We start from the raw sequence: 72,089 nt of genomic DNA, 5'->3' as shown, positions 1-72,089 counted from the left end.
AGGGACCTAATTGAGTGATTTATTACCTTACATTTTCGGTTACAGTTATTGTTTAACACATGAGCGATGGGGCTCCATACGAACCTGAGCACGCACTCTCTCTCTCTCTCTCTCTCTCTCTCTCTCTCTCTCTCACACACACACACACACTGTGTGTGTGAGAGTTCTTTTCCCTCTCTACGGTGCAATCCAATAGTGATAACCAGTAACCCACGGCCATCCATCACTACAGAGAGAGAGAGGAGGAGTTTCACTGAGAAGAAGTTTCTTTCGAAGGAGGTGGGGCGTTTGAACGAAGGAGGCATGTTAGTTTCTGTAAATAAGGTGTGTTTCTCTAAGAACGGGTGGAGTTTCTGAAAGAGGTGCATCATTTTTCATAAAGCGAAAACCAACATGCAGGGACTGACAAATATATACAGATTTAATCAAAGCTTATATTTTATATAACACCTGACCATTTTCATTTAAACTTCTTCCTAAACCTTTGTACATTTGCTGTACCCACATTTTCACTAGATGCCCACAATATCCTGTAAATATACTGTATTTACAGTAAGTAAATATACAGATTTCCATCAGATGGCACTGTTGCTTTTGTGTTACACTCTCTCAGTGAGTATAATGTGTGAAACATTAGAATAAACAGAGGAAGGATGGGTTTATAGATGTGTGTGTATATCTATGTGTGTGTATGTGTGTTTTAAGTTTTTTTGTTTTTCTGCTCTCCCAACTAAGCCCTGGGCTTTTGTTCGGCTTTAACATTTTGCCTTGAATTCTTCAAGGTTGTCGCTTTCTCTCAAGTCAAAATTGCTCTTCTGGCTGTGTTTGACACACACACACACACACACACACACACACACACACACACACAAACACACACTCACACATCTCAACTGCTGTGGGCTTTAGATTGTAGCTGTTATGTTTCTCTTTTTCAGCATTTTTGTGTGGTCTATGCTATAAGCTGCAGTAGAAAATAACACATTACTGCAAAAATACATGTAATCATATTACAGTTTCTGATTTTAAAAACTCATCATTTGGTTACTCGTATAAAAACGTCTCTCTCCAAAAAGTCATATTAATTTCACAGTACAGAAATTTCCTGTATACAGGCTGCCCATGATGATCATTTTTGTGTAACTTAAGCCTGTGCTACCTGCAACAGCTAACTGCAGGATTCCTATAATGAAGTAAACAATGTAAACAATAAAGATAATTATACTAAGTGGCACTGCAGATTGTGTTGCTGCATCATAGCGTCGGGATCTCGGGTCCTGGGCTCAATCTCTCCCTCGAGTGACTGACTGACTGAAAAGTTTGGTGTGTCCTCCGGGTGTTGGCATGTCCTTTAATAACCTGCACACTGTCCAGGTTGTCTTTCCTAACAATGATTCTGGTTTGGAACCTGCTATGACCCTGCTCAGGATGAAACAGTTACAGAATATAAATGAATGAATGAATGAATGAATGAATGAATAATTTTACTAACTAGAAATAGTTCCCCCACTAATGTTTGTTCCTGTCATGTGTCCATTGATTCTGGGCAGGATCTGGACCCACCATAATCAGCATGATGTGGTAACAAAAGATTAATAAATTAGTTGGGGGTCAAGAGATTCAATTATCATGATTAATTACATCTGTGTTGTTAATGACAATTTTAATCATATCCTCATATTTGAGCCTAAAGTATAGATTTTCCTGTCTAAAAAAAGCATTTAGCTGTCAACATAAAGCAGACTAATTGAGCGTCACCAGGGAGGGCGTACTTATTACTGTCATAATGAAGAAGCATTATTTGCAACTTTCATTGTCTCATGTTTGTTATAGCATCTCCAAAACATGGACCACTCCCTTGTAAAACAGAGACTGGCCTTTAAAGATCAGAAGCTCTGTGTCTTTTGAGGTGGAACAATATGTTTGACAAACATTATTTGTTCGTGGCTGAAGTTTAACGTGTCTGTAAGTTTTTATTCACTGTTTAAATTACCACAGAAACTTGTGTGTAACTCGAGATATTTAGCTTTGTAGGTCTTTTTGTCTGTTTACATTCATCCCAGATTTAGAGTGAGATCCTACCTAAATAATCAGAAACAGAGTAAAGCAATACCTTCATATTTTTCATGATTTCTTCAACGTTTGGAGGGCTCTTTGCCATTTCTCTGCTATGAGCAGAGAGAGAGAGAGGAAGCCTAGCATATCTGACTGAGCTACTTTTTTTTTTTCTTATTTTTATTCATTTCCTGACAGTATTCTGTAAACATATTGACCAGTTTCTAGCATACAAACAGACTGGAGCGCAAGCAGAAGGAAAGGCAACATTCCCTATTGTGAATGTTTAAGGAACACCATTTATTTTTTTTCTTTAGGTTTATGTTTGAGGATGTGTGTTTGTGTGTGTGTGTCTGTGTGCTATTTATCAGGGCCCAAGAAAACACAGCAAAACAAACTGCTTTGGTATGGTGAGAAAAAAATCACTACAAATGAGATGAATGTGCTTTGATTTCTTTCATACAAAATTTGACTTTTGGGACTTTAGAACTTAGCCTGGTCACTTTCAGTGGCCTATTTAATCACTCCCTTCACCCGGAGTCAGAATCCAGATAACTTTTTGGTGCCTTAAAGTCTGTGTAGAAACCCATGTGAAGGTTTGATTGTATGAGTGCAACTGGATGGTAATAATTGCAAAAGCATGATTCAAACATCTTGGATTCATTCAACAGGATCCATTCTGCTGGTTCTTTGTCTTGTCAGATGCCATACATTATATGTGATGTCACCACTTCAGGGAGATTGTAGTCTAAAAGGACCTCTGAGAATGTCCAATCAGAATTAGAACATGAGATTTTCCTCCCTAACGCCTTGAAGACCTGATTGGTCCTGAGTCCCAGGTTAAATCGTTGGTGCTGAAGCATTTTAGTGAGAGTTTTTGTTCAAAGAGCAAAGAGAGTTTCTTGTTTCAAAGGAAAAGGACAGAATAGCAGTTTGAAGCAATGGCGACTTAAAGAGTTTAAAGCAATGCTGTGCTGTGAAGAACAGAACAGAGAAGATAGAGAGAGAGTAGAAATGGAAATATAATATATTCTAGCTGAAATTTTATTTTTATATTAGCAAATAAGGAAGCTGGGTGGCACGATGGTGCAGCAGGTTGTTTAACAGTCACACAGCTCAGGGGTCTGGGGTTGTGGGTTCAAGTCCCATTCCGGGTGACTGTCTGTGAGGAGTTCAGTGTGTTTTTCCCGTGTCCACATGGGATTTTTTGCCGGGTGCTCCGGTTTCCTCCCATAGGTCCTCCCACTGGTAGGTGGACTGGCAACTCAAAAGTGTCCATAGGTGTGAGCGTGTGAGTGAATGTGTGGGTGTGTGTCGCACTGGGAAGGACTGGCGCCACCTCCAGGGTGTGTTCCCGCCTTGCGCCCAATGATTCCGGGGAGGCTCCGAACCCACCGGCACCCTGAACTGGATAACCGGTTACAGACAATGAATGAAAATAGGAAGCTCTAGTTTAATCCAGTGACACTTGACGCCATGCCCTGGGCATGAAAGAAACCTCAGACCTCTGAACCTTGAAAGCTGTGGAACAAGAGCTTCAAGCCCAGTCTGCAGCCAAGGACAGATGTGCATGCACGTGGCTCATCCCAAGGAATCAGATCCTGCGATAGAGAACGCCAACTCCCTCTGAATGGTCGTCTGCTGAGGCTGTGTCTCTAAGTGAAGCCCAGGGGAAGAAGAAGACGTGGGGCTTTCTGGCCATCCGCCTTTGAAGTCCTATGCTCGCATCGTCTCCACTCATCTCCAGGGAATGTAGGGTCACTGGTTCATTTCATAACTCAGAGGTTGGTGTTGAGTGTGTTTCTGGGATGAACTACAGTCCCCTTTTAGAACTTAGGGTAGTTATCATAGAGAACTTCTCTCATGTATTAATCTCCCTCCTCCCTCATGTATCGCTGTAGTCCATTTCATTATATGAATGTACAGGGTGGGCCATTTATGGATACACCTTAATAAAATGGGAATGGTTGGTGATATTAACTTCCTGTTTGTGGCACATTAGTATATGGGAGGGGGGAAACTTTTCAAGATGTGTGGTGACCATTGTGGCCATTTTGAAGTCGGCCATTTTGGATCCAACTTTAGTTTTTTCAATGGGAAGAGGGTCATGTGACACATCAAACTTATTGGGAATTTCACAAGAAAAACAATGATGTGCTTGGTTTTAACTTTATTCTTTTTCATTAGTTATTTACAAGTTTCTGACCACTTATAAAATGTGTTCAAAGTGCTGCCCATTGTGTTGGATTGTCAATGCAACCCTCTTCTCCCACTCTTCACACACTGATAGCAGCACCGCAGGAGAAATGCTGGCACAGGCTTCCAGTATCCGTAGTTTCAGGTGCTGCACATCTTGATGGTATGGTGTGGTATATGGGGTACAAAGATAGTGGGGCCATTCTTCATCAATGGAAACCTCAAGGCGACTGGATATGCGAAATTGCTACATGACGATGTCTTTTCCTTTTTTATGCACTGAAGCTGGCACATTTCCTAAGTTTTTCCAGCAAGATGGTGCACCACCACATTATGGGTGTCAGGTCCAAGCATTCCTAGATTAAGATGTTTCCTGGAAAGTGGATTGGTCATCATTGGTCACCACCCATCTTGAAAATTTTCCCCCCTCCCATATACTAATGTGCCACAAACAGGAAGTTAATATCACCAACCATTCCTATTTTATTAAGGTGTATTCATATAAATGGCCCACCCTGTACAATCAATATTCAATATTTGTTTTTACATTTAAGTAGTGTTGATAAAACCAATCCTTGGTTATTTATTTTTGTGTACGTTTCTTGTACGGAATTCTCACTTTTTGGTCAGATTTGATTTAGGAGCCAAGAACCCTTCAGCGGATCAATAAGCATAGTAGTTAATTAATAATAATTAATTATAACTAATCCCGCTATATGTACTATCACCCAACATGATGGCCTCCTTGTTCCAAGATGAAATGGACAGGTAAAGATGCTACATATCATTTGAATGGCACCCAAATGTGGGTTATGGCACTAATGTTACCATATAATGTTACTTCTCATAGCTACCTGTGCCCACCCACCATGCATAAATAAGAGCAAGTTCAAAACTTAGTGGTCGTGTTCCTTACAAACCAAATTAAATAAAAGAGCATGAACCTGTGGTCTTCATTGTGATACAGCACATACACACAAATTAAACAAAAGATGCGTACGTTATTAAAGAACTGTATTACTTAAGGCACTGCATGGAAATAATATTTCTCTGCTAGAAATGATTTTCTAATTATCCATCAGTTTTATAATGAATCAGTCTTAATGTTTTGTGAAGGAAGATTTAAACCAAATAAAGGCTTTTAAAACAGTGATACCTTGATATAATTGATATGGAAATAGGACTTAGATTGCAGCTTCAGCTTTAATTAAAGATCAGAATAATGACCTTGTGAATCAAAGTGAGTTGATGAAGTTGTATTTGTGAATTGTTTTGTATCAGACAGCTGTGTGCTTTAATTTATTGAAGTTAATTATAGAGAGAATTTGAGCTGTGACTGAAGTTTTATTCCCACAGGAATATCTCTCTCCCTCTCTCTCTCTCTCTCTCTCTCTCTCTCTCTCTCTCACACACACACACACACACACATACACACATACACACATTATGTTATTATTATGATTGTTATTATTATTCTTATATTATCTCCACCCTAAATATGAATACGTTCTGTGATGATACCAGCTTGTGGAAAAACAGGGGGAAAAAACACAGAAAATATTGTCCCTACAATTTGAATGAAACTTGGTACACACAAAGTTTGTTTTCACATGCTGTGGGTACATTATGCTGACATACACTCATTTTGTGGAGACTTACCTTAACTTTAACCACAAGTGATATTACAACACCTCTAACACTAACTAATCAGCCTAACCTTATCCTACCTCTAAAACCTAAAACTGATGCACACAGACATACAGGCGAGTTTGTATCAGTGCACTTTGGAGATATTACAATGACTTAGATTCATTGTATAGAGACTTACCCTGAAATAACCATTAGTACTATTAGCCTTACACTTAAACTTTTTTACGCTAATCCTAACCCTTAAACAGTTTGAGTGTGTAAACAGTGAAACCTGAAAACTGGTACACACTGATTTTACTTCAATGGATAGAACTTTGCTTCCTGTTGCATTTACAAAAACCTGTTTGCCAGCCCAGACCTTTCTATACAACTCTAGGTGCACTTTGTTGTTTTATGAACGACTGTATGGCTGTTTCTCAATACAGAGAAGAATTGACTTGGGTTTTCTAAAAGAATGTTCTTCAGAAGTCATCTTGCAAGAGCTAATTTGTGAATCCACAGTGAAATATGGGATTTTCAGGTTGTTTATTTTGGCTAGTCATGAAAAGCTGCATCCTTATTATTTTGCAAGGAATGAGAATCTGAATACTTTAACAAGAACAAATGTTGAGAAACAACCTATATGTTTACCCAATGAACAAATAAAATGTGTGTCAGGTGATGATTTAATGAAGTGCAGTGGTTTTAAATGTTGTTCAGCCCAGTTGCTGAGGAGCTGTCTGTGGTCCTGAACATCTAGTGTGGAACTTTATGAGCTAGCTATGGTCCTGGCTTCTACAATAGCTACACTTCAAGCTCTAGTGGCTGTAAGTACACCTTATTATGAATATACTGAGTTCAGCTACTTTTTAATGCACACATTATGGACAGTGTGTATAATCTTGCTAGAAAAACATGAACTGAATTTGGATGCTCTGGAGCAGCTGCACCTAAGGTCGCTATGATTAATGCAGACAGTCCACCAGAGGGGTATAAATTTCCCTGGTATTGGGCCGAGGAGCAGTGGCACAACGTTCTCTGGAGTGATGGAGCTCCATCTAGTACCTTTGGGATGAGTTGGATTCTTATTTGTGATCCAGAACTAGTCCAATCCATAATGAACCTCATAAATGTTTATGTGGCTGAATACTACTAAATCCTCACAGCAATGCTGTAACATTGTAAGTCTCTCATATATAACTTTCTCTTTACCATATCAGTCCTATCAATCAAACTCAGGAATCTTGGCTTAAGAAAGCCTTAAAAAAGAAAATTAGTAACCCTAGGTTTATTAATAAATCCTACTTCACAAATCAGATTATTCAAACATATTCTCCAATTACAGGCATCTCTCTATGCATTTTTGTCTCTTTTGAAAAAAAAAAGAGTCTATAACCAACTCATGGCTCACAAAATATAAAACAAACAAACAAAACAACAAGGGCGCAGCAGGTAGTGTCGCAGTCACACAGCTCCAGAGGCCTGGAGGTTGTGGGTTCAATTCCCGTTCCGGGTGACTGTCTGTGAGGAGTTGGTGTGTTCTTCCAGTGTCTGCGTGGGTTTCCCCTGGGTGTTCCGGTTTCCTCCCACCGTCCACGTTGGTAGGTGGATTGGTGACTCAAAATTTTCCGTAGGTGTGAGTGTGTGAGTGAATGTGTGTGTGTCTGTGTTGGCCTGTGAAGGACTGGCACCCCCTCCAGGGTGTATTCCTGCCTTGCGCCCAATGATTCCAGGTAGGCTCTGGACCCACCGCAACCCTGAACTGGATAAGCGCTTACAGATATTGAATGAATGAATGAATGAACAAAACAACACAAAACTATCTGTTGTACCAAAATCAATATGGATTCAGAGAGATATGGTATATCTATGATCAAGTTGAAAAAAAATTCAAAGGCACTTTATAAAATCCACAGAAACCTTCATAGATTTATCCAAAGCATTTCATGCAGTTAACCATAATGTATTTTACAGTAACATCATCAATATGGCATCCATAACACACATTTAGACTGGTTCAGATGTTATTTATTAAACAGAAAGTAGTGTGTCACATGGTTAAATTGAAACTTTAATCTAAAGACTATTAGATGTGGAGTTCCTCAAAGGTCAATATTGAGATCCTTACTTAGGGCTGGGCAAATACTAAAAAATTAATCAAAATCGACATTCAGAACTTCTATTTGACATGATCTTCTCTATATCGATTATATAAATGTGTAAAACAGACCCATCACAAACCTGAATCAATGACAATGAATGAATGAATGAATGAATGAATGTTATGTCCCCAATGTGTGTTCATGTACTGTCTCTTTTAAACCACACTACTACACTGTAGTGATGTGATTCTATGCCTATCTGCCATACCTAAGCAACTTGGAGGAGAACCTAAACACTGAGGATGACCGAGTGACTCAAGCAGTTCATACCAAAGAAAATCACGTTTGTTGTTTGGACAAAAAAACAAAAAAACTGTTTCAACTCATAACTGTTTCAATGACCAACGCACAATCACACACCAGATATGAACAATGCTCAAAAAACAAGAAAGGAACATTAAAAAAGCAACATTGAACTATGAGGGTAAAACAATAGAAAAAACAAGATAATATTTCATTAATTATAATCGTGATAAAATGTACAATTAATCATGATATTGATTTGTGCTCATATCGCCCAGCACTACCCTTACTGGTTTGGTTCTATGAGAATGAACTCGTTTTTTTTTTATTTGTTGATGAAACCAACATTTTACTCTCTGATAAAGAAAGCTACAAAGTAATTTCAACTATTAAAACTAAATTAGTTCTTAAGTTTCTTTACTCATTTAAACGTATCAGCAAAAATTGTTCTTTAAGGAACCAAAAGTGGTTCTTCTATGGCCGCACTCAAAGAACCCTTTGTAGCACCTTTATTTTTAAGAGTGTATGTCTGAAATCAGCTTCCAAAAACCTACATCCTGCCTTCTACAGAACCTCATTAAACAAATTCAGTCTCACACAACTTTGTGAACACAGAACTTTGTTTCTGGAACTGTCTGCCACTCAACCTGAGAACTTGTAACAGTTTGAACTCCTTGAGAATTAGCTCCGCTTCCTGTCACAACCATCTGTTTTTAAATTCTGTTTTAATCAACACTACCACAGCAACCTAACTTTTTTTATTTCCCATTTTTCCTTATTCCGGTTCAGTTCCTTTATTGTCCCCAAGGGGAAATTTGTTTGGCAGCCAGGTGCACTAAACATTTAATACAAAATAAAAACACACAACATCCCCAGACAACACAACACCACATAACAATTAAAAAGTATGCATCTGTAAAACAAATGTTTATTGTTATTCCCTATAGCCTTAGGTATAACATAGTTTTTCCATCTATTGCATTTTTATTCCTTCTCTTTATCTAAACCCTAGAATACTATGGAATACAATGTTAGAATTTGCTTTTTTTTTTGTCTCCTGAGCTCCCCTACCAGCTGCTGAGTGTAATTCACGTTTAAAGTACTGTCGTGAAATCAAGTCTCACACACACATCCCTCCTCTCTCTTATTCACTCACATTCACACCATGGGCTCTCAGGGCTTCTGCTAACAAACTCTCTCCCTCACACGCACACACACACACACACACACACACACACACACGCACACACACAAACACACAGAGCTTCTGAGCAGAGGGTTATTCAAATTGGTCACAAACCGCTCTCACTGCCTCAGGAATAGAATAGAATAATTTTGAATGCATGCTAAAGCCCATATATTGCTCATAATATACACTGAACTGTATTACAACCATAAAGTGTAACTTTGATGGTACTGTAGCCATTTCAACCACACGGAAACTGACAGAGAAGCACTTATCAGAATCAATGTCCAACACTTAAAGGTGTACTAATCCAGCTAAATTTAGCAGCCACAAGCCCTGGCCTTGGATTTGAAAACTTTAGTCAACACAACTTATCACTAACACCGCAACACATGAGGAAATTACAATGCAAGTTACTTCTTCAAAAAGTGCCCTCATGTCTGTTTCAGCCCTGTCTACTGTGCAAAGTCACTCCAGTATTTACTCTTGTAAAGCACTCTCTCTCTTTCTCCTCCTTGCTCCCTCTGCCATAATGCCATAAAAAATATAACTTCTTGTAGCGAAGTAAACACCCATGAAATGTGTGCCATAAAGTGTTATGCATTTCCTATGAGAGCCCTCTGCCCCATGATTCAGAGGTTTCTTAGTCTGGTTTCTTAGTCCAGTAAAACATCAGTGGACCCAGCGTAGCAGCCACAGAGACTCTATTCTCCCTATTACAGATCCCTATGGAACATTATAATTAATTATTTAAAAGCTGTAATTTTAAGGTAGAAACACTACATAGTGTTCCTTAAATTGGGAAAGTGTCTAGTGCATTTTTTCCCTCCTGTATTTTCCCTGTTAATTGTTGTTTGTTTTACTTGTTCTGTACTCCAATAATCACTATGCTTGTTTCTGCAGCAAATGAGGAACAAACTCCCTACTTATTCATGATTAACATTTTTTACTGAACTGTCACTTTAATTGTCTCTTGAGCGAGGACTGTAGTGTTCTCAGTCATTCATGCCTCCGCACAGTTTCTTCTGTTGTGACGTCACATGGGAGAGGCGTGGCCAGTAGAGTGACGTTGCAGTGACGCGCTGACGCCTGCAGGAGGCGATATAGCTCATTCAACACATTGATGGGTAAAGAGAATAAACAGATGAGTGGAGGAGTGCAGGAGAATCCCTGCTAAAGCAGCATACTCTCTCTCTCTCTCTCTCTCTCTCTCTCTCTACTTCTTTATCTCTTCTTCTTTTGCTCTTGCTTCCACAAATCACCTTCCCTTTCTCCGTCTCTTTCTTCCCTTCTTTCTCTCTGGTCTTTATCCCATCCCTCTTTAACACACACATTTGTTAATTTCTGTTTCCCTCTCTCTTTCTCTCTCTCACCTGTTTCTGCATGAATCTGCCTGCCCATCTCTCTCTCTCTCCATATTTATTGCCACTTTACTTCCTTTTTCTGTTTTCCTTATTTTCTCCCTTCCCCCCTCTATTAATCTAACTCTCTGTATCTTTTCCCGTCCTTATTTTGTTCTCTTTCCCCTGCACACAGTCTTATCATTCTCTCTTTCTCCACTCTCCAACATTTATCATTCCTTGTGTTTCTCTCCCTTCTCTAGACCCGCTCTCTCGTTCTCTCTCTGCTTCATACACACACCCCCTTTGCTCCTCTCTCTCCTATACACACACTACCCCTCCTCTCTCTCTCTCTCTCTCTCTCTCTCTCTCTCTCTCTCTCTGTCTCTGCTTCACTATAAGGGGAATCTCTCTGACCAAAGCAGCACGAGACTCTGGAGCTCCATCGCCACTGCAAGCAGGTCAGTGTGTGTGTGTGTGTGTGTGTGTGTATGTGCGTGCTGTGGTATGCATTATATCGTGGTGTATGTGTTCTATGCGTCATGATGCAGGTCACTGTTCACTGCACGTGCTCTCACAGAGAAAGAAAGAGAGATACGCCAAGAAAGAGAGAGAGAGGGTGGGAGGTTGGGTTCTGCTGCAGTGAGTGAGTGTGTGTGTGTGTGTGTGTGAGAGAGAGGTGTGTGTGTGTGTGTGTGAGGTGTAACAGGTAGGTGGAGTCTTGGTCTGTAATATGATGTGTAGTACGTGTGTGTGTGTGTTTGTGTGTGTGTGTGTGTGGGGGGCTGATGTTATAACCGTAGCGACAGATTCCCTGGTCGTGTGGAGGCTCGGGGTGTGATGTCATCGTCCCGTCTGAGTCGAGCGCGTTTTGGGTCTGCAGGAGTCCCAGTGACTCACCCTCTCCCCCTTCTATCACTTAGTCACTCAGTCACTCACTTAAATCACTCACTCACTCATTCCATTACAGGGGAGCAAGGGAGAGAGAGAGAGAGAGAGAGAGAGAGAGAGAGAGAGAGAGAGAGAGAGAGAGAGAGAGAGAGAGAGAGAGAGAGAGATGCAGCAAAGGAGGAACAAACTCCCTGTTATTCATGGTTAACTATATATTTTACTGAACTGTGGCTTTAATTCTCCCTAAAGCAAAGACTGAAGTGTATTCTCAGGTGAGGTCTTAGAAGATAACCTTGTGTGGGGTATATATTCATGGAGTGGGCAGATATAGACATGTTGCTGGTGACTTTGGTAATGTAATGTAGACTTAGGTGTAGATGTAGATGAGAATAGATGGCTGGATTAGATGTAGGTTAGGTAGACAGGTAAGATGAGAATGGGACAGTAGACAAAGAGACTAGGGATAAATGTGTTTAGTTGCATTAGATGTATATGTTGTAAGTGTAGTAGAGGTTTGATGTATCAGGGGTAGCTGGGATAGATATAGCTGGATAACTGGAGACAATATAGCTATTATGCAGGTAAACAATGCATGGCTGTGGGATAGATATACACACTTAAAAATTATGGTTCTACAAGGGTTTTTTTAGTTAAGAAAATGGTTCGTTATAGAACCCTGAACATTTGAATAATCGTTTGCATAATTAAAGTGTTCAGTGCATTATGAAAGTTTTTTCAGATTGATAGAGAATGTGCTATAGATGGTTCTGTATAGCACCTTTTAGAGAAGGGTTCAATACGGCACCAAAACGGGTTCTTCGACAGTAACAAGCTTGTCACCGTAACTATAAAGGAATCGTTTTTGGTGCTGTATTAAACCCATCTCTAAAAGGTGCTATATGAAACCATCTATAGCACATTCTCCATCTAAAGAACCTATTAATCATGCAAAAGGTTCTTCACGTGTTCAGGGTTCTATATAGAACCATTTCCTTTACTAAAAAGCCCTTGTAGGAACACCATTTTTAAGTGTGCAGATATGAAAAACAGGGCTGGTTGTTAAGTGGCAAATAAGAGTAGATGTAAGTAGAGTGGTTGGATTAGAAGCATAAAAGAGTGGATGTATGCTGGGGTAAATGTGGTATGCTGAGTGATGCTGGCTTACATTGGAAAGGTTCATGTGAATGAAGTACATACAGATAGATTGGGGTAGACTGGGTGATCAGGACTTAGCAATGGTACAAGTATATGGGGTACATGTAGGTGGGGTAGATTGTTTAGCTGTAGATGATATAGACTGCATTAGACTGGGTACATCTAATGAATTGATTTGAATAAGTTGTATTCAGTAGATTGAGATACTGTGTTTCACAAGGATGGTGTAGGACAGGTTGGATTAGTGTGATTTAAGGTTTGTTTAGGACTGGGTATATTTGGATGGTTTTGACTTTTGACTTAGATAGCTGGGTAAGACTGAAGTTTTGGCAAAATCAAACATGTAGGCTTTAACTGAGATAGAATAGTTAGGTTAGATTAGTAAGGTAAGATAAGATCAGGTATATATGAAGACATTGGACATGGGCATACAGGGTTTGACTTAGTTACATTGAGTAAGATGGGGTTAGATTTGGTAGACTGATGTATAATGAATAAGATGAGAGGAGAGGCGAGGTTACATTGAGGCAGGTTTAGTTAGACTGGATTAAGCAGTTATATTACATTAGGCTGCATTTCACACATGGGAACACACACATCTATCTGGATGAGATCTGTGGTCTGCACTGATGCTCAGTGTTTGATTCAGAATGAAAACCTTTAATTATTGCCTGTGTTTTGAGCTGTTTGTTTGTGTTATAAATAAATGCTAACAGCAGATAGCGGCATTGTGTGGCCAGCTGCAGTGTGTTAATTGAAGTCTGGAGGTATTGATATTGTTATAATATCTTACATTAACACTCCAGATAAGACATGGTCATTCTAACTTTGGTTTTTATTTATTTGATTCATTGATGATTGATCAGGGCTGTTGCGGTGAAAGAATTTCCTGTGCGGTGTTTTAAGAGGGTTTGAAACTGCGAAATGCGATATTACTGCCCAAATTATTTAATTCATCCTGATTCTAGTGCTACACTCCTAATTGTCACATGGAACTGGCCTGAACTGATCCTTCTGAGGCTGCTTCATGACTGATGGAGGCAGTTGGGCTTCGAAAGCTGGATTTTAGGTAGCTAGATTAGGGTGACCAGACGTCCTCTTTTACCCAGACATGTTCTCTTTTTTAGACTTAAAAAAAATGTCCAGGCAGAATTTCACAAACGTCCGAGATTTTGTTTTTCTAGAGCTTATATAGAATTTTGAGAAGCGTTTCATTCACAAACTAGTCCCGCCCTCCCCTATTCTGTTTGGTTCGCTTGAGTGAGAAGGGGGAGTGGTAAAGTAGCCTAAAATCTTCGGATTGGACGGTCTGACTGTAGAGCTACCGTTATTGGTCGATAATCCTCTCTGTAAACATTTCATTGGTCAGTCTGCATGTCAGTGATCGTCCACCCCCAACCACCCCTCGGATCACCATCTCAGATCTGGTCACCCTAAGCTAGATCAGATCTCAAATTTCAGATTTCCCTGTTTCACAGTGACCTTTCGGGTACAGATTTTGCATATTGCCCCACTTGAATTGCCTGGCTCTCCCTTATCATGTGGTTGAAAGAAGAAATGCTCCCAAACTGTCTAAGTTGCAGTTGGTTTTGTGACTAAATTTGCTGCCATTGTGCCCATTTTCTAAAATGAAGACTGAAACTCAGCCGTGCGGATGCCAACAGTTGGGAAAAATTACACTCCTAACATTTTTACGATTTTTTAAACAAATTTATTTAACATTCATTACACACACACACACACACAAAAGTGTAAAACAAGAAAGAACATGCAATGAAAGGGAAAACATGTATACATTGCGGTGATGATGGTTCTTGCCACTCCTTGTGGTTGGCTGGTCATATAACTGTATTGCGGTTGTGTGTCTGTGTGTGTATTTGTCAGCTGTGTGACTGAAGCCTCTCTGTGTGTTCATGTATAGTTAGTGTGTTATTACAGTTTACCCTCAGGTCAAGTCATGGCTGTGAATGGGTTTATGGGCGAAAACAGAAATACACTTATATTGACACAGGATGAAATTTTGTTGATATTTCCCTAGCTTCTTTTAAAAGAGACACAATGTAAACATGCATTAAGTGCACTTAAAAACTTTCTGGTTCACTGCTGATGGTGAAGAGTAAATAATATGCTCTATTGGTGTTGTAGACATCAAGACACCTGGTTACCATAACTATCACTGAAACTCTGACCACACACACAGTGTGTGAAGTGCCGCACCTCTGTGTGCTCTGTGTTATAATGGCACAGCAAGGTGTGAGGGCATTCGGCCAAGAGGAGTGTACACAAACTGCAGCTACAGCACCTTCTCCACAATCTACCACTTCAGTACTGACCATTACTGACTCTATGTTTAGTACTGACATATTACTAAATAAAACAGACTCTTTGGTTCAGAATCAGTTCTGATTAATTATTGAATAATTGAACCTTCACTTTAGTACTGCCCTGTTTCTGAATTATCCAACACTCTAAACAACATTCTTCACTTCATTGCTGACCTAGAATTGAATGAACCCAACGTTCTTCATATCAGAACTCACCTGTTACTAAATAAACCAACACTTTTCACTTCAGTACTGACCTGTTACTGCAGTGGTTCCCAAACTATTTCTGAAGCTCCTTTTGTAGATCAGAATATTGTGGAGTACTCAGTACTCAGTTAATTCATACCCAGCTGTAACCTCAAAATAAACAAAATAAGACAAATCACTTTTACAGTGGAATTATTCTACAAACCGGATTCCAAAGTTGGGACACTAAACAAATTGTGAATAAAAACTGAATGCAATGATGTGGAGACGGCAAATTCAATATTCAAAGTCAATATTTTATTCATAATAGAACATTGATGACAGATCAAATGTTTAATCTGAGTAAATGTAACATTTTAAAGGAAAAATATGTTGATTCAAAATTTCACAGTGTCAACAAATCCCAAAAAAGTTGGGACAAGTAGCAATAAGTGGCTGGAAAAAGGAAATTGAGCATATAACAAAGAGCTGGAAGACCAATTAACACTAATTAGGTCAATTGACAACATGATTGGGCATAAAAAGAGCTTCTTAGAGTGTCAGTGTCTCTCTGAAGACAAGATGGTAAGAGGATCACCAATTCCACCATTGTTGCGCAGAAAGATAGTGCAGCAATACCAGAATGGTGTTACCCAGCATAAAATAGCAAAGACTTTTAAGTTATCATCATCAACCGTGCATAACATCATCAAAAGATTCAGAGAATCTGGAATAATTGCTGTGCGTTTGGGTCAAGGCCGTAAAGCTCTACTGGATGCTCGTGATCTCCGGGCCCTTAAACGTCACTGCACCTCAAACAGGAATGCCACTGTAAAGGAAATAACAGAATGGGTTCAGGAATACTTCCAGAAAGCATTGTCAGTGAACACAATCCATCGTGCCATCTACATTGCAAAGAGGAAGCAATTTCTAAGCAAGCTCCACAAGCTCAGACATTTGCACTGGACCATTTTAAAATGGAGTGTGGCAAAATGGAAGACTGTTCTGTGGTCAGATGAGTCACGATTTGAAGTTCTTGAAGTTGTTATCAATGCTCCGTTCAGAAGCCTGCATCACTGATGGTATGGGGTTGCATGAGTGCTTGTGGCATGGGCAGCTTGCATGTCTGGAAAGGCACCATTAATGCAGAGAACTATGTTCATGTTCTAGAACAACATATGCTCCCATCTAGACGTCATCTCTTTCAGGGAAGACCCTGCATTTTTCAACAAGATAATGCCAGACCACATTCTGCAGCAATCACAACATCATGGCTACGTAGGAGAAGGATCCGGGTACTGAAATGGCCAGCCTGCAGTCCAGATCTTTCACCTATAGAGAACATTTGGCGCATCATAAAGTGGAAGGTGCGACAAAGAAGGTCCAAGACGATTGAACAGTTAGAGGCCTGTATTAGACATGAATGGGAGAGCATTCCTATTTCTAAACTTGAGAAACTGGTCTCCTCTGTCCCCAGACGTCTGTTGAGTGTTGTAAGAAGAAGGGGGGATGCCACACAGTGGTAAAAAATAGCCTTGTCCATTTTGTGGATGCCATGAAATTTTGAAACAACATATTTTCCCTTAAAATGATACATTTTTTGGAATCCGGTTTGTATGTAACATGTTATGCATTTCATTCATTTGCCTACTGCAACCCCGCTCCCCCTCCCCTCCCCACATCACTCCCCACTTTGGGAACCACTGTATTATGAAATAAAACCAACACTCTTCACTGCACTACTGACCTATTACTGAATAAATTCAACACTTTCCACTTCAGTACAGAATGTGGGAACTGTGATATAAACAGAGATGTGTATGAATGGTATTTGTTTAACAATAATCTCTAGCCGCTTGTTAAGTGTGACGCCACGTGTGACGTTTTGCCATTTCCGAGTCCAGTTGCGTCTTTGTTCCCATCTCATACATTCATGAGACATGTGCTTATGGTTTGAATGAAGCTGAATATCTCAATCAATTCTGTTATCTTGGTTCAGGGGTTCATTAAAAGGAATAAATTAAATGTAAAATGAAGCAAATGTGTCAGCACAGTTTGCACATTTGCAGCTCATTCTGATCTTTGTGATCTGCCATGCGGACTGACTGTGTGCTTCGTCTCTGGGAGAGAGAGCTGCTGCAGCTTCCTCTCTGGGAGCTGGGGAACCATGAAGAGAGTATGGAGGTATATTTGGTGCAAAACCCCTGAGCATCTGTGACAGTGAATTTTGTAGTTGTAGAAAATAGTGACACGTGTATCAATACATTTAAAGTCACATAGAAAATGTCTTCAGGAGCAAACCTGTAGATATTTTTTCCTCTCCCACAAATACAACTTAACAGTTACACCTTTACAAATTTTTTTACTGCAGGTACACAAATAAGAGATAAGAGAGATCAGTTTCTCCCATTGCTCTGTCCCTGGAAATAGACGAACCACGGAGATAGATGTCTCCTGCTCACGGTCAGCCCTGGTGTTCTAACGAGTAGTACTATCGCATAATTAATATAAAAATAGGTTTGTAAATAAAGTAGCTAGATTTGGTGATGGCCTGTTTTTTTTCTTCCTAAAAATTCACTAGAAGGTCTGAAAAGTCATTAAATCCAGCAGCAAAATCATTAACTTGCCTATACCAAGCAGCAGTTTGGACCAGGACATGAAGTTTCAAGGTCGATACGTCACAACTTAACAAGTGGATAATGTTTAACACCAGTGTTCTGGTATGTTTGTCAAACCTGGCAACAGTAGCTATGAAAGAAAGGATTTGTGGGTGGAGCCTGGTTCAGGCTTCTGTCAGATGTACTTTAACAGCATAGCACTTTACATGCACATTGATGTACAAGATACTAATTAGACTGGAATTGTAGCACTGGGAAATGCATGTAATATAAACACCAACTAACACTAAATCATATAATGATGATATTTTGTCCATATATCCGGTGTTCGGTGTGGTATATTGTCATGAGCCTTGGTGGTGTTTGCCGTCTCCTGACTGTGGCTGTGTTTTTTTTTCTTCCCGGAATGCGAGGAAGATCAGAAGACTCTGTGCAGTCTCTAAGGCTTTGAGCTTCTCACACACATTCAGCTCATTCTGTTCATTTTTGCCAAAAACTGACAACAACAACTGACAGTTTGCACAGAATTCTTTCTTGCACTTCAAGTATTTATATTGTATTAAATGAAATCTTAAAGCTTAAATCTTGCCAGTATATCTAAGATTTCTTAATAGGTGATTATCAATATGAATATAAATGAAGATCATTGAACAGATTTTTGCTTATTTTAAATGACTTTATACTGTGAAAATTTAATTTTACACATTTCAAGATATATTGCAGATAATTAATATGAAATTAAACAAATTATTTACTAATGGAATTAGACACGTTCATCGCATATCACATGAAACAGGCAATAATAAATGGAATAATCTTATAATATGCTTAATGTTAATCACCTAAGTAGACATCCTAGATATTGTGATGTGAGTAGGCAGGATGCATGTGCACAATTGGAGTAAAGCTTAATATCGTATTCAGGACAGGCAGTGATCAAAACCTAGGCAGACCATTTCAAAGCAAGCAAATCCATAAACAGAAACACAAAAAACAAAGCGAAGGGCAACAGAACAACTAGGCAAAAATAACAAGGCTGAGAACTGCAGTACAGCACATGAAGGCAGTTTCTCAATAGCAATAATGCAAAGAAAAAACATTATTCTGCAGGGGCAAGTTACCACCTTGCATGGGGGCGAACTTGTGATGCCAAAGTGAATTTTATATATATATATATATATATATATATATATATATATATATATATATATATATATATATTTATTTATTTTTTTATTTTTTTATTTTTTTCTTAGATCATTCTAAGGCACAACTGATACATCATCATTATTTGGAGAACATAAAAAGCAACATCCAAGTATTTTAACTGTTGTTGGTGTTTGTGTTGTTGAATAATGGAATGTAAATTAGGCAGAGGAAGAGGATGTCAGGCAAGAACCCACAAGAACACATAAAGAAAAACAGTCAGAGACTTCATAAGGACTGATGCAACTAGAGACATTTAGTACTAGATTTAATGAGTCTCTGAGTAGTCGCAGGTGAGAGTAACTGCCGAGGGGCTGAGCCAGGGGGCGAGCTGGAGCAAGACCAAAATGTTCACTGGGTGAAATGATCCGTTCTAGGTCAACAGAAGGGAGATATACATGACAGATATACAGAATAGATTTAATAGGTTTTCACATCATGTAAGATCATATCTTACATTGTAAGATTTTTGGTGTTGCAGAATTTTCGTAATGTCTTTAAGCTGAATTTCTCCAGAGTTTTCTGAACACAGCAAGCATATTTCCCTCAGAGGAAAAAAAGCTCTTGATCCTCACCCAGAAATCCTCTCTCCACTTCCGCCAAACCTTTTCTTCAAACAGCTCACACTGCTCTCTTCTCTCTCCCTCTCTTTCCAGCCTTGTTCCTGCATTCTTTCTTCTGAGGGATAAAACAAAGCATATATTTGATAGAACTTTAAAAGCAGTGAATGTACATTCTCAAATTTACCCATATTTTCCCCATCATTAGCCCAAAGTGTACTCAGTCAGCTGAGACATGTTTAGTGTCTAAGGTTTGCTTTTTTATGCTGGAGGCTAATGTAGCTAAAGTAATAGACCACTGAAGTCGTGTGGTCATTGTGTAATTGGCATCATGCCCTTTTAGTAATACCAGCTATATGACAGAAAAGATTGAACTATTTTTCCCTTGAATGTCAAAAGTTTAAATTCAAGTTCATTAAAGAGTGTATATTCCAATTTTGCTACATTCTAACAAGCTAACACTGCTGTGGCATCATGCAACTGGAAACTTCCCCCTAATGATAAACCAATGCAAGCTTTGTCCAGTGTGTTTGTGTTAAGAAGTTATGCCAGGTATATTCTTCAGTTTGTAGTAATGCTGAATTTTAACAGTAGAAAGTTAACATGTAGCATTACTGATATTTAACTCTTTAATGACCTTTTAATTCAGTGCAGGGACATTCAGGTTTGGAACTCTAGTTTGGAACCATGTTGTTTAACACAGGACATAACAACTGTGTTTAAATCATCCTATTTATACCTGGCATTTCTTATATGGTAATAACTCCCCACACTACAGAATGTAGTAGAAATACAGTGTTCCTTATAAATTGTCAAGTGTGTTCATATATGGATAGTGTGTGTATGTGTTAGAAGGATGGATGTTTCTAATTACCTTTGTCATACTAATTAAGCGGCAGGAGGTGGATGACACACCCCCTGCCTTGTTAAGCCCGCCCACCCACATCAAACGGGTTCTTAATGAGGCGGAATTTGACCTGTGCGTGACTGATGTGTTTATTTATCCAATTAGTGTCTCTGGCTCGTCAGTGTGTGTGATTTTGTATGCGTGTGTGTGTGTGTGAGAGAGAGAGTGAGAGAGAGAGTGGTGAGGTAGAGATGAAGGATGGTTATTAATTAGCTCTTCAGGTCAGTGAAGGGTGAGGCTGAGATGGAGGGCGTCGCCTTGTTTAATGAATGCGTTTAGAGCATAGATGCATTAGCATAAATGACTCTGGAATACCTGAAAGCTTAAACCAGCACTGTCAAGGTGATTCCTATGTTAGGAATATTGTTAAATAAGGCTGGACAATATGGAGGAACATGACATCACAATATTACACCTCATGCATCATGGTACTTTGTAGTTCTAAAATAGGAAAAGCTGGAATGGACAAAATACACCAGAAAAATATGAGCATAGTGTTTATAATCGCTATAGAAGAACAAACGTGAAATGTGATGCTCTAGAACAGCTGCACATGAGCCTGTTGTTTCAATGCTCCCTGCCACACATCTGTCAGAGGGCTACAAAGCCCCCCAGCCCTGGACTGTTGAGCAATGGAGATATGTTCTTTGGAGTCATGTAGCACCATCCAATAACCTGTGACCAATACCTCAATGACAATATTGGATGTATTCTATCAATACCTAAATATTTATATTCCTTATTACATGACACACAAAAAGCAGCAGGAAGGTATTCCAAAATTTGAATCTTAGATTTAACTGGATAACCCAAATGTGGTGCATCAGCATTTGTCTTATGGCCCACACTTGGCCTTGAATAACATAGAGTCCGGATGAGTCTAGCTACCTAAACTCACCCGCAGGTTCACTTTATGTGGGCCAGATGTCAGGTGTTTTGTGGAACAAATCTGGGCCAAATCAACATTTGGCCCACGTTTGGCTGAGACAACACTTGCCAGTGCCATAACTTAGCCGTAAGATTTCTGCTATCTGGGACATCTACCTCTCCTGTTGATTAAGCTTGAGTTTGTGCAATAGTTATCAGGTTAAAAGAGAAGTTCTGCTTTGTGGAATACCCCCAGGTGTTTTACAGTTGATATCTGTCTTCCTCTACATCTGTTATCTGCTCAGAAATACTCTCTGTGTGTGAGAGAGACTCTGATGGTGAGCACTTGTTACAATCGTCAGACATCCATTTTCCTCTCTCTTGCTCTGTCTCTCATCTCTCTCGCTCTCTCTCTCTCTCTCTCTCTCTCTCTCTCTCTCTCTCTCTCTCTCTCTCTCTCTCTCTCCATGTAACAGATGGTGCTCAGTGTAGGGAGTAGGTGGGTGGATGGAAGATGTATGGATTAACTCTCTCAGAGAGAGCGAGAGGGAGGGAGAGAGGAAGATCTTTGATTGACACAAGTGTAGTGACATTCAAATTAATCTTGAACATTTAATCACGTGCGGTGTTTACCTTTATGCACACAGATATAGACTCAACCACAGGTAGTGTCACTGCCACACAGCTCCAGGATGTTGGGGTCCTGGGTTCAGTTATCTCTTTGAGTCACTGTCTGTGAGTAGTTTCCTTCCAGGTGCTCTGGTTTTCTCCCACAGTTCAAAAACTCTTGTTAGTAGGTGAATTATTTCTATTATTATTATTATTATTATTATTATTGTTATTATTATTATGATTATTATTAATAGGCAGTTTCTAGGTATAGACATTGAACTAAGAATTCAGTGTTCAGAAACCCTCATTGGATCACATATTATACTATTTGGAGTAATACTCTCTCTGTCACACCCCCCACCCCCACTCTCTTACTCACGTTCTCTCTGTCTCTGTTGATGGCTAAGAAAGCTCCCCTGTGGCAGTGAGGTGTGTGTGTGCGCCTGTTTGTGTGTGTATGTGTGTGATATCGTGTTTATGTATCAACTGGTTTAAACAAGTGAGAATTTGCTAAAATTGTAAGCGGTTTTAGTTCCTCAGGGTAATCAGCCCAACACCACACTCACTTCGAACCTGTCCATCAAATTCATATCACACACTGTGTGTGTGTGTGTGTGTGTTTGTGGTCCCTGAGGATGTATGATCTGATATATCAGAAAATTTCCTTAATCCTCCTTTATCAAGAGAAAGAGAAAAACCTGATTTTTTAGTCTTTACTGTGTCCACACTTTTCCCCTCTATTCCAGCTTTAATTCTTTTCTGGCGACATATTTTCTTTAACAAACCTTCAGCCACATCTTCTCAGTTCAGTCTCGGAAGTTGGTTTAACAGTTTCTCCAAGTGAATCCAAACCCATTCATTGACTTTGAGGTCTGGGACCTGGAGCGGTCTGGCCCTTATTCTGAGAAATACCAATAGCTTCTTTTTGTTTTTCTACTGGAGCCAGCGTCACGTCCTTTCAGACCCATTGTTTTTCATGGAAGTATATGGGCACAAACAGCTGTGTCCTTTTTTCAGATCTGGCGCAAGAGTGGAACTTGATGTTCTTCTCTCTCTCTCAAAGATGAAAGGTTTAAGGGCTGTTTGTGATAGGGACATCAGGGTGTCACACAGTTGTTATGAATTCCACTTTTTTGGAGGTCCATTATTTATTTGACTTTCACTTTCCTTGTGTAAGTGGATTTTAATATGTCTGATCTCCTCAGAAATTTTTTCCTGAAATACGAATAGTTTGTCTGTGTGTCAGTTAAATGACCTCTTCCTGTCAAGGTAGGTGATTCTTGGTCTCTCTCTTTCTCTCTCTCTCTTTCTCTCTCTTTCACACACACACACACACACACACACACACACACACACACACACACACACACACATACACATGCTGAGCTGTCTTACAGATTTCATTAGTGCAGACACACACTTGCTGCATACTGAGAAGCTTCCCCTCATTTTGACACCTTGTTCATTACTGTGTGTGTGTGTGTGTGTGTGTGTGTGTGTGTGTGTGTGTGTGTGCTCCTGCTGTATGAGTCATAGCAGTTAGATCAGCCAGAAAGCTTTATCGTGTGTATGTGTGTGTATATGTGTTTGTGTGTACTGCCAAACTGGATGATTCATGACAATTAGATCAGAGAGCCTCTAGATCTGGCATGTTTGTGTGCCCGCATGTGTGTGTGTGTGTGTTAATGTTTATGTATAAAACATCCTCTAGCTTGACTCCAGCTTTAATCCCAGAGCCTCTTCTTGGGTTCATTCACTGATTCTCAGAATCAAAGGTAAAATCCATTTTTCAGTACCATGGACAGATCGTTAGTGATACGTTTCTACAATTTCTTAATTGTTCCTTAAACTTGCTTATATCTGTCACTGGACGAGTTACAGTGTACTACCTTGTTTTCTATCACTGTATATAAGATGCACAAGGATTTCTTTATCTTATCTTATTCTTATTGTTGGGTGATATTTCCTATCACTTTATAATACTTGCACAAGAGTTTTCTATAAGATACCATACCATAGATAAGATAACCTTTTATCCAGTTTAGGTTCACGGTGGGTCTGGAGCCTACCTGGAATCACTGGGTCCTTCACAGGGTGACACATACTCATGCATTAACACCTACGGGGTCACGCCCTCGTCCTGTCATGTCTGTTTTCCCCGCCATGTGCTCTCTCAGCACATGGCTCTGTTTGTTGTTGCCCTAGTCACGCCTTTGTTCCGCCTCCTCGTCTGTGTCTCATTTGTTACCCTGCCCTCTCATTATCTGTTCCAGGTGTATCTTGTCTGTGTCTGGTATTTAAGTTCCCTTGTATCTCTCCTGTTTGTCGGTCATTTGTACTGTTTCGGTCCACGTTGTTACTTCTGTCATGCTATCAAGTCTGTCTGTCTCCGCTGTTTCTTCATCAATGTTTTCCATGTCGTCATTTTGTTTCATTCTCACAAGTCATGTTTCGCTTCCCTTGTTTCCATGTCATGTTGCTTAGTCCGGTCTGTCTGTCTCTGTCGTTTCATTTCCTATATCATATTGTAGTTGTCTGTCTTTGTTTTGTTATATTCTTTTGTAAATTAAAGTTCACTGTGTGTTTTAGCGTATGCGTCTGCCTCTGTCAGTCAGCCCCATACCCCCCCCACCTGCGTTCCTGACATACAGACTAGGGGTGGGCGATATGGCCCTAAAATAATATTGTGATATTTCAGAGTATTTTGGCAATAATGATATTCTTGGCAATAATGATAGTATGACAAAATACTGAAAAAACTACTTGTTTAATACTATTGTATTAATTTCAAAAACAGACTTTTGCAACAATATTAATCTTATATTAATATTAATCAAATTAAATTATATATATTTAATATATATATAAATAATATTAAAAGCTTCTTTCATTTGTAACATAATAGCATGGTTTATTTAGTACAGCTGATATTTTAGAACCAAACCACCTCCACAAGCCACTCCACTTTTTTGGAGCAAATTCCTCCACCGCAGAACCACTTTCCATCGTACTTCACTGTGGCTAGGTGACTCGTGTAAAAAACGTATACCGTATTATGGGTAACTGCATGACGTCATTAGGTAAACGATTCTGAACATCACTAATATCATGATATTGATTTTTATTTTCAATTAAAAATTATGATGATGTTATTGTGAATGATACGATATGGTACAGCCCTAATGAGGACACTACCAAATACCAAAGAAGCCAATAGAGACTCCTCACAGTCAGTCACCCGAACCCCCAACCCGAGGACCCTGGAGCTGGATGAGAGTGGCACGGTGGCACAACGTGAAAATAAACTATAACATGTAAATAAATAGCAATAGCTCAGGCACAAATTTTATTAAAGGAGAAAGAGTACATTAAAGGAGCCCTTAGTATGTTTACTTTACATTTACAGCTTCAAAATAATTGTGATGATTCACTGACCTATAATAGGGAGAATAGAGCCTCTGTCATTTCTACTCTGCGCTCATCACTACAGAAACTGTACTATGTCATTTTTGGAGGAGTGCTGTAAACGGGAATTACACTTACAGTTGTAGGAGGAGCCCAGAAGCAAAAACACCTGATCATAGTGTTTCGTTAAATGGTAGAAAGCTAATTATTTTCCTTATAATTTTTAAGTGGTAAATTTGTAAAGTCTTTGAGAATGTTTTGGTGTGAAATGCTCCAGCATATTTTGGCACATTGATATTTAAGTGTGTAGAGTGTAGATATATATCTCGTGTTTCATCACAATGTCAACAAAACTCCTCTCTCTCTCTCTCTCTGGACCATCTGGTCCAATTAGAAGCTGTGATTTCCATTGTGTTGTTTCTCAGATGGAGAGGTGCCAGTGGGCCATATGCCCAAAAACTGCCCTCAACTCACTGTGGTGCCACCCACAGGCCACTGTTTCTTACAGGGAGAGGAAATGATGTAATAAAATATGATTCACACTCTTATGTTGCTTTGGGGTTTTCTTTGTATGAATTTTTGAATACCCAAATCTGTAAATACTGATAAAATATCGGGTATTTATAATAATAATAATAATAATAATCACCAACCAGTAAATTCTCCATCACCATGGCAACAAATTATACAGTGTAGATCAAGCTAATAAATATAATAGTGTTTTCAAAAGGAACAACAAATGGCAATGTTTCCGTCTGGCGTAAAATGTCCCACCGTAAGCGATGTTATTGATCAGTCCACACTGTATACAAACTGGACACACATTATATGACCAAAACTTTGTGGAGACACGTGTATCCAACATTTCTTCTGGACAATAATCTGGAGGTTATACATCTTTAATGCAGTAACATTTTTAAATCTTCTCAAAAGACTTTACACTATATTTTTAAACATAGTTCTGATAGGTTTGTTCTGATTTTATGACATTAAGTCACACTAATGCTTGAAAATAGGCCTAACATCCCACTGAGTTTCATATTTTCTACAGAGAATATATACATTCTGCATCTGAATAAAAGCGGTAGATGTATTCCCTTCACTGGCCACTTTATTGTTCTAATCACTAGCCACAGCTATAGCTCATTTCTAAGGCTTGTGCTGCTACACTTTTTTTTCCTGTTATACTTTTCAGCCTTTTTCATCTTGGTCCAAGAATTGCTGAATCCTTACTTTTTCTGAGAGTCTGTGTTGCCTTTTATTATTTTTTTTTTTACAATTATCCTCCAGTCCTGTGGCACATGGATGCCCTTCACCCCTCCAACAGTGCACAGTGCAGGTGTCCCATTAAACCTGGGTCTAGTCCCTGTAAACCTGTGTTTAGTCTCTCTGTAGCTGTTTCTGCCCTTTCCTCTCTGCTGACACTCTGAAGCTCTGACATTTAAAGAGCTGGACATTAAAGTGAAAAGTGTGCTGGGTAATAACAGCAGTGGGTGGAGCTATTTAGGTTTGCTGTCTGTTCTGGGCTCTGACTCTAACAGCCATGGAATGATAGTGTGCATATTTAATAGCGTCTTTAATGTGTAGCCCATGCAGTGTAATGTGCTCTGCAGTATAGTGCAGCAGGTAAAGAAGCGTATATTTCTATAGAGGATACGAGCATTGAGCCAAGAATAAAGAGCCACACAGAGTGTTCAATATAGAGCCATCAGTTCAGAACTATGAGCATACAGTTTTGTGCTATGAGTATGGAAAAGTGAGTATGGACCTGTGAGTATAAAGTAATGGATTTTCAGCCATGGATATAAAGACAAGAGCAACTGTGTGTATACAGCAGTTAGTAAAGAGCTTTGATTATGGAGCTTTTGGAGTCATCTGTTGGGAGCCTTGATAATAAAGCTGCAGTACAGAGCTAAAGCCATGAAAATCTAGGCATAAGTATAGATCCATATACAGGGGTTGGACAATGAAACTGAAACACCTGTCATTTTAGTGTGGGAGGTTTCATGGCTAAATTGGACCAGTCTGGTGGCCAATCTTCATTAATGGCACATTGCACCAGTAAGAGCAGAGTGTGAAGGTTCAATTAGCAGAGGGTAAGAGCACAGTTTTGCTCAAAATATTGCAATGCACACAACATTATGGGTGACATACCAGAGTTCAAAAGAGAACAAATTGTTGGTGCATGTCTTGCTGGCGCATCTGTGACCAAGACAGCAAGTCTTTGTGATGTATCAAGAGCCACGGTATCCAAGGTAATCTCATCCTACCATCAAGAAGGACGAAACACATCCAACAGGATTAACTGTGGACGCAAGAGGAAGCTGTCTGAGAGGGATGTTCGGGTGCTAACCTGGATTGTATCCAAAAACATAAAACCACGGCTGTCCAAATCACAGCAGAATTAAATGTGCACCTCAACTCTCCTGTTTCCACCAGAACTGTCCGTCGGGAGCTCCACAGGGTCAATATACACGGCTGGGCTGCTATAGCCAAACCTTTGGTCACTCATACCAATGCCAAATGTCGGTTTCAATGGTGCAAGGAGTGCAAATCCTGGGCTTTGGACAATGTGAAACATGTATTGTTCTCTGATGAGTCCACCATTACTGTTTTTCCACACATCTGGGAGAGTTACAGTGTGGAGAAGCCCCAAAGAAACGTACTATCCACACTGTTGCATGTCTAGAGTGAAGCTTGGGGGTGATCAGTGATGGTTTGGGCTGCCATATCATGGCATTCCCTTGGCCCAATACTTGTGCTAGATGGGTGCGTCACTGCCAAGGACTACCGAACTATTCTGGAGGACCATGTGCATCCAATGGTTCAAGGATTGTATCCTGAAGGCGGTTCTGTGTATCAGAATGACAATGCACCAATACACACAGCAAGACTGGTGAAAGATTGGTTTGATGAACATGAAAGTGAAGTTGAACATCTCCCATGGCCTGCACAGTCACCAGATCTAATTATTATTGAGCCACTTTGGGGTGTTTTGGAGGAGCGAATCAGGAAACGTTTTCCTCCACCAGCATCATGTAGTGACCTGGCCACTATCCTGTAAGAAGAATCTTAAAATCCCTCTGACCACTGTGCAGGACTTGTATATGTCATTCCCAAGACGAATTGACGCTGTATTGGCCGCAAAAGGAGGCCCTACACCATACTAATGAATTATTGTGGTCTAAAACCAGGTGTTTCAGTTTCATTGTCCAACCCCTGTAGTTCTGTTAGTGTAAACCATGTATGGATATAGAATAATGGATATTTAGCAGTGAATAAAGATGAGTATAGATCTATGTATAAAGAGCCATGGGTATAAAGGTGTGTATATAGAGCCATGAGTATAGAGGCAAAAGTGTAGAGCTATGAGCATATGGATATTGAGCATTAAGTATCGAGCCATTAGTATAAGGCTATGAATAGGAGTAGGTGTAGAGTCATGAGTGTAGAGCTAAGGATAATGAGCAGTCAGTACAATAGAGGCATTCGTATATTTTTTACTTTTCTTATTGATCTTTAAACACACACACTTCTCTGAATGTTTTGATGATAGTATGTGCTGTGGAGGGTGAAACCTAAACTGCAACAATACTCATTGATAAACCTAATTACGAATGAAGAAGGAGTTGCTGGAGTTGATTGAAACTTTATATGTGGTAATGATGATATATGTAAGTGATCACAATATTAGAGAGAAAGGACCTTTATTTGGGAAAACCATTTGTGCCATTGATCGGAGGCTCTAGTACCCTTTGGGGCATTTCTATCCTGGATACAAGATATGGCAGGTGTTGCAGCTGAGCCTATTATTCTGCGGAAACATGCCAGTCGCACGCCCTGCCATAAGAGGTAACACATCTGGCCATATGATGTTCTTCACATATCGCTGAGCTGTTACTACTAGGCCTCCATAATCAAACCAGACTTCATATCATATCCCAAATAAAACATTTCATATCCCAAATAAAACCTGGATTCGTCGCTAAGGTCGATACAGTTCCAGTCCATAGCAGGCCAGGTTTCTCATTCGTGGCACCACCTAACATCTTAGTCAGAATGGCTTAAGATGGCAGGCAATTTATTGAAACGATAATCCTGCTTCTCTCAGTCCAGGAACATGACCACTCTCAAAGTCTTTGAAAATGACTTTGAGTGCATCAAAGAGGCATTTCCAGCAGTCAACAATCTCTCACCAAGAGGTACACTAACTAAAAGTAGCATCTAAGAGCTTTTTTATAAGGCAGAAGGGGAAAACACTTTCACATACCCTTGTGGCAAAACCAAGTGTCTAATTAGATGACACCTGTAATCATTTACATATCTACTGGATACAACAGCATGGATTTTTTTTTGTCAGTGAGTGTACATATTGCACTTGATCTGTTGCATTATTCAGTACAGCATTTGTTATAGTGTTGCTCTTCACCCAGTCCTTGCTAATAAAGGAGCTTCTTTTATCTCCTTGTATCATCATACCTGCTTAAAGGTGGTTCTGGAGCATTTCACCATGTTTCTAGTGTAATATTACAACTGTTAAGAACATGTTGCACTCATCAAAATCAAGATGCTAACCGTAGAATATTTGTAAATACATATCAAGGTGAAAGTAAAGCTTTTTTAGGACTGGGCTTCTCAAAGCTTCAGGCTCTGCTTTGTAGATATATAAGTCTGATCTGCCGATCTATATTCCCACATTCACCCATTTCTTTTTCTTTATAAACACCCTTGTAGATTTTTTTTATATGAACCTGGCCCAGAAGTCATCTTCATGTTTTCTGTTGATTTCATCATTGACAGGTTCTGTATCTGAGAAGCTGTAGGGTTTGTTGCCTCTTTGAAGGGCATTGTTTGAATATTAATAGAGATTCTAATGACGCTGTTTACAGAGATTGGTTAACTAGCCTGGGGATATGCCCATCATCAGCATTTGGACAACATACAGAAACATAACTCAAATCAAACAGCACGCATAGGGTTCCCAAGATTCCCAGCTTTAGCCTGAATCACTGACTGGAGATCTAGACAACATGAATAGCTTTTTCTATATTACAGCTTTTCATCTAAATGTCATTGACTCTCCCTGAACTCTCTCTCTCTCTCTCTCTCTCTCTCTCTCTCTCTCTCTATCAGCAAGTAGACAGATTTTTAAAGTAGCCAGTGGGTGATAGTAGAAGATGGTGTATCTAATAAAGTGGCCAGTGAGCAGAATTGTAAGGGGAGGTCAGTACTACTGTGTTGTGTACATCAGTGGTTTGTTCTAAATGTTTTTAGTCATCTGGGGTTTATTTTTGGTTCTGATGGATGCTGTGTTAATACGAGAGTCATCAGATGTCATTAATGGCCCTCCTTGTGTGTGATGTGTGTTCTGGCCCATCAAGGAAATGGACTTTAATGGATCTCCATCCTGTACTTTTCAATGAAGTTGGAGTGATGTGTGTGACTCAAAACTAATCATCCAACATCATTACCTGACCTTGTAAATTCTCACAAGAAAGTTCCATCTTCTAGAGTTTTTGTAGAAGAGTAAATGGTACAGAAGCGAGAGAGAGAGAGAGAGAGAGAGAGAGAGAGAGAGAGAGAGAGAGAGAGAGAGAGAGAGAGAGAGGGAGAGAGGGAGAGAGAGAGAGAGATCTAAAAGCATTAATAAAGCAAGGGACATGGGAGGGATGGAGAAGAAAATCGTGTTTTGCGCTAGCATTCTTAAGCATGCTAACAAGAGCAGCTAATGGGATTAGCCTTGTGTGGATTACACCACACAGCTCAGAAAATGCAAATAAGGTGGAGTTTGTCTGCATTTTATTCATTTATTCAGCTCTGCGCAAATATTTTTCAACACCTTGGTAAAATGCACAAGTTTGGCTTCAGTTATACAATTTTGTAATGAGTTACATCATTATGTCAGGATCCACAAAATGAAGTCTGTTAGAGTTTATCATTCATTCATTTATTCAGTCCTGTTCATTCATTCATTCTTTAATTCATTAATTTATTCAGTTCCGTTCATTCATTCATTCTTTGATGGACTGGTGCCCTCTCCAGGGTCTGTTCTTATCCAATGAATCAGGTTAGGATCTGGACCCACCTTGACCATGATTAGTATAAAGTGGTCGCACACAGTGAGTGAATGAATGAAGTGTGTGAGACAAATAGCTGAATGAAGTGCATTACCTGCACTTATCTTGTAACTCCCCATGCTTAAACTAAAGAATTAACCTTTACAACATACAGAACAAGTCTCAGCTGATGAAATACTTTCAGGGTAAAGGTTGGGGGAAAACTGGGGGGAATTTGATTTTTGGCCAAATTAGTGATTTAATGTGCACTAAGAAGTTGAGAGGCTGATAAAAAGATGCTGACTTTCTGCTTATGGTAATTGTAGTGGAGACCTGCCAAGAAAGAGAGAGAGAGAGAGAGAGAGAGAGAGAAAGAAAATCTATTTTAAGGGAGCAATTTGCAGGTTGTGTGCAAATTTCCTTAATGTTGCCACAATGCAGAAGTCATTTTCTCATTTTCTTTAATCACCCACATCACATAAGGCCAGTCATTGATGCAGCACAGTCACTGCAGAGTACTCAGTTCCACTGCTCAACATGCTCCATTGATCAGTGCTGCGGGGCTTTATACCCATCTGGCAGACACGTGGCATTGGGCATGGTGATCTCCAGAGCATCTTAGTCTCCTAAAATGCTGTAAAAAGTTTTTATTTATAACAATAACAATTTTAAAACATTAATTTGAATGCAGTTCTTCTCACTGGCCACATTTTTGGAAACACAAAGCTCTTTTCTAAGGCTTATGCTGCTTAGAGTTTTATTTGTCACAACAACAAATGCTGATCCCTCATTTTTCCGAGAGTCTGTGGTGCCTGTATTGAAAATTATCCTCCAGTCCTGTGGCACATGGATGCCCTTCACCCTTCCAGCAGCTCACCGTGCAGGTGTCCCATTAAACCCAGGTCTAGTCACTGTAAGCCTGTATTTAGTCTCTCTGTAGCAGTTCCTGCTCTTTCCTCTCTCTGCTGATCCTCTAAGTTGACTCCTCTGGCCTATGATTGGCACTGGATATGGTGATTTGGGGTTATGTGCAGTTGATCCAGAGCATCAGTTTCATTTCATGTGGGTGAATCTAAAAGTAGCTGATCTGCTTCATTATAAAGGGTTTACACAGAAGATACAATAATAATAAGAGATATCGTATGTTAGAGAACCATTTTATGGAAGACTCTGCAAATATTTTCATCCACACTACTTGGCTTTCATATATTAACTCTTTAAGTGAATGTGTGATTTTCTTTGGAATGTCCTCTGTTTCTGACCATAGTTTGGCTTGGAAAGGCTTTATGATTTTTGACTGTTTTAGGAAGGTTACAGTGAAGAGAGACTTTCTTCTCGAGGCTTGATCTTCCACTGTGTTTTTCATTTGACAGTTTTCCTTAGTTATTTTTGCGACTGATCTGCCTTCACTGTCAGAACATACAGTACCAGTCAAACAGTACCAGTTTGGACACATCTTCTCATTAGTCATTGGTGGAATAGCGCTATTCACTGTATAGAATTGTGTACCAGGCTCTACCTCTGCACAACTCACGTTATGGTCTTAACCACATTAAGAAGGCAAGCAGTTCTACAAATTAACTCTTGACGAGGCCACAGCTGTTCACTGAAAAACATTCCAGGTGACAACCTCATGAAGCTGATTGAGAGAAGGCTGAGAGTGAAAAAAAAAATATATTTTGAGAATAAAATACAAAAGGTTCAGAAATATAGTCTAAATTTACTGAGAATAAAGTCAGAATATTGCACTGGAATTATAAGGGGGCAGACACAAGAATTTAATGAAGTATTTTTACAAGTATACTTTTGTATAGGTTCACAATATTAGTTTTTTGGTACATCAAAAATGGATCGATATAAGTGTTACAATTATTAAGTATGAAACAAAGTTGTACAAAAAAAAAAAAATAAATATTCAGAAGAAAGAACCAGATGGACTTCTAGATGGACCAGATGAACCTCTTTAGATTTATTTCCTTGATGAAAATCCTGAAAATGTCTGCCTTTAGTCTCTATGTCTATTTTTAGCAGTGCAGTGGTCCTAAATAACTGTAATAAATAATTGTAATAAACAGCAAAAACAATTACTTAAAAAATAAGAAAATTAAACATAAACTGTAAAAACAAAAATGGAGAAATGAGATCCAAGTGAAAAGGAGAGCAGTGAAATGAAAGTACTGAGCAAAAACAGTGAGAACTGAGCAAAATGGTCATTCTGAACAGGATTTGATTCTTGTTGTATGTCACATTTCTTTTATTAAAACCCCAGAGAACTGTGTTAACCTGTCGGAAATATGTCTTATTGCTGACAGACTTATTTAAACACCAGTTTATGGGACAAACTATAACAGTGAAAACTATGACTGGGTGATCTCCAGCCCCCAGGGGTAGGCAGGGAACATCTCCACCCTGATTAGGGACAATCGGCAAGACTTGTACCGGTCCCTGTTAAAGAGAGTCCTGAGTTCATACTGCCATGTGCTCTTGCATAGATTTGCCAGTATTTTGGGTAATCTCTCAGGCTGCCTCTGGGCTTCTTTTCTGGTTTCTCTAAGCCACTATAAGGCTCTAACTCTTTCCTTGATTACCAGCATTTTTATTGGGAAACTCTGTTTGTTCATTTGTTTGGATCTATTTTGTTATTGAGTTTCGAGCCCATTAGCCTTCCCCCTGACAGCTTTTAGGCTGTTTAAATGCTTTGAGTTCTCAAGTAGCTCTGTTCTTAGGCCCATCTTCATATACTCAGGCTGTATCCACATGTACATGGGTATTTACTGAGCATTTGTAAGTGTTTTTGCATTTCATTGACATGCAAAGTTCATTAGAGGTCACTAAAAATGGAGTTTTAGGAGAATCGGTTTGCTTGGTTCCAGTGTCGATTTCTTGAGCTTCTTTTGTTCAACCCACCCATGGACTTCCTGCTCAGCAACCTGTTCTTGTTTGGTTCCAGCTGGGAACTACCTTTTCTGATTAGGGAACCAATTTATGTTGGTCATAACTTGTCAACGTGTTGCAAAGTAGGTTTGAAAATGGGAAAAGAACTGGTTCCTCGTTGGTGGGAAATGGCTAACAGATGTCCTTCATAGTTTTATACTAATTAACAGAGGTATCAGAAAGTGCTACATAAAGCACCCTCAAAATACATGCTGCCAGTGCATCCACTATTGGACAGGACCTGGTTGGACAACATGGAAAATTAAGTGCTTGTTCCAGAAGAATAGCAAGAGAATTTTAAGGATGGATAAGGTTGGATAAGTATATTGTTTTTATCACTGGGTGAGCTGCTTTGCCTTTCACTTTGAAGGGCAAACCAGTGTTTTTTTTTCATATAGACGGGTGGGTGGCATGGTGGCACTGCAGGTAGTGCTGCTGCCACATAACTCCAGTTGTTGGATCAACCTTTCACTTGGGTGACTGTCTATTAGAAGTTTGGTGTATTCTTCCTGTGTCGGCACAGGTTTCCTCCAAGTGCTTCAGTTTATTCTCACAGTCCATGCACGTTGGAAGGAGGATAGGCTGTGTAAAATGATCCACAGGCGTGATTGTGTGAGTGACTGTATGAGTGTGTGGTGCCATGTGATGGGCGGACTCCTCCTCCACACTTTTAAAAATAATGGAGCTACAAATTATTTTTTGAGCAAAGCCATAGAATAACTTTTGGTTCCATAAAGAGCCATGTTTGTTTAAGAGATGTGTGAGGGTGAAGAACAATTATTAAAGGTTTCAAAAACCTATGGTTTTTTACCCATTTAAATATGTTAGCAAAACTGGTTCTTTATGAAACCAAAAGTAGGTTTTTCTATGACATCATTCAAAAACCTTTTTAGAACCTGTATTATTAAGATGTTAAAGTGTGTTCTTGCCTTACACCCAGTGATTCTGCGTAGGGTCAGAACATGACACAGCCCTGGGTGAAGGGTTTAAAGAAGATGAATTAATGAATGTAGAGGAGGTGCTAAAAAATTTAAAAAAGGAGGAAAACACGTTTTATAAAATACCTGGGAAAATGTAGCTAGGCCTCAGTTGGTACCTCACTCAGGCCACAATGAGGACCTTTGTTCAAGTTGTTCAAGCTGCTACATTACAGTCATTTTAAGCTGAAGTTACATTGCATAATTTTCACCTTGATTGTAGCCCTGATAGTAGCACTAAAGAGTTCCGGACTGAAAGCTCAGCACCAGAGTTTAGGAGTCTACCTCCTCCCTCTGACTCAGAGTATTCCTTGAGAATAGACTTAATGTATTCTGCTCATGAATGGATCTTGCAGAGCTGTAAGTTCTGTGGACTGTGTGTGTGTGTGCGTGTGTGTGTGTGTGTGTGTAAGCCAGAGGCATTCGGTTGTACGAGTGTTTTATTTCAGGTTTACCTCCAGGCATTTTCCTCACAGACGCCATCACAAACCCAACACACAGAACCCAACAAGGCAAATCTGTTCTTATATCCAGAACACAGCAGAGTGAAACTGTTCTCAAACAGAGCCCAACAAGGCAAATAAGCATAAACTGTTCTTATATCTACAATCCAAGGTTTAACAAGGTTGCTCTCTATACTGGACTGGTGAAACGAAACAGACTGATGGAGTAAATGTGTTACAGACTGATGGAGTGAGTGTGTTACAGAGTGACAGATTGCTAGTTCCATAGTGATGGTCTACGCAGGCAGTGCACTCCAGAGTGATTGAGGGAATGTATTCCAGAGTGATGGGGTGAATGAGTTTCTGTATGATAGAATGAGAGTGTTACAGGTGAAAATAAACAGTGATGGAGTGAGTGTGTTACAGAATGACAGAGTGAGTGTCTTCTATAGTGAGTGAATATGTTCCATAGTGAGTGTGTTACAGAGTGATGAGTAAGGGTGTTCCAGAGTGATAGTGTGTTATAGAGTGACTGATTTTGTTCCAGAGTGATAGTGTGAGTGTGTTTCAGAGTGATTAAATGTGTGGAGCGAATGTGTGGAGAGTGATGGAGCGAATGTTTTCCACTATGATGGAGTGAGAGTGTTCCAGAGTGATGGAGTTAATGTCCAGAGTAATGGATGGGTGTGTTAGACAGTGATCGGGTAAGTGTATGCGAGAGTGTTGGAATGAGTGTATTCCAAAGTAATGGAGTGAGAATGTAAGAGAGTGATAAGCTGAGTGTGTTTGAGAATGACGTAGTGAGCATGTTCTAGAGTGATGGTGGGAGTGTGTTACTTTTTGCAGGAGTCAATGGGTTATAGTGTAAAACAGTAAGAGATACTTTAATGGGATGAGTAAGTGAGGTGTATATAGTTAATAAATAATAAAATGATAAAGTGAGTGACAGTGAATGATGTAATGACAGAATGATTGAACGAGAATATGAATAAATAATAGAGAGGGTGGATATCTGACATTTCATATGAGTTTTTTGTAAGATTCCTGCTGGACTCTAATGGAGCAGTGACAGACTGGGATTAATAATAAAATCCAAACCTGACATTTCATCTAATCACTGCTGAGCTTCAGAGACCAAATTACAGCAGAACGCATCAGAATGGGCTCATGGGAAATCGGCAGCAATCAGATGTCCAAAGATTAACGGGGCCCAGGGGCTGTTACATCATAAAACAAACAGGGGAACGAAGAATGAAGCAATGTTTTTAAAAATGGCAGTTCAAACTTTAACCCCAATCTCTCACAGTTTACATGAGAAACACAGTATAATGAATTATTCATGAGATTAAAAAATATATATTTAGGTCTTCATTGACAATGGAACACATGGGGAGAGAGAGGAACCTTTGGGGAGAGAGAGAGAGAGAGAGAGAGAGAGAGAGAGAGAGAGAGATTTGTTAAATAGCTCTATTGTTATTGAACAGGCTAATTAAATATTTATGTGTTTATCGGGGAGTAAACAGATGGGAGCATTGCATGTGTAAACAGATTAACTAGCAACCACACAAGCACACACACACACACACAAATATCTAGAGTAGAGTATTGATATTATTATTATATTTTATTTCTTTTTCTGAAGAAAAATTTACTGGAGAATGTAAACAATGGGCACACACTAGCTAACATAACAGAAAGTTAATGCTGGGTAGTGATTTGTGAGTCTAGAAACTGACGTTTCTGTTTCAGCAGAGCTGTGTTTCTGACTCCTGTTTCCAGGTAAAATCTTTATTCCTCCATCCTCTCCATCTGAAACTTTATGATTTTTCATAAAACTCTGGAATGGTGTCCAGAGCAATATTAAATTCATCCTTCCTCACCGCAATATGTTTGTGTAAGTGTGTGGCAGAGGAAATTGTTTTATTTTGTTGGAGGTGAAATGACAGACTGAAGTCTCTCTGTAAGGCTCTGATTGAAATGTGTTCTTTTCCAAGAGTGACATTCTCAGAAGGGTTTCTTTTTAAAACACCAGATGGGACCAGAAAACGTCTCTTTCCTCCTCTTGGTCTCATCACTCATAGCCTTTTTTTGCGCTCACTGCTAAAATCTCAGGAGTTTCTGCCCATTTGACCCTCACAGAAGAGCAATAAAACAAGGTTCCGAGGGATAAAACTGGAGAAACCACTGAACAACTTAGGCCTAAAGATATCATATTATAGAAGACTCACTTATGTCTTAGAGTGTGTTCAGACCTGTCGGTTGGTTCACTTGGCTGAACCAAATAAAACAATGATACATTGTTTCAGTTTAGTCCAAGTTTAGTCCAGAGTTCAAACTTGACACATTTACAATTGAAAAAATGAAATATTCTGCATGTCTGACATTTAATTTGCAAGCCAGTCTTCAGAGTCGTCTGCTTGGCTTACAGAGGGGCATCTATGATTGTGGGGGAAATGCAGTTCCTCTCTAATGTGGAATGGTGTGCTTGAAAAGAAACATGACTGTTCTTTGAACGTGGCTGAAGTTTAACTTGTCTGTAAGTTTTTATTCACTGAATTACAAAATAATTTAATTTGTAACTTGAGTTGTTTAGTTGTGTAGCTCTTTCAGTAATACAGTTTTTGGAGACATTTCCACCTAAAGTAATCAGAAACTACAAAGATAAATCAATATCACCCATCAGGAATAGAGCCATATCCCCATCTCGGTTTATTCTTTTGAGTTCTCTCCATTGTATAAATTTACTCATTTACTGACACCGGGGCTTAGTAAACAGTTTCGCCTGATTTCTAGCACACGAAGAGACTGGAGAGCAAATGAAGAGGAAATATCTTCTGAATTTGAATAAAAGCGTTTTATGTTTACAATAATGAATGTCACCTTTAATGCACTTATTGGGGTTGTGTGTGTTCATGTGGATGTAGTTTTACCAACTGGAAGCACAGCATAAGCTGGTAAAATGAATAAACGAGACAAAACATTGGAATAAATTCTTCCACAGTTTGAACCAAAGAGGGTCCGCAACAAAGAGAAGAGGTTAAGAGGATTGTCTTCAGCTCATTGTGTTTTTTAAGGCACTCTGTTCCTCTGCAGCATTATTTTTACATCTTGGAACATCACATCTTTTCGGTGCTGTGATTCATACTTGAAATAGACCACACCAAAGTTGGTTTAGAAACAGACAGAGACTGCACAAACAGAGCTATCACACCAGGGTTCGTTTTAATCTAACCAATGCTGACAAGTTTAAACACCATTAAATGTAACACTGCTGTTCTGCTACAGTGCCTTTAATTGGAGCTATACAATAACTGAATTTAGGGAATTGCCCAAACTTCTCCCCTGAGTCCTATATATACCCTCCAACCTCACACCATCTCTGTGACGGACGTCTTGCTTCCACGTCTGCTCCATCTCCACCCTTTGCTTCTGTTCTCCTTTCCAGTGGGGGGCTCCATGCATGTTTAAAGCCATTCTGAACTCCAGCTCAATACATATCTGAGTTCACGTACCTGTTTCAGCCTTCACATGAGTGGTGTGTACAAGCAAAGACTGATATACAGAATATAACTGAGCTCTGTTATGAAATGTTAGCTCCTGCTGTGTCAAAAAGGAAACACTCCTTATAACTTTTGCATGAGTGGACATAACACTTCCTAGGATCCCTTTTGGTATGTACCAACAACTGCAAGCTGGGAAGGTTCTGGTGTCCTGAAAATGTTGTGACCCAGTCAACTAGCTGTCTCAATTTGGCCACTGTCATAGGCGTTCCAATCCTTTTTTCTCCCAGTCCATTTTTCCTGCTTCCAACACATCACCTTCAAGAATGGACTGTTCACTTGCAGCTTAATAATACCCCAGCCTTTAACATATGCCACTGTAACAAGATAATCAATGCTTTTCACTTCTCCTGTTAGTTGTTTTAATGTTGTGGCTGATCAGTGTGAATAAATCCTGTATGTGTGCTTGGGAATAGTTCTAAACACATTCTTAGAGCTATATGAAACTGAGACTGATTTAGCAGCTACACTCTCTTTCTCTTTCTGTTCTTCATGAATAACAATGTTGTTTCTAAGAGAGAAAGAAAAGAGAATACATTAATAATGTTTCACACGTTTCACAGGCTATGTCTCTTATTGATTCATATTTTGGGTGATAGAGGAGAAAATGTGTTTCATCTTCTGTTCTATTAGAATGCATTTGCTCCAAAAATCTCTCTATTCCTCTCTGTCTTTCTCTCTCTAAGGCCACCCCCCCCCCTCGCCTCACTCTCTCTCAAGCCTTGAGCATCATTTATGCAATGATAGGAAACTGGGGGCATCCAACAATAAGGGAAGCTTCATGCATCTTTTATAACAGGGTGTGGAAGCTGCAGTCAAAGGGCCACATGCAACATGTGTTTAGTATTATTTTTTGGTGTTCTACCATACACATCAGTTGTTAGGCAGATAAGATGAACATTTTTTAAATGATCTAGTCAGCTGCAAGAACCGTGAATGCAGTTTCATACATTAGATGTGTATAAGGTAGAGATCTGCATTCCCGCATGACTAAGTAGATGTCAGAGAACAAAATGACAATGAGTGCATTTGGAGTGAACAGAGCTTAATTCTCTGCAACTGCTAAAACAGGTTGCACTGAACAGGGCTGTTTAGAAACAGAGTGTTGTATTGTGTAATATCCTGACCAAAGAGTGTTACTGATGTTTCATTAAGACTAAGGGATCTAGTTAACTTGGAAAAGTGTAACCGCCCATCCAGTTCAGGGTCACGGTGGGTCCGGAGCCCACCCAGAATCGCTGGGCTTTATTCACCCAGGAGCCCACACAGAATCAATCACCCACATGCTCACACCTAGGGACCCTTTTGAGTCGCAAATCCACCTACTAACTTGAGTTTTTGGACCATGGGAGGAAACCGGAGCACCCGGAGGAAACCCACGCAGACACAGGGAAAACACACCAAACTCCTCACAGACAATCACCCGGAGCGGGACTCAAACCCACAACCTCCAGGTCCCTGCAGCTGTGTGACTGCGACACTACCTGCTGCGCCACCATGCCACCCCTCTTTTAAACACAGATGCTGAAATCTGAGGTTTGAGCATCACTTCCTTGCTTTTCTAAGAAAGTATTTTGTACAAGACCAAAGAAAATTACAAGCAAGAGAATTGTTTCTATTCTGAGCCATGTTACAGCTACTCACATACCTTTCTCATCATTTGTCTCACTAAAGCTCTCTCTCTCTCTGTCTCTCTCTCTCTCTCTCTCTCCCTCTCTCTTTACATAGTCAGTTGAATGGTGTATGGTATCACGTCTTCAATCACTATTAAGTTATTTGCACAATAACGAGGTGAATAATAATCTGAATAAGATAATAATCCATTCCATTCTTTACCACATGGCTGTGCAGTGGGCTTATTTGCATGGAAACAAGCCAGGTCCATTGTTCTGCACTTTCCCCATCTGATCTATTTGTACTCTGATTTACATAACGGTTTTGTGTGTGTATTTTTGAGTTGATATTTTGCTGCTGCCCTTGGCTCAAAGTTGATTTCCACAGTCTGAGACGTGACTGGATGATGATTAGAGAAATGATTACAGAAATTATTAATCTGTTAGCTTTCCCTCATTAGGAAGCTGTCGGGTGCTCCTTAATTAGCGGTCAGTGCTAACGTCAGCAGGTTCTCACTGTGAGGGTAATCAGTGCTAAAGCAAGGTACTCATTCAATACCACTCAAACAATACATGCACACAGATGTATTGTTTTGCAGCTACCAATGCTAAAATGTCAATTTAATGAGAATGTGTAGAACACAAGTTATCTTCACAAATATGTAATGTATTGATAAATTACAGCCAATGCAATTATGTTTACAAGGCTACTTAATGTTTGATTTTAGTTTGATTGAGACAAAATAATAAGGTAAAATAAAAGTGAAAAAGTTATTTTATTTATTTATTTATTGTTACACTTATATAGTGCCTTTCTAGATACCCAAGGATGCTTTACAATCAACACTGCTCAGAACGCCTTTCCATTTAACACTCAATCCACAAACACACTGACGAGAAGTGGCAGCCAAACGCACACAGCGTACTCTCAACCAGGAATGACCACCTGGAGGACTGCATAGGGCACTAGGGTTTCACCTACGATAGAGCAACAGTTCATATATGGGCTCATACACTCATTCACTCAAACCAAGACAGTTAACATAGAAGCCAATTCACCTAACCTCCATGTTTTTGGACTGTGGGAGGAAACTGGAGACTTGATCCCAGTGCTGGGAGGAAAACGTGCTAATCACCGTGCCAGCATTTTAATTTTTAATTTTCAAGCATTCGAAAATAAGCAGGTAAATTTATGACAGGTATTATGTATTGTGTCTCACTCTTTGAAAGCAAAGATGTGTTAAGTTTTGCCATTTTCTGTCAAACTTTATGGGAGAATCATCAAACATTTCAGAATCAACATGAATTGAATTTCAATGTAAAATTTCAATATAGTTCACCTTCTACTTTACCTAATATAGTAAAAGGATTGAAGGATTCTGTAGGGCAACACTGCTGAAATGCGTGACTTGAGATCTCTAACAACTTGTCATGCTACTGTGATAAATACAGCCACATGGGCTTGCGAAAAAGTTGGAAATCCCTTGTCACATTGCACAATCCACTGCTACAAGACAAGCAATCTGATTCTGTATTACACAAGGAGAACACATCAATTCTATGTGGAAATATTATTCAATTCTCTGGTCCAAAAGACAATAGAAAACTGTTTTGTGGCCAGAGGAGACCATGTTTCAGCTTGTTTTCATAAAAAAGTGATGTGATGTTTTTCACGCTAATGATGAAAGGGACCATCCTGACTGTTATCAGTGATAGGTGCAAAAGCTCATTGATTACTTGCATAAGTGAGAAGATTGCAATGATATGGATGCAAACACTGGGAATTTAGAGACATATTCTGCAATAAAACAAGACTAGGCAAGCCTAGTTTTGCCAGACTGCCATTAGCCATATAGCCATTGTCACAGAAGTTTTTCTGGTATTTCAAAAACAGGAAAGCCCAAAATACATACCCTTGTCATTGGAAGGTCTGGAGAAGCTTTGGTGCTTCATATCAATGTCTTTGTTTTCATGTGATTTTTATTATGTGAATGTGTTTTACAGAAAATATCGAGGGCAGGACTAATGCAGAAATAAAAAAACAAAGCACAAAGTACACAAGCACAAAGTTGTGTTTATAATAAACATAGCACAAAAAGTAAGGAAATTTGTATTTGGTAGATTATTTCTTTCTTGTAACAAAACATCTTGGCAATGAATCTTATACCATTGGAAAGCCTGTTAATTTGACTTATAAATGGTGCCACATTTGTAAGTAGCATGCATTTGTGGGATGAGCAGTAGAGCATGTGGGTTGTGCCCATGAAAAATTTGCCAAATCCTCTCTGCCAATGCCAAACAGCTTATTTAGTGTGATGGTGTGGGGCGGCATTTCCCTCACTGGAAAAACAAGGCTTTCATCACTGGAGGAAATCTCAATGCAGAGAGATATACAGATAAAATTCTGCAACCAGTGGCAGTCCCATATCTCCACAGTCTGGGACCCAGCTCTGTCCTCCAAGACGACAACACTCAGAGCGGTGATTATCAGAGACTACCTCCAGAATTTGGCAGTGGAGAGGATGGAACGGCCTGCCAGCTCCTGACATCAACACCACTAAACACTTGTGGGATCAGCTTGGGCGTGCTGTTCGTGCCAGAGTGACCAACACAACCACGTTGGCTGACTTGCAACAAATACTGGTTGAATAACAGGATGCCATTTCACAGCAGTGTGTGACCAGGCTGGTGACCAGCATGAGGAGGTGGTGCCAGGCTGTTGTGGCTGTGTATTCCACACACTACTGAGGCTCCTGTTTTTTGAATGAATAAATTGTCAAATTGCCAATATGCCTTGTTTCTTTAAACTTAAATAATCCAGTCCACCAAATACCAAACAAGTCAAAGGCAGAATAAGCTGTTTGGCATTGGCAGAGAGGATTTGGCAAATATTTCATGGGCACAACCCACATACTCTGCTCTACTGCTCATCCCATAAATGCATGTTCCTTACAAATGTGGCACCATTTAAAAGGGAAATGAACAGGCTTTCCAATGGTATAGGATTTATTGCCAAGAAGCATTTTTACAACAAAGAAATAATCTACCAAATACAAATTTCCTTACTTTTTGGGCTATGTTTATATAATATTGGCATCAGTGTTTTTATTTAAAAATAAACTCTAGATGATCTCCACCAAGAACAAAGAAGACCAAGAACATTTTGTTGATTTTAAGAATTACAATTACTTATTTATTCAATGTAAGAGATTAAAGCATGTGGAGTTTAAGGTGATGTGCTGGCTTCACTTATATAGGCACCACATACAGTATGGCAGGTGCTGTATTCACTAAAATGGACACCAGATCTAATACAGGAAGAGTCTGATCCACATGGTGAATTATATAATGGCGAGCACCAAATCCAATTGGGAGATGCCATATTCACTAAAATAGGTACAAGATCCAAAATTCAAGACACCATATATAAAAATTATATGGTACTGATTTAGTAAAATGTGCAGTAGTAGTCAGTCTTAGAGGTTTCCGATCTGGATCTGGTTTATTCCAGCTCAGACTAATCAATGGATATGTGTAGTCAGGTTTTGTATATTTATATTTCCATGTTTAATGGTTTTCTGTCAATTCCTGAGAAAATTGGACACAGATTCAAATGGATATGCTAAAGCATTAACTGTGGAAAAGCAACTTAAAAACATTGGATCTCACTTCTTTCACATCTACTCTAGTTTTCACGATTAAAAGTGTAAAATACAGTGTTTGTGTGTGTGTGTGTGTGTGTGCATATGTGTGTGTGTGCATATGTGTGAGAGGTGAGGACAGAAGGTGGTCTATTGTTTGTTCAGTATTAGAGACATATGGAAACTGTGTGTGGGTGGAATGTCTATATCTGAACGTGTTTAATGTACACAGTGTTTGTATTGTCATGTGGCTGAGAGTGTGTCAAATCTGTTTTAAAACTATGCTCCGTATTGGAACCTGATTACATTACATTACAATAACTTTACTGCCATTGCCATATGATTACATTCAAGTTAAAAAAAAAAAAGTACAACTATAAAAATGTTTTATAATTATAAAACATTACATAATTAGCTGAATAGATTTATGTGTCTTATTTCTGTACATAGCATGAAAATTCCAGTTCCTCTCTCTTTCTCTCTCTCTCTCTTCCTCTCTCTGGTATTTAAGGTGGTATTGGGGATTCCCCCCAAGGGAAAACAGCAAGGGCAAGAGGACGAGGGCGTATTTAAAGGAGTATTGATGCCTTAGTGAGCAGTGCATGATGGGAGGTCTCTCTGCGGCTGTGTCCAATGTTTTGTGTGTTCATGTGTGTGTGTGTGTGTGAGAGTGTGTGAGTGGTGATTAATGATGGAACCTTAACCTGGGTGGAAAAAAGTGGGAGAAAATGCTGATGTCTTTACTAGAAACATACACACACACAAACACACAGACACGCACACACAAGCAAACAAACACATACTCACACACACATACACACACACACACACAGAGAGAGAGAGAGAGAGAGAGAGAGAATGAGAGAGTGACAGAGAGAGCAAAATGGCTTAAATTCTAAAGTTCAAGATTTATTAGTGAGTTCTAATTGTATGCAATAAAATAATAATAAAAAAATTAAAATATTGTTTAAAATGGAAGGTGAGAAGTGTGTATTTATGATCATTTCCGTCAAGGAAAAACGGCTGCAAATGCATGTCCATCGATTTGTTCTGTTCTTGGGGATAATATTGTATAAAAAAAAAACAAAAAACAACAACAACAACACATGAATGATAATTGTCATTATTAATACTAAGCAAGTTACCATTAAGGGGCGGCACGGTGGCGCAGCAGGTAGTGTCACAGCTCCAGGGGCCTGGAGGTTGTGGGTTCGATTCCCGCTCCAGGTGACTGTCTGTGAGGAGTTGGTGTGTTCTCCCTGTGTCCGCGTGGGGTTTCCTCTCGGTGCTCCGGTTTCCTCATACAGTCAAAAAAAAAACACACGTTGGTAGGTGGATTGGTGACTCAAAAGTGTCCGTAGGTGTGAATGTGTGTGTGTGTGTGTGTGTCTGTGTTGCCCTGTGAAGGACTGGCGCCCCCTCCAGGGTGTATTCCCGCCTTGTGCCCAATGATTCCAGGTAGGCTCTGGACCCCCCGCGACCCTGAATTGGATAAGCGGTTACAGATAATGAATGATTGAATGAAAGTTACCATTAAAAGACAAATGGGCAGGAGAATTACAATTATATGTTACAAAAATAATGCTTAGTGTGCAAAAGTCTTAGTCACCTACGATTATTATTATTTCAAATATTTAATCTTCTTAATAAGTGTGGTACTTATATAAAATTATATATTATTACAATAGATACAGAAAAACAAACAAACATTTCCTAAAATGTAGTAGATTTTTAGTAGAGTGTTAGTACACAAAACAAAGTTTGTTTTCAGATGTTCTACTTGTTTGTATGGACTGAAGCAACAGCACACTTGATGTAACATAATGATGCATTTATTAACCTCAGTAAAATTAAGTATGGGATGGTACAGTGGCGCTGCAGATAATCTCCAGGGACCTGTCTGTGTGGAGTTTGGTGTGTTCTCCCCTTGTCCGCGTGGGTTTCCTCCGGTTGCTCCGGTTTCCTCCCACAGTCCAAAAACACACTTTGGTAGGTCGCTTGGCGACTCAAAAGTGTCCATAGGCGCCCCCTCCAGAGTGCATTCCTGCCTTGCGCCCAGTGATTCTGGGTATGCTTTGGGCCCACCGCGACCCTGAACTGGATAAGCGGTTTCAGACAATGAATGAATGAATTATACTGGACTGCCATGATGAGAGATTTTGAAAGGGTTAAACCAATACATTCACATACAGAACATTACACTACTTACTGTAATGTTATTAGTTTTTATATTATTATTATTATTATTATATTTATTTATTTACTTATTTTTTAACAAATAAACTCTTACTGCTCAAAGAAACAGCATTTTTCATATCTCATTTTCTCAGGTGCCTAAAACCTTTGTACAGTATATGAAGAGGAGCTAACACAAGTCTTTTATGTAAAGTGCTTGGTAATGTTCCTTTGATCCATGTGGTCATGGGGTAAAACCTATTTGTTAATTGAAAAATTGCCCCATTATAACCTAATGCATAATAATTAGCTGGACAACACAGTCATCCTTACTGACTGTAATACACTACATAAAGAGTAAGAGGTTGTAAGACTTCTTTTAAAAAGTGATTTATAATGCTAGTTTTGTTACATTTATGTGGACCTTGTTCATTCTGAAGCTTTGTTTTATTTCAATGTACTATAAAAAAACAGAAAAACAGAAAATATCAGTAGTCACAGACAACACAATAGTTGAGTGACATGAATAATGAAACTTTAGATACATTAATTAAAGTAAATCAACAACAGATTGTGAGAGTTTTACAGTGATCTTAAATTATTGTAAATCAAAGCAGAATTAGCATTAGCACATTGGACGACACAGTGCTTTTCTTTTTGTGTGTTTGTGTACAGTGATGTTAGCATTGCCTAGGACACTTAGCTGCAGGCCATTAATTGACTAATTCAAAATCATTAGCACTGGTCATTAGCATAATTAAACAGGCTGACATACTCCTTAGCATAAGTTGTTTTAGGACCCCACTGCTATGACAGAATTGTAGTGTTTGTTTTTGTTGCTAATTGAAAGAAATAATTAATTTAAAATCCAAAATGTGAAATGGGGTGTGTGTGTATTTGTATTTGTGTCTCACATATGTTGGGTAAGTCAGTGTGCGTGCAGAAAAAGGTAATGAAGTAGTGGCATATAAATGCCATTACATTATTATTATTATTATTATTATTATTAAGAGAACAAATAATAATAATAATATTAATAATAATAATAATAATAACCATCATCATGAAGAAGGAAAAAGAAGAAAAAAAAATTTTGGCTCAACACAGCCATCGCTGTGGGGTCTAGGGTGGTTGCTATGGTGTTGCACGCCTGTTGCCGACAAACCTAAGGTGGTTGCAACGTGTTGCTTGGCTGTTGTTTGATTTTTGCAGTTGAAATGATGATGCAATTAAGATTTTCTGAGATATCATATCCATATCCATATCATCCGGTCATTTAACGTGGTCTTACATGAGCTTTGCTTTGAGATGCATGAGAAATCATATTGAAAACAACCAAGTATCAAGCATTATAAACCTCATTTCTAATTAGCAGCTCAGCACATCATCACATTTCATTCACAGAGAGAAAAGGGTATTCTCCTTTATTGACAATAAGGTGGCCTGCATAAACAGGTTAAACTGGGAATTCAAGTGACTAAATTCACAAAAGAATTTCATATATATTTTATGGAATATTTTTTCCCTTTCATTTTACTTTTTGTTGGAGCTATTATATATTCTAATATATTCTTCATATATTTATGCAGTATTTTGTTGTTCTGGGCTAGGTAAGGAAGGATGTGATTTCCCAGGGCCCTCTTTGGATTTGTAACCTCAGTAATAAATTATTAATAATAAAAACATGATTTTGATAATAATATGATCTTAATAAATGATTTTGGTGTCCAGTATGTATTCTTTGTTTATATAAAGATAAATAATTCCAAACTGTGTCTTAGTTCCAGAAAAAGCCACAGACACAGATAAAGGTGTAAGACCGGCTGTTAATTTTCCATAATAATTGTGACACTACTGCATAAAAATTAAACAATAATTTGTGAATCTGTCAAAAGATTATTATTCCATTTATGTGACTGCATCACAATTATATGTGAGTGATGAGAAACACTTTCTGCTGCAGCTAAATATACAAGGCAAAGTAAGCTCACCAAAGTTTACTAAATTGGTTCTATGCCCCTGTGGTCCTATCACCACTGGGTGCAACACATCACTGTGATTTTAATCTTTGTTTATTCATCTGTTTTATGTTTGTCTCCCCCCCTCCCCACCCCCATGTTTCTCTCATTTTCACTTTTCCACTCCTCTGCTGCATTTCGGCATCTGGCCACAAAACATTCTGCTGTTTGAACTGTTGTGTCTATTTTCCTCTAGAGCTTCATTATCTGCTTACCCTTCTCTGTACTCTCTCTCTCTCTCTCTCTCTCTCTCTCCTCAAATCTCATCACTTGTTCTTTTTATTTACTTTTTTCCTTTTTATTCTCTATTCCCCACCGTTTCTGTCTTTCTCTTGCTGCCTGTATTTTCTCTTTTCATTTCTCCTGTCTCTGTTCTCCACATCTCATTCATTCATTCTGATGCGCTCTCTCTCTCCCCCTCACACACATGCACGCACACATTGCCAAAGCAATTAACATAAATTAACATAAACATAAGAAGGCAAATTAAAAAACAGAAATAGAAACAGCAGTTACTTATGATCATTAATCATCTACGGAGAAATAAAAGGTTGATTTTTTTCAGTAATGTTGATTTCTTGGTTGAAGCCGAGAAATATTGCTCCTTTCTCTTGTTCTATAAATAAGAGCGTGAAACTTTTGCACAGAATGACCTCGCTCTCTCTCTCTTTGTGTGTGTGGCTGTATTTCCTTCTCTCACTTGCCTGTTTCTCTTTCCTTTTTCTTTCAACTTTCCACATTTCTTTCACCTCTCTAATCCAAGCTGTATGTTCAGTTAACAGAAAAAAGACCTGTGTGGCTTCAGATGTAATGAGAGAGATGAGGAATCTAATCTCTCTCTCTCTCTCTCTGGCTCTCAATCTGTGTGTGTGTGTGTGATGTGCAGTTGATTCCACATGTGTTTTAGCTGTTGGTTGAATCAGTTTAAATGCAGAATAAAGTAAATCGATTTATTTCTGTATCTTTGTTCTCAGGGCTTGATGTCTAGGTAATGTATGCTAATGTATGCGCACCGAGGCTCATGTATATTCAATCGGCTTCTACAGACGGTAATGTATGAGGGAGAAAATGTATGGAATATGGTGCATGGTGTGTGGGAATGGAGGAGAATAGTAATGAAATATGTTTTCAGGAGATTGGAGTTTATGACATCATAACTGCTTATCCGTACGAATTTCCATCTTTGTAATATTTCTATATCATATGCACTATCTGAGCAAAAGTTTTGATGCAGTAAAAACCTCTACTCTTCTGTGAAGTCACTAGATGCTGGAACATTACTGTGAGGATTTGATGGCATCACCAACATAAACATTAGTGAAATCAGTTAATGGTCTTGAAGATCTGTTGTGGATCAGAAACACCAATATAATTGATATTGTATTCAAACTTTTTCAATAGAGACATATACAAGGTGTGTGTCCTGAAGAAGTGTCTGCATACTTTTGCTTTGGTAACTGCTAGTTTTGAGACCTGGAATCCAAAATATCTTTTTAAGCTTATTTGTCTTTGACTTATCACTTAATCTCCCTCTTTTTTCTGTAGGTTTATCTACACTGTGTTAAGGAAATTTTAGGACTTTTGAAGTTTTGGAGAACGTTTCTGTTGGAAATTCTGGGACTGATTTGAAATCATAATATTTTGGACTGGCTGGAGTGAAGACAAAAGCTGAGAACATAACGGAGCAGATGAGAATATTGTGAGAAGGTTCTAGATCAGGTAAGAGCGATTCCATTTATTATTTGTTTGAGAAGGCGGGGCCTTGGTTATTGACAGGTTTGGTGATAAATATAGACGACGTGTAACTAGGTATCAGGATAAAATAGGTTCTCCATGACAACTGTGGATCGAGATTCAGGAGCTAGTGTCCAGAGACTTGTGGAAGAATATGTTAACAATGATTGGATAGTAAAGTGTGGCTGGTGTAATACATGGCAATACATGATGGCGTTAGCTGGAGGACCCCACAGAGGTTTTTTTATTTATACTGAACAAAAATATAAACACAACACTTTGATTTTGATTTCCCATTTTTCATGAGCAGAATTCAAAGATCTAAGACTTTTTCTATGTACACAAAAGGCCTTTTTCTCTCAAATATTGTTCACAAATTTGTCTAAATCTGTTCTCCTTTACTGAGATAGCCCATCCACCTCACAGGTGTGACATGTCAAGATGCTGATTAGACAACATGATTATTAAACAGTTATTATTGCCATTATTGCCACAATAAAAGGCCACTCTAAAATATGAAACCATGTATAACCAAACCCAGCATCTTTACCTCCAAGATCGCCTGAGACCAGCCAGTCGGTTTGCATAAGCAAAGAATTTCTGCACAGGCTGTCAGAAACCATCTCAGTGATGCTCATCTGCATGCTCGTAGTCCTCATCTGGGTCTCCACCTGACTGCAGTTTGTCATCATAACCGACTTGAGTGGGCAAATGCAGGTGCATTTTATCGATGGCATTTTGAATGCAGAGAGATATCGTGATGAGATCCCGAGGCCAATTGTTGTGCCATTCATCCACGACCATCACCTCATGTTGCAGTATGATAATGCACGGCCCCATGTTGCAAGAATCTTTACACGATCCTGTAAGCTGAAAACATCCCAGTTCTTGCATGGCCAGCATATTCACTGGACAAGTCACCCATTGAGCATGTTTGGGATGCCCTGGATCAGCGTATATGAGAGAGTGTTCAAGTTCGTGACAATATCAGGCAACTTCACACAGCCATTGAAGAGGAGTGTACCAACATTCCACAGGCCACAATCAACAACCTGATCAAATCTATGAGAAGGACATGTGTTGCACTGTGTGAGACAAATGGGGGTAACACCAGATACTGACTGGTTTCTGACCCCCCAGACCCCCTAATAATAAAGTAAACTGCCGATTTTAGAGTGGCCTTTTATTGTGGCCAGCCTAAGGCACATCTGTGCACTTGGTATGCCACACCTGTGAGATGGATGGATTATGTGGGAGTGTACATGTATACTACACTAAAACCTCCCACTTCATATACAAAATAATTCCAGAAACATTACAACAACAATAAAAATATGTAATCTTAAACATGAATATTAAATTGTTTAATGTTAAACTGCGTCTATACATTTAATGCATATATAAATTTTTGTTTAATGCCAATATTTACTGTATTTGTAAATGTAACACATTTTATTCTACTATAAAGTTCGGTTCAACACAAACAATTTTTGATATACTGACAAGAAGATAGGTCATTTTATTTCTAGATTAATTTTGTAGTGTATTTCAGCAGCTTTGTTTAAAGCTATGCCATATCTGAATTATTTGGCATTCTGTTGTAGTTGCCATGCCCATATAAGGAATTCCAGGTTTAAGCTGTATGTCTCTATAACACTGATTTTATAATGCAGCATTATTCATATTTCATGTTGCTTAACACAGAACATAATAAGATAAATTCTGAAAAGTCCCATTAGTTTGTCATAGAGAAATCCAGTGTAAACACAAAATGCCCTTTTATTCCAAACTATAGAATGTACATACTTGTGTTAAATATGTGTTTTTGAAGGTTGTGGTCCAAAATTTGATTGATTTGTTAGGTATGTTAGATATATAGCATATATATAAATGAGCTTTATTCTATAGAGGTATCCAGTTATACAGTTATATTTTGTATAATACTAAACTTGGGTGTTATGTGAAGCATTCGTCAACGTTTAAATAAAAACACAAAAGAGAAATATGATAAATCTCTACTCAAAAATGACCAATATATGCTCCTCAGAGCTCTCTGAGAACGGTGTGGGCGTGGTCCAATACTAATGACTGTGCGTGATTGACAGCTCTCTATCACTGGAAAATGTTTACGTTGCCATGGCCACACACAACCTCAAGAAAGAGCAGTCACAGGGTTCTTACTCTGAACTGCAGTTTTCATTTTACAGAAGATAACATTACACAATAAAATGGGACAGGCAGGTAGAATTGGCATTATACTGTACTATACCTGTGGCAGTCTTTTGTGTTTTATGTGTCTCTGGTGTGGTTTCATGTAATAATTTATATTAATATGTTAACATAACCATACGAATTGGATACCTTCTAGGATGTCTCTAAATTGCTGCTTTCTACCACTGCTACTCTGCTGTACTACCGACCTAGTGTGGCTTTTTCCCCGCTGCTACTTTGCTGTACACACCAGCCCAGTGTGGCTGTTATCTCCTCTGTACTGCCGACTTAGTGGGTCTGCCTTCCCTGCTGTTACTCTGCTCTGCGCGATGGCCAGTTGCAGCTGATATCTCCACTGATACGCCGTTAAACACCCCAACCGAGTGTTGCTGCTATCTATCTCTGCTGCACTCAGACTTAATCCATTCTTCGTTGTGTATTGTTTTGTGTTTGCTCTGTATCTTGCACTCCCTCCCCATAGCTTGGTGAATAGCTGGATAGCTAGCTCTTACACTAATAGCTCCTAAGCTTTAGCTCATCAGTCTCTTCAACTCCGAGAGGAGGTGTGTCTGTGGTAGCCTTGTGATTGGTCAGGGTAATAGTAACGTAAGCATCATCCCCTTTTAGGACTGCCCTTTCTACGTCGAGAGAAGAGCAGTACTGGTCATTTATGAGGATAAATTTATCATATTTCTGTTTTGTGTTTTTATTATTATTATTTTTTTTAAACTTTGCTGAACGTTTCACATAACACCCAAGTTTAGAATTATACAAAAAAAAAAAAACCCTCAAAATAACAAAATGGGTTCCTAGGGGCTGTAATGGTTCTTTGCCTTCACGTTGTCATTACATTTTTCCACTCCAATCCCTCACTGTGGTCTAACTCAGACTTTTGTTTTTGTAAGCTTTACTATGAATTACCATTTATACTGGTTCTTTTTTAGACTCCATTATGGCCCAAACAACTATGTCTTCATATTTTGATAAAAGTGAAAATAAGACTATCCCAATGGCTATAGTATGATTTCCTGAACTTAGACTAGTACTATATTAAAACAGCTTAGGGTAGCTGAAAAGAAGTTGCAATTACTTTGGCCATTTCATATGAAACAACAATAAATGAGTAGGCTAGTCCCTGCACAAGAGTTAAATAAAGCTGGAATATTTTAGCAGCTCTTGCCCAATGCAAGAAATCTATATACATGATTCTGCCATCAGGAAACACGCATTCCTGGGCGCAGTGCCTGTTGATTTGTTTAATAAATCTTCAGATTTCCAAATTCCTTACATGTTTATTTCCACTTAGGCTAGCCTATTTGCCCCCACCTATCTAAGGCATAGCAACGGAAAGGCTCAAATAAACCAACATAGCTCTAACAAAATATTATGCAGACTGCCATCTAAATTAAACAATCCAAAGGAGTACATTTCCTTCTCCCATATTGCACATTAAAGAAAACTAATATTAATGCATAGATGGTATGTTAAACATTTAACTTTCACTTGTTATTACCTTTAATAGCCTCAGTAGCTATCCCTTTAAGCCATAGTTCTGCAGTGTTAGCGTTCATCTCATTAGCTAATCATCAAGTTGAATCAGTTAATGGGAGGAAGATGTGCTTACTTGGTTGGTATCCATTGAGAATGCTAAATGCTAAACTGTGTAGTACTGCAGTTTTCCAAGATTGGTGATGAAAACTCATGTTAAAGCTATCTCTAAATTAGCTCAATGGTGAATTCTTACTTATTATTTAAAGTTACACTTAAAATGTGCCTTTCTAGAAACCCAGGGACACTTTACAAACAACACTCAACATTCAATTCACATACACGCTGGCAAGAAGCGGCAGCCAAATGCGCACAACGTACTCTCAACCAGGTACCACCGTCCACCTAGTGGACTACACTAGGGTTTTACCAAGAATAGACTGCCAATCCATTTCTGTGCTCACACACATACAGACACATGCACACTCATACACTCACACCAGGACAGTTATTAGAGAAGCCAGTTCACCTAACCTCAATGTTTTTTGGACTTATACATTTAACTTCAATAGCCTGAGACATTTACTACTTTATTTTCCATCCTGTTTTCTGTATCTAATTCTTATGAGACTAGACATCAGAATAAATAAATTCAGAAACACACTTTGATGTTTGATACTAAAATATAGAGAAAGTATGCCTTATTTTCTGAAGTTAACTGTCAACTTGAATGTTTATTTGCTCTTTAAATGTTTCTATATTTTTTTATCACTCTCACAGTACAACAGCTGTGCTTATATAATGAACATCTGCCTATTGACCCAGTGCATTTTCTGTTCGTTAGGGGAATGTATTAAAATAACTGTTTGTAGTAATGTACTATAATATACAGTACTGTGCAAAGGGTTTAGGCCCCAGAGATTATAAGATTTAAAAAGCTATTTATTTGGGCTGTAAGGGTTTATTTGCTAAAAACCAACAAACACCCAACATTAGAAAAAAACAAGTAACATTATTCCAGTAAGTGTGATATTCTGTGTGTGAATGTGTTGGTTTAACTTTTTCCAAATCTGTACTCGTGGAAGTCCATATTATTTGAGGTTATCGTCCAATACTTAGCTTTACCGACTAATACAATTTTAAATAATATGTGCTTTAGATTTAACAAATTCATTTAATCAAGGAGAATGTGAACAAAATATTGTTCTTCAAACTCACACCTACTACTTTATAGAAAAAAAAAAATCTTATAACTCTTATTTGTATTTACCATTATATATATATATATATATATATATATATATAACTTCATACAAGCACCACACTAATATAAAATTATATTAGGTGCCTAAGACTTCTGCACATTACTGTATATGTATATATGTGCAGACAGAGATTAATTCTACCCTCATCCCTTTAAAGCATGTGCCCATTGACTTTCATGTATTGGCTTTCATGATAAGTTTATTTTAAGTCAGCACTTTTCCTTTTCTTTTTTTAAGTGTAGAAAAATGTGTTGACTCTGCTGTGAAGATACGGTGGATAGAGATCATTTTGGACCATTGCTATTGGACTATTTATGCAAAATATGTCCACACCAACTGAACAATATAGATTTATGAGCTTTTTTAAATAACATAAATAAAAAAACGTACAAAAACAGCAGCTATATGACAACATATTTACAACATACAAGAAAGTACCTTGTGCAAAAAAGAAACAGAAATGATGCAGAAATGACATTGATAATGAGATTAGAGTGCATTAGCACAATGTAGGTTGACGGATGCTCTTCCACCCACAGTTCTTTTCTGCAGAATGCTTTTTGTAACCACATGTGTATAAGTCATATTTCTAATTCAATCTACAGTAATAACAGTCTCCCACACCCTGGAGCACTGACACTTTCTCATACTGCTGTAAATTCACTGTAATTTTAACCATGTTCACAAAGCTCATTAGAGTCCAAACATTTATGAACTCTCAGTATAACAAAATAATTCATTTACTGTAAGATTCACCCATTGCTAACACAGTCTGAATAATCTTCATAGAAAAGTCTAGAGTCCAACAGAGGAGTATAAAATCCCCTTCTATAACAACCCCTACTTGTAACTTGGTCGTCATGGATTGCTATAAATATTTGTGGTGGGTTATTAATCACCACTTAGAATGTGGAGATGTTCAGATATGATCTATGTGTTTTAAATGGCTTTGATGTGTTTGTAATATTGAAACACTCCGTGCCATTCATAGGATGAATTTTAATCAAAGAATATCACCACGTCCATTTTCACCCCTTTAAATAATGCACAAAGGCCACTGCGATAGCCATCAGTTCATTCTGTAATGGCCTTTAAATAGCTTTGTTATAGATCTGCATATTTGCCATGATGAATTAATGTCAAGTCAGATTTTTGTTTAAAGAGCCTGTGCCATGGGACACTCTGTCCACTTGTGTCCAGACATGTATGAAAGGGTATGTTTTTTATTAATGTTTTGGCTATCTGTCCATGACTGTCTGGCAGTTATTGAAAATTAAAGGAGCAGTCTGTATGATATTTACTGTAATTTGTCATAGAATGTCCAGGGTGTGCGATCATAGATTAAGGAAACAATCAAAGCTAAAACACAGCTGCCTCTCACAGCATTGCTAAAGCTGGTGTATATTCACCTTGAGAAGTGGCCAGTCCTGAGCAGAGCTCATATGATCCCGCCCTCCGAGGTCCTGCCTGTCATCACGCCCTCTGTACAATCATTTTACAGTCCACCGTGTGGCCAGGTCTACAAACAGTGTCTTACAGCCATGAAATGACATAGTGAATTGAGTTAATGTTGTATTTTACCAGACCCAAAAAGCCCCACTGCCCTTCTAAAAATCTCCATGACCAGAGACAGAGTAAAATAAGAGGAATTATTGGCCCTGTGTTTGAAAAGTGGAAGCAGTTTAGATGCAGCCACACTACAGGACAGAGCCAGAGCCGGCTAATTTCCTTCTCAACAGGTAACAGCAAATCAAGGACTTGTAAATGGACATATGTAAGGTGGAACTAAATGTTTCACTATGAAAATTGTGGGTAAGATTGGCCTCCTAAATGACATTTATGGTGGAAGGGAAAATCGATAAGCCTTGTCTAGTGGAAATATTTCAGGTGGATTTGGACAGTAAAGGCTTGTAAATGCAGGGAAATGGCAGCAGCCTGTTCACTTTTTTATGTAGACAGATGTTTTAGTGAACTGATGAATACTTTTTGGTGTAAATATGTTGATTATGGCACATTTTTCTTAGCTATTACGGCCCAAGTTCTTATATTCGTCTCTTGCTAGTTCGTTCGCCCAGACAGCGAGTATATATCGGTCCACTGGCATAAAAAGCCTGGCACACCACTCACTGTAGACCACTGCTGGTCCACTATCAGACCACTCAGATTATTGTCCTGTACAGGATATAACAAATTTTTAATCTCCTCAAACAGATTTTAAATTCACAAAAACTTTTATTCTGGAAAACAAACTAATAAAAATATTACCGACTACTATGAGAGATATAATAATGAGTATAAGTTTTCCTCAAATTGGCAACCTGCTCGAGCTTCACATCTGGGGAGGAGGGGGAAGAGGCAGACAGCTCTCTCCATTGTTTTGAAACTGTACTATTTTAAAAACATCAGAAATTTTTTTATAATTTTACTTATTTGCATAAAAATATGAGTATTTTACAGATGTAAAAACTTTCCTTTTAATTAATGTCTCTATTGCCCGTTAATGGCAGAAACTCAGCCAATCAAAAATAAATTCTGTGAGAAAATATGCATTTAGCCAATCAGCATCTTCGAATCAGACCCCTCTAGTGTGCTTCAAATGTCACCCCAGTAATTCAGTAATACAGTATCTCTCTCTTCTTCAAAAAACATCTAAGAAGAGAACATTTGTGGAGAAATTATAGGTCAAAAAGTACTCTCCAGAAACACACACACACACTGCAATTTATGATTATTTTGATAAAAAATAGTCTGCTGATTTGTATTTAAAATCAGTTAGAAATGACTTAAACATCTTGAATTGTATTGGGATGGTTGTTAAAACTGAAAAGTGGCACACAGTCGCAAATAGCCCCCAAACAGCATGTTTTTCACCAGCCACCACTGGTGATACAATAATGGTATACAGATGAACATGAGAAAAGCTCCAAGTCTGAACTGCCATGTAACCATGGCAATGTAAACAAGCCGACAGCAACAGCTGATGCCATTTCTCTTGCTTTCAAGGCTTTTTTTCTGACAGAAATAGGACTTCTTTGTGTGAAATAGGACTTCTCTATGTGAAGTACTTCGCTCAGTATGTTCACAATAAGACATTTTCTTTGATTATTATGAGAATGTATCACCCCCTACTGGGTTGGGGGCTCATCTGAGCACTTTAGTTGTTTTTTATTTTAGAGTAGTATAGTTTTTATAAAGGAGGCAACCTCCAGTTCCAGGGACCTGGAGGTTGTGGGTTAAATTGGTGGTGGTGTGTTCTCCCCGTGTCCATGTTGGTTTCGTCTGGGTGCTCTGGGTCCTCTGGATTGGCGACCCAAAAATGTCCATAGGTGTGGAGTGGCTGAGTGAATGTGTGAGTGTGTGTCGCCCTGTGAGGGACTGGCTCCCCCTCCAGGGTGTGTTCCCGCCTTGCGCTCAGTGATTCTGGGTAGGCTGCAGACCCACCACCACCCTGAACTGGATAACTGGTTACAGATAATGAATGAATGAAGATTTTTATATAAAAACATTGTATGTAAAAAAAATCTGTTTCTAAAAGTATTTAGACACTTGTGGATAAGGCTGAAATGGACATACATTGTTGCTGAATCTAAGCTTCATTGTTTTTGTAATGTGACTGTTTCATACTGTATATACACTTATTAATGTTTATTTTCTTCACGCACACACACATCCTGATGTCTTGTCTAGAAGCAGGATACACTTTATGCCACTTGTTAGACTCTCCAGATCACCATGGCGATCCTATTTAGCGAAGTATGTGCTCTCTCTCTGTGAGAGAGCATGTGTGTGTGTCTTGATGGAAGCAGGTGATAAACAGCTCTATTCTCTCCTCAAGCTCCTCAACAGATAAGCAGCATTGCCTCCCACTGTGTGCGTGTGTGCGTGTGCGCGTGCGCGTGCGCGTGTGCGTGCGTGTGCGTGTGTGCGCGTGCGCGTGTGCGTCTGCGTGTGCGTGCGCGTGCGCGTGCGTGCGTGTGCGTGTGTGTGTGTGTGTGTGGTATAAAGCCCAGTCCCAAATAGCACCTTTTGTCGGGATCAGACTACACAATTTTTTTTGTCTCTCACTATTTGCAATAACCATAAATGTGTGTTGTATTTTGAAAGGGAGACTGGCAATTTTACATGTTTGATGCTGACAGATCATCATTTGAGTTCATATGTCATTGCAGAGGGGGGGTTAAGTCTGCCTACAGTTGCCTACATGTCAACAGAAGAGCTTTGTACTCTAAAAATAAAAAGAAGGAGGAAAAAACTATTGTGGACCAGTTACTGGGTGTCATGAAGAGGAAACGTCAATCAGGCCAGGGTATTTTGGCCATAGCTCAACGAACCTTCTTCCTCGGTTTCAATGTTCTGCCTTAAAGCTGCAGCAGCACGGTCTGTCTTTCTTTTCTTCCATGTATACATATGTGCCCAAAAATGCTCTGTCCTCCTATGGTCAATTTTAAAGAGGATGCTACAGGAAACGTCAAACTCGTTTTAAACATTCTGGAATTTTTGACTGTGAGGCATTCCAAGTGCCACATTGATCTTCTATGATTATGTCACACTACACTCTCAGATAAAAGTTCCAAAAAGGGTAAAGTATTGTTACTAAAAGTACAAAGGTACAACAGCAGTTTTACAGTCCAGTTGTGTCACCTAAATGTGTCACAAAATTTGTAATCTTTCATTAAAGAATAGTGTAAACTATTATAATGTTTAAAATTGGGTGCAGGAAATCACCTATTTTTAACGCAATTTGAAAATCTTCAATTATAATACAATAAGGTACAATTACGTTCCCTAACTAAAGATACAGGATATGTTCCCTTGAGGGTACTGCCAAAGAGACAGCGAACAGGTACCACCACAGTGACAGTTTTTCTGACCATACCTACACTGGAAATTTGTTGGATATGTCAAACAAACAAATGCATGTATACATACATACATACCCTATGGTCTGATCCTGGCAGTGATCCATAAGATTATTTATTGGCCATACTTGTTATGAAGATAATTAAGGATGTAATAACATGTTCTGGTCATGATTTGTCTAATTTGTCTAATTTACTTTGCTTTAAACAAGAGACTGGGTGCAAGAATAATGAAGAAAATCACTTGTGTAAAACAGTGCACATTTTTGAAAACATAGATTTCTGTATCTGAATCATAAACAATGTAAAAAAACAAAAAATTTTATAGTATTAAATATTAATAAAAATAATATACAGTTTATATATATATATATATATATATATATATATATATATATATATATATATATATATATATATATCTGTTTAGTTTTTAATCCTTTACAATAAACTAGTGTTGCAGGGGCTTCTAATGTTTTATTGTTTGTTCTAATGAGTTTGTATTGTTCATCTATGTCTATGTCCTGGTCTTCATTGTGTTGTGGAGCAAACACTCAAATGTAAAGGGATGTGGGTGTACAGTGTGTGTGCAGTTTTGTTGGGACATAAAATACAGAGAATATTGTCGCATGAGTCACTGGCTAGGAGAGCTAAGCCATTTTAGTGAACGTTGTCATGCCCTTTAGGCCCGAATGAGACCACAGTCTTGCCTGGGACTATGCTGAAAGAGAAGCACTGAAAGCAGTGTGACACGACGCAGATGCAGGGCCAGCATAGAGGGGTGCAGGCAAGGCTAAAGGCTAACTCATGCAATCGGGCAATTCCACCTATCACACTGGCTAATGTTCATTCACTGGATAATAATTTGGATTATATGAGACATGTAAGAATATCTAAGCATAGTTTGAGGGATGGCTATGTCATTGTATTTAGTGAGACGTGGATCAGAGGACAGTGCTGTATCCAGGGCTTTGGGCAAAATGACTCCATCCCCACCCTCTCTCTCTCAGCCTCCTTGTGCCATTTAATGAACAACTCTTCTCCTCTATCTCTAAATCATGTTTTCCCAGCAGTTCTTGATTCTTCCAGTTCTCTCAGTAGAATTTGCATAATTGAAAATATAAATAAATTAATAAATAATGTCATTCTGGAGTTTAAGTCGAGAAAATTGGTGAGTCCTTTCTGATGGCTTTGATTAATGCTGTTTTGCTATGCTAGTTTGAGTGAGTTCTCCAGAGAGAAGATCCAGATACTGTTCTCTTGCTGAGCTAGCTCTCTCTCTCTCTCTCTCTCTCTCTCTCTCTCTCTCTCTCTCTCATATTGATTTGTCGGCATGGCTAAAGAGTTGCTATGTGCTGTCCCAATGGCTGGCTCATATGCATTAGTGGTGTGGTGAAAAAAATGATGGCCATTTTTTCCTTTAATCTGATCACCATTAATACTAATAATGCAACTTACCAATATTTTAATATATACTTTTAAGGTTTAACCAACTTTGGACATACTGTTCCATAAGGCTAGCATGGTGGCACAGCAGATAGTGTTGCAGTGACATAGCTTCAGGGTCCTGGGGTTGTGGGTTCAAGTTCCACACTGGGTGACTGACTGTGAAGGGTTTGGTGTGTTCTCCATGTGTCCATGTGGGTTTCCTATAGGTACTCCGGTTTTCTCTCATGGTCCAAAAACACTCACTGGTAGGTGGATTGATGACTCGAAAGTGTCCATGTGTGTGTTGCTTTGTGAACAAACCCCCAACCACCAGATCCCTAGAGCTGTGTGACAGCGACACTACCTGTTGTGCCTCTGCGCCACCCAGAATTGATCTAATAAAAGTAAATTAAGTGAAAATGGAAGTAAATTAAGTGAAAACGGCTGTTGCTGAAATGAGAGAAATCCTGTCGTAGTCCGGCAACCTTCTGAAGTAGTTTGTACAACCCAGCTCGCCACCACCCCTGATGATGACCTGTTCTCTGGAAAATTTGATCTCAAGCCAGAAATGTATGGGCTCCCCTGATTTAGAGTTATGGAGCTCAATCTAATACTGAGATTTAAGTGACTATACATCCAACTTCTTAGACCTCTCTAATCAAATACTCACAGCAATGCTCTCATTTTTTGCTTCACCGGAAGAGTTTTCTTGTTCTTCACCGTAGCAGAAGAGCACTTTATCATCGCCATTATTTCACCCTCATGCCACTGAAAAGGCCAGAGTTAACACAATCGTTAGCATTAGTTCTATGCTAATAAATGCCTTTGGCCTTTTCAGTGTTGAGTGATTGGGTTTCTGTAGAAGAGAGCTTGGTTTAATAAGTCCCTCCGATACCCATCCTAGGGTTAGCGGATAACATCGTTCACTGCTAGTACCAAAACACTGGATCAGTGTGAACTGTGTTACCATTGTGCTCTGGAGACAACTGTGTTTCAGAGAACTAACCTGGGAGTGGTGGAACAAAGTTAATGCAAATCTGGTTCCTCCTTTGCTGTTAAAGATAATTTATTACGTCAGGAGAAACGCTAAGCAATTCATAATTCAATAGAAAAGTAAGTAAAAGTTTGGCTTTTTGGTAATTTGGTTATTAAAAATTTAGCCTGCTTCTTTTAGACTCATTTCATCAACCAACAAACACTAAACACTTTAAGGACACCCAAGTGTCCATGCTATACAAAACATATATATTTTTAATAAAGGCTAATAATAATAATCTTATGTGCTATTTACTCAGACTAACACAATTTCCATGAGCTCATATTTCCAACACATTACATACATAATACATATATTGGTAAATATTAATATAAAATGGCATGTTCTATATAGTTTATCACATTGTTATAAATGCAAATATTCCTTTTATCTGTGTTGTATTGTTATATCTCTGTCATGGCCATAGACACTGGGCACGGATCATTTATGCGGTTTCTTGATTTATTTTCTTTTCTTTTTTTTAAGTCTCCAATGTTAAAAGCGTTTGAAATTCCTTTGGGAGTTTCTCTCTTGAATAATATTGTGTTTACAAGTTGTAATTGAAGTGGATTGTTTTACGAGCTATGTGTTATCTATGCCCAGGTTGCCAGTTCCTCTCAGTAAAACAGATGTTGACTATCCTGGTTGCCAGATCCTCATGGTAACAGCTGCAGAATGGCTGTGTTTGCCTGCTGTTGAAATTTAAAGTGACAGTTTTAAGCTCAATTTGTGGAGTGTAATTGTCAGCCTGTGGTTGACTCAACATCTGGAAAAAAGAGCTTCAGTCTCCAGAAATTGGAGAAAGCCAAGTAAATTAATCTGAGTTTAAACGGTGGGAAAGAGGAGTTTAAGCCTATTACACTATACTCAAGGGACATTCTGTGAGTTCTCTGTATAGCTATGAAGTAAAACACATATGAAATTTTTATTTTTTTCATGTAATTACACTTAATGTTATATTTGTTAGGTCTATTGTATATTCTCAGTTCCCTGAAAAACTACATTTAGGCTTTACTCAAAAAAACACTTTCCACTTAGATTTTTCTTCAAATTTGAGTAAAGGTAAAAACCACTTGGGGCTCAGTCCAGACTATAGGGTGGATGACTAATTTCTTGGAATCCAGTCACACAAGGCAATGCTCAAATTCCGTCAACAAACTTGTGTTATTCAAAATGGTTTAGTACACATACATACACAGGGGTGGGCGATATGGCACTGAAATAATATCATGATATTTCAGGGTGTTTTGGTGATAACGATATTCTTGGCGACATGAACAAATCACTGAAAAATATTTTTATTAATTTCTAGAACACACTAATGCAACAAAATAAATGTTATATTGATATTAATTATATTAAATTAAACATATGTAATATATATATATTAATAGCATTAAATGGTTGTATTAAAAAGTTCTATTTTACTACAAATGTAAAAGTTTCAAATATAAAGAAATGACAAAAGAAATCAGCAAACATTTGCTTATTTTGTTAACAACAGTAATTTACCAAGATTCTGATTTTGTATAAAATAATGTAGCATAAAAATGTACCACACGGCAAGTGCAGAAAATATAGTGAGTGCGTATAAACAACAATTAGACAAAAAGTAACCTTAAAGTTTCACAGTAAATAAAAAAAAAACAAACACAGAGTAGTTGAGAGTCAGACAAGTCAGAATATCATGATTATCATGATATTGATTTTTTTTTTAAGTTTTAAAATGTATGACAATATTATCGCGAAAGATATGATATGGCACAGCCCTTATATATATATATATATATATATCAGCTTCATGAGGTCGTCACCTGGAATGGTTTTCAGTGAACATCCGTGGCCTCGTCAAGAGTTAATTTGTAGAACTGAGACAACCTGGGTTGTGCAGAGGTAGGGGCTGGTACACGGTTCTATACAGTGAATAGCCCTATTCCACCAATGACTAATGAGATGTGTGAAACTTTTGACTGGTATTGCATATATCTATATATAAATATATACACACATAAACAATATTCCACAAAAAATAACATGGAACATTTATCTTCTGTTACATAAAAAAGATATTAATCAACTTCAGCTGGAGAAATTGTCTACAGCTGCATTCACTTTTATTGTGGACAGATGAACTTTCTTGTGTTTCTGGTTCAGCTTAATGAATATTTTGTGTTAACACAAACAGAAAAGAACAGAATGACTATAGAGAATAAAGGAGAAAAAGAAGAGTGATGCAACACCATGCCGAAGGAATGCGAAAGAGAGAGAGAGGGATGATGTACGGTAAAATAAGGAGGGGAAAATGAGAAAATGGAGGAGAGACGGAGGGAGGAGGCTGGGGAAAGTGGCAGAACTGTGATGGAGAGATAAATAAAGAGAAGAAAATGGAAGGACAAGGAGGGTAAAGGGGCCTTTCACTAGAGAGAGAAAGAGAGAAAGAGAGCGAGAGAGAGAGAGAGAGAGAGAGAGAGCAATAGAGTGTGAGAATAAAGATGACAGATGGATATGAAGAAATGTGGACATTGTGAATGGAACAGAGAGAGAGAGAGAGAGAGAGAGAGAGAGAGAGAGCTCTAGTAAAAGAAGGATAGTCAGAGAGAGAGGCACATATAGAAGAACGAGGGACATATAGAAAGAGCCAGAGAGAACGTGGGAGAGACCAGAGGCAGTGGAATTTGTTAGAGTGGACTGGAGACCCCAGAATGTAATTGGCTCAACATTTTAAGTGGGGGAGAGGCAGCAGAACATAACTGCTACATCTTTTAAGGTGGACTGGAGGCTACAGAATGTAACTTTGTGGTTTTCTTACTCTCTCTCTCTATCCCTCGTATAGACACACACACACACACACACACACACACTTGGCGGGTTAATTATGTGTCGTCCGGTCTCAGGCTAATTCCCACAGTATGAATGTAATGAGGAGATTTGAGGTTTTTTTTTAAGAGGATTGGGATGTAATGCTGCCACAGAGTTAATCTCAGCTATGTGTGTGTGTGTGTGTGTGTGCGCGCATATATGTGCATTTAGAGACTGTTTTTTCTAAACTTTTTTCATATCTCACATCTGAATAAAAAAAAATTCAGATGTCCATTATCAGATGTCTATTATTGATATCCTGTAACTGCTGCAGTATTTAAGGTGGATCGGCAGCACCAGAACATAACTTTCACCTTTTCTATCTCTCTCTTTCTTACTGGGGGAATTAGTTTTTTTTTTCATCCAGATCTTAGTTTCTTCCTGTACTCCTTCTCAACCCGCCATCGTGGGTCAGAGGGAGAGATTATTTCTATGGGGCTGAAGTTGTGGCTGTGTGATTTGTTCCTAAGCAACAGTACACTGTGTCTGTGTGTGTGTTGGTTGGACCGGTTAGAATTAATGAAAATGTCCAGCATTACACATAGCTTGACTGCAGTCATTAAATTGCCAGTCTGACCTCAGCCCACTGAAACTGATCAACTACTGTGTGTGTGTGTGTGTGTGTGTGTTTACAGATTAAAAAAAAAATTATTAATCATTTAGCTGTTCCTCTTTACTGCAGTAACAGTCTCTACTCTTCTATGAAGGTTAAATACAGTTAGGTCCCTACATATTTGGACAGAGACAATGTTTTGTAATTTTGGTTCTGTACATTACCACAATTAATTTTGAACAAAACAATTCAGATGCAGTTGATGTACAGACTTTTAGCTTTAATTCAGTGGTTTGTACAAAATGATTGCGTAAAAATGTGATGAACTAAAGCACAATCCCTTCATTTCAGGGGTTCAAAAGCAATTGGACAAATTGAATAATTCATTCATTCATTCATTCATTATCTGTAACTGCTTATCCAGTTCAGGGTCGCGGTGGGTCCAGAGCCTACCTGGAATCATTGGGCGCAAGGCAGAAATACACCCTGGAGGGGGCGTCAGTCCTTCACAGGGCAACACAGACACACACACACACACACATTCACTCACACCTATGGACACTTTTGAGTTGCCAATCCACCTACGTACCAGAGGCGATTGCTCTAAGACTGCAAGGGAAGCTCAGCTTCCCCTAAAATGTCAAAAAATAAGTGATCAAATATATACTGTTGTGTGTACATGTCATTGAATAAATATGCACTACAACACGCTCAGCTTTTGTTCACAATCAGCTTCTTATCACTGGTAAAGACAGTGCTTTAAACAGTGTGGACGCTCAATAGCGAAGCAGCGAAGTGCAGCGAAACGAGACGAGTCATTGGATACAAGCTGGGCTTTGTCCTGTCCATCGGACGCTCAGCGTCTCTGGGGGTCTATGGGGCAGTGGGCTGGCCTCGGCTGGCCCGGACGCTCAGCTTCTGCATGATGATTGGATGATCTGTCTGAGGCTGAATCCCTTTTTGATTGACAGCGAAATGAGCGAATCAGCGATCCTTTGGTGTAGAGATCCGTGGGAGCGTTATATTTTCATTCTGTTCTGAGTTGAACCGGAGACTTTCTAATTCCTTTTAGTGGCATTTTCTTTGTTAAAAATGACTAGTGACAAATCGAGCTTCTATTTCTGGTTGTGTTTTTTGTAGCTGCTTGTGTTTGGAGACTGACTTCTATCACCCTTTCTGACTTCTATCGCAGTTTCTGTCCAGTGGGTGCTGCTGAGCCCCTCCACCGTCACAAAGCACTCGTCACATAGGCGGACACACTTCACATGGACCAGCCTAGCTCTGCTGGCCATTGAGAGGGCACTAGTCAAGTCCCTAGAAAAGACGCCTTGTTGGTACGACAGGGTCAAAGATCAATTTCTTGAAAAGGAATGGAGGGTAGAATTTACATATAAATAAACCGACACATTTAATAATGTAGGCCGAAATTGAGCTTCCCCTCCTTGAAAGATCAGCATCCACCACTGCTACGTACGTGTGTTTTTGGACTGTGGGAGGAAACCGGAGCACCTGGAGGAAACCCACGCAGACATGGGGAGAACACACCAACTCCTCACAGACAGTCACCCGGAGCGGGACTCGAACCTACAACCTCCAAACCCCTGGAGCTGTGTGACTGCAACACTACATGCTGCGCCACCTTGCCACCACAAATTGAATAATTCTGATTAAAATGTTAATTTCTAATACTTGGTTGAAAACCCTTTCTTGACAATGACTGCCTGAAGTCTTGAACTCATGGACATCACCAGAGGCTGTGTTTCCTACTTTTTAACGCTCTGCCAGACCTTTACTGCAGAGTTTTTCAGTTGCTGTTTGTTTGTTTGTGGGCCTTTCTGTCTGAAGTTTAGTGCTCAATTGGGTTGAGATCAGATGACTGACTTGTCCTTGCAAGAATATTCCACTTCTTTATTTTAATAAACTCCTGGGTTGCTTTGGCTTCATGTTTTGAGTCATTGTCCATCTGTATTAGGAAACACCGACCATTTTGCTGGATTTGAGAACATGGTATGTCTCTGAATACCTCAGATGCCCAAGCCATCACACTGCCTTTGCCATGTTTTACAAATGATGTGGTATGCTTTGGATCATGACCTGTACCATGCCTTCGCCATACTTTTCTTTCCATCATTCTGGTAGAAGTTGATATTGGTTTCATCTGCCTAAAGAATGTTCTTCCAGAACTGAGCAGGCTTTTTTAGATGTGGGTGTGTGATGTGAGTGGCTTGCACTGTGCAGTGAACCCTCTGTGTTTACTTTCATGCAGTCGTGTCTTTATGGTCGATTTGGATACTGATACGCCTACCTCCTGTAGAGTGATTTTCACTTGGTTGGCTGTTGTGTAGGGGTTTCTCTTCACCATGGAAATTATTCTGCGATCATCCACCACTGTTGTCTGCTGTGGGAGTCCAGGTCTTTTTGCATTGATAAGTTCACCAGTGCTTTCTTTCTTTCTCAGGATGTACCAAACTGTAGATTTTGCCACTCCTAATATTGTAGAAATTTCTCAGATTTTTTTCTGTTTTCACAGCTTAAGGATGGCTTGTTTCACCTGCATGGAGACCTCCTTTGACTGCATGTTTTCTTCACAGCAAAATCTTCCAAATGCAAGCACCACACCTCAAATTGACTCCATGCATTTTATCTGCTTAATTGAGAATGACATAACAAAGGAATTGCCCACACCTGTCCATGAAATAGCCTTTGAGTCAATTGTCCAATTACATGCGGTCCCTTTAAAAACAGGGTGGCACATAAAAGAGCTGAAACTCCTAAACCCTTCATCCAATTTTAATGCCCTCAAATGAAAGCTGAAAGTCTGGACATTTTTCAGTAAACAGTAAAAAATTTGTGTCATAGTCCAAATATATATGGACCTAACTGTATGTCAGAACCTTGCTGTAAGGAATTGATGGCATTCATGTAGTGGCACTCCAGCTTCTTCAAAATGTATTGTCTACCAGTCCAAAGATTGCTGGTCCAGTGCCCATGATGACCCCTCAGATAGATATTTTACATTGGGCTCCGTGACCTTAGACTCATGTGCAGCTGCTACTCTCCAGAGGAAAAGATGTAAAAAAAAAAATATGCATGAAGCAGTGCCAAGGACATAGGGGTTTAAAGCCACCAAACATTAGGCTGTGGAGCTGGGTTCTCTGGAGTGATGAAGCTCCATCCAATACCTTTTGGATAAGGTGGAGTGTTTTTTGTGATTGAGAACTAACCATCAGACATTACTAATGTTTATGTGGCTGAATACCATCAAATCCTCACAGCAACACACCAACACATATTGGAAAGCCTCTCCAGAATTGACACTATTAATGTAGTAAAGTGGAACAAACCCCTTAATTTCAGAAGAAATCTTGGTTGAATTGAGATGTCCACAACCTTCTAGCTGTGTTTGAGTGCTGCTTGTTTTCCTGTGGAGAGTTTCTGGCCTTCTGTTTTCTCAGAGTGTGTTAAACATATGCTCCATTGCTCATTCACACAAACAGAACTGCCAGTGTCTTTTTGGATGACATCTACTGTGTCTGTATGTGTGTGTGTGTGTGTGTGTGTGTGAAGGCAAACAATTTGGAGATATTTGCATATACAAACACATGAGAAATGCACATTTGTACTGTAGTGCATTCGAATATGAATACACTTATCAGCCATAAGATTAAAACCACTGCATCAGTGATGGATTGGCCCCCTATCCAGGTTGTGTTCTTGCCTTGTGTCCAGTTATTCCATGTAAAATCCAGACCTACCACAACCCTGAACAGTATGAAGCAGTTACAGATAATGAATGAATGTTCAGTGACAATTGTGTCAACCCTTTACACCAGTGTCAATTCATTCCAGGACATTCACTTTACATTTGTCAAACAAATCTACATCCACATCTCCTGTTCAGTTGGTTTTTCATTTACTGCCTGTGCTTCAAGTGATTTCCAATCACATTCAGTGATCTTTAGATCTGGGCTCTGAGGTGGTCAGTTCACTATTCTGAGAAACACTACTATCTAGGTCTATTTACTTTTCCCAATGTGGACTCTGTGGAAGTTCTGAAGGCTCTACATAATTTTTGACACATTGTGTTGATTCTCACACTGGAAGGATGGACACAAACATGCGAATATGTTCAAATCTGAAGTGAGAATTGAGCTTGATTTTCTCTGCTGTTTATTGGATTAGAAGACACCACAATTTGCTCAGCTGTTATTTGTCCCAGTTTCTCTATATCTTTTCTATGTAGCATGCATTTTGTACACTACAGCTTACCTTTGATTGCCCCACTCCCTATATGTGGAATATTATTTATTCTCATCAGAAATGTCAGCACAGTATTTAGGATTGAAAAATCAACTTATAAAACACGTTTTTTTATTTTATTTCAGGTATCACTGAAACTCATATACATACTGAAATATATATGCGTAAGCCTGCAGATGTAAGAAATACATAAAGAGACTAATTTGACTTGCAAAATAGCAATGAAATGATAAAGACAAAGGTTGATAAACATGTAAATCCATCTCATCTGCATTTCACCAACACATATATAAGCACACTGCAGTGAAAGTGATGAAATGCCATCAGAATATCATACTACTCGCTCTAATATATCATTGCTGTTTATGAAATCACCCACCCACTCACACACCCACTCACACACACACAAACTTTCAGTTATAGAGAATCACTTAAATATAATTCCAACAAAAATCAAAGAACATAAAGTGTTTAAATTTTTTTCATTTCCCTTTCTACTTAGTATTAAAAAGCTGCCCTGCATTGTACATCATTCAAAACACAACACTCCTTATAACTTCAGATTGAATAGGCAAGAATAAATTTATTTTTGGGTGAATGGGTAGGAGTTTGTTAACATCAGATATACAGTAAATCTGAATTCTGTTTTAGTTGCATTAATGGACTGTATGGACTTCAAACCTGTTTATTTCAGAAAACTGTGAAAAAGTAGGTTTTCCATAGTAGGGGTCTTTAACTGTTTAAGAGTTCTGTATAAACCCTAAATTTATGATTGTAACTATTTATAAATACATTTATAAAATTACTTATATGTCATGAAACACTCCATGTGGCATCTGGAGCTAACATTTGGAGAAGCCATCACTAAACAATTTTACTATAGATTCGATTGGTTCATTGGGTGATCACATTAATTTAACCAGAAAATATCAGAGATGAATCAGAGTGGTATCCAAATCTAATAAATGGGAAATCTGTATGAAAATGTTTGAATACAAATGAGCCACAAATTTAGGTTTGTAAACAAGATTTTTTTTTCTTGAAAAAAAATGTTGCACATGTTGCTGTTCTATTTGAGCTGTATAATTCTTAAAGTATAATGTACCCCTTTAATGAACCCTTTTATATAAAATTTACATCTGACCGAGTAATGTAATTAAACAAAAGATATTCCCTGAGGGTATAACAGCACAGGGACATTTACATCTACATGTATCACTCCACTTTACAGCAGTGTTCTATTAATCATTAGCAATATCACATGAGAGGGAGTAAAGATGGGGCTCAGAAGCTTCAGCAGTGACCTCTGATTTTGGGTGTGTTTATACATTTAAATGTACATGATGCAAAGTATTTTGCTTGTGGTAACATAGACCTACACCAAGTAGCACACTAGTGTACAGGAGAACATATACGTGTTGCTTGGCAGCAGCCCAG

The sequence above is a fragment of the Hoplias malabaricus genome, chromosome Y (assembly GCF_029633855.1).
Source record: "Hoplias malabaricus isolate fHopMal1 chromosome Y, fHopMal1.hap1, whole genome shotgun sequence".
Taxonomy (NCBI): Eukaryota; Metazoa; Chordata; class Actinopteri; order Characiformes; family Erythrinidae; genus Hoplias; species Hoplias malabaricus.
The sequence above is the reverse complement of the archived record's forward strand: the minus strand, read 5'-3'. Positions refer to the sequence as shown.